Here is a 72,089-nt window from a genome sequence, read left to right as displayed (position 1 = left end):
TAATCTGGAATTTCAATTGAGGCTAATACAGTATATTAAGTGTGGAAGGAAAAGTGAAATACAAAAGAGCTGGTTGATGGCTGTAATTATAAAATTATGGAACTTACAAATACACATATCATAAGTGGTTATCCTAACGCAAACCAGTCTTTCCAAGGTGAGAAATAGAGTTTATGAATAATGTATGTTAATATTTATATGGAAAGTGCATATATGTTAACAATGACAAAAGTTTAAAATAAAAAAAGAATCAAAAGTTGATTTTTATTCAGTCCTACAGCACTTTTCTACTAGTAGATGAATCTCTCTCTAAAAATGGCATTGCTGGGATCCATGTTTATTATGTATCAATTATTTTTTTCTCCCAGTTGTCCATCTTGAAAACTCATAATGGATTAGGAACATTCAGATGAGTTCTTGTTTTAAATTATCACCAGTAATAAAGTTTCAGTAACATCTGTTGGTGGGTTTTGAAAGGTGCATGTGACTGGAATGTAGTAAACATTTTTGCTGATGATACTCAGAAAGGAATAGACTTGAAATCCCCAGTTATTTTGGTTCTTTGGGGCCAACAGGATGGTAACAAAAAACTAGTAACTTATTGTTGGCTTAGCTGTTTTTGTGCATCTAAAATAAACTGTTGTGACTGAATAAATTTAAGGAATTGGTTTGTTGAGTAAGAAGTTGCCATTTCTGTTGCAATCATTTCCAGTAACTATTTTTTCTGAGATTTCTGATCTTTCAGGACTTTTGTGACTGTGACCAAGTTAACTACTATAGCAAAATAGTGCCGCATAGAAATTGAAAACCTATAAACCTGATACTTTTCTCTTTCACCAGTGTATATCAGGATTAGCTCCATTGAAATCAATGAAAAAGCACCACAGTAAAAGGATTGTAAATTAAAAAGAAAATCTGATCCATTATCTGTGTTTTCCTCTGTGTTCTTGGAGGGTAGAAAATCTTCACTTAACACTTCAATTATAACTTGTTACAGAGAGTTTACAAATTGAGTAGGCTTTAAAACATTAATGAAAGAGAATGTCTGTTTCTATTCCTTCCTTTCTTATTCATTTACTTAAATTTAAATTACTTCTCTGTCACACAGTGATTAAAATAAAATCAAGGAGCAGCCATTGCTCCATGAAACTTGCTGTATAGATAATATAATAGAATTTCAAATAAAAAACAATTCGTTCTATTTTTCTCATTTGTTTACTAACTTCAAAATAATTGGACTAAATTAATTCCTCCTGTAAGTCCACTGAATTACACAAAGGATGAATTTGGCCCAGTCACTATTAAATGAAAATTCATCACTGGAAGTATCCCATTGTCCATTTTACATAACCTGAGACACAAAATAATTTACCAAAATGTGGTGGGTTTTTTGTTTTTTGTTTTTTTTTAAAACATGTTTTTATTTTCTATTACCAGAGGGGTAACTGTGTTAGTCTGGATCTGTAAAAGCAGCAAAGAGTCCTGTGGCACCTTATAGACTAACAGATGTATTGGTGCACGAGCTTTCGTGGGTGAATACTCACTTTGTCGGATGCATGTAGCGGAAATTTCCAGAGGCAGGTATAAATATGCAAGCAAGAAGCAGACTAGAGATAACAAGGTTAGTTCAATCAGGGAGGATGAGGCCCTCTTCTAGAAGTTGAGGTGTGAACATCAAGGAAGGAGAAATTGCTTTTGTAGTTGACTAACCATTCACAGTCTTTGCTTAATCCTGAGCTGATGGTGTCAAATTGGCAGATGAACTGAAGCTCAGCAGTTTCTCTTTGAAGTCTGGTCCTGAAGCTTTTTCGCTGCAGGATGGCTACCTTTAAATATGCTATTGTGTGTCCAGGGAGATTGAAGTGTTCTACAGGTTTTTGTATATTACCTTTCCTAATATCAGATTTGTGTCTGTTAATCATTTTCCGTACTTTTTGGCCGATGTACATAGCAGAGGCACATTCCTGGCATATGATGGCATATATTACATTGGTGGACGTGCAGGTGAATGAACCGGTGATGGTGTGGCTGATCTGGTTAGGTCTTGCGATGGTGTCACTGGTGTAGCTATGTGGGCAGAGTTGGCATCGAGGTTTGTTGCATAGATTAGTTCCTGAGTTAGAGTTACTATGGTGCGGTGTGTAGTTACTGGTGAGGGCGAGGACTATCCTGCCACCTAAGGCCTGTGAAAGGTCTGGAAGGTCACCAATGTGAAAGTGAGGGATCATTGTCCAGGATGGGTTGTAGATCCCTGATAGTGTGTTGGAGAGGTTTTAACTTGGGACTGTATGTGATGGCCAGTGGAGTCCTTTCTTGGGCTTGTCTTGTAGTAGGAGGCTTCTGGGTACAAGTCTGGCTCTATTGATCTTTTTCCTTATTTCCTCTTGCGGGTATTGTAGTTTTGAGAATGCTTGGTGAAGATTTTGTAGGTATTGGTCTCTGTCTGAGGGGTTGGAGCAGATGCAGTTGTACCTCAGTGCTTGGCTGTAGACAATAAATAGTGTGATGTGCCCAGGATGGAAGCTGGAGACATGAAGATAGGCATAGCAGTTGGTGGGTTTTAGGTATAGAGTGATGTTAACGTGACCATCATTTATTTGCACTGTGGTGTCTAGGAAGTGGAACTCTCGTGTAGATTGGATCAGGCTGAGGTTGATGGTGGGGTGGAAGTTGTTGAAATCATGTTGGAATTTTTCCAGAATCTCCTTCCCATGGGTTCAGATTATTAAGATGTCTTCAATGTAGTGTAGGTAGAGAAGGGGTGAGAGTGGACAAGAGCTGAGGAAGCGTTGTTCCGGGTCAGCTGTAAAGATGTTGGCATATTGTGGGGCCATGCGGGTGCCCAAAGCGGTCCCACTGATCTAGAGGTATATATTGTCATCAAATTTGAAATAGTTGTGTGTGAGGATAAAGTCACAGAGCTCAGTAAACAGCTATGCTGTGGCATCATCAGGCATACTGTTCCTGACAGCTTGTATTTCATCTGTGTGTGGGATGTTTGTGTAGAGAGCCTCCACATCCAGGGTCGCTAGGATGGTGTCAAGGTTCCTTCCCCACTCTGAACTTTAGGGTACAGATGTAGGGACCTGCATGGACACTTCTAAGCGTAGTTACTAGCTTAGATCTGGTATCGCTGCCACCACCCCCAAATACTACCTTTTTCCCTGGGTAGTCTTGAGGGACTTCACCAGGTCCCTGGTGAACTCAGATCCAAACCCCTTGGATCTTAAAACAAGGAGAAATTAACCATCCCCCCTCCTTTCTCCCCCCAACTCCTGGTGGATCCAGATCCACCCCCTTGGATCTAAAAACAAGGAAAAAAATCAATCAGGTATTAAGAAAAAGACTTTTAATTAAAGAAAAGAAAGGTAAAAGAAAACCCTCTGGGAGAGATTAACATACCAGCTACTCTCACAGACAACAGATTCAAAACACAGAGGATGTTCGCCTAGGCAAAAACCTTAATACACAAATTTGATGATTCCCTTAATGGTACCAAGACAAATTACAAAGAAAATAAACATAAACCTATTTATCCCTTTTTAAACTTACTACTCTGATAAGAGACTGGTTCCTTGATCTTTTTCACTCCGGCTGAAACTGAAACTCTAAACAAAGGAAAACTTCCCTCCTTCCTTTGGAAACATCTTGTTCCCTCATTGGTTCCTCTGGTCAGGTGTTAGCTAGGCTAGGTGAACTTTTTAACCCTTTACAGGTAAAAAAGGCATTAACCCTTAACTATCTGTTTATGATAGATGGTGTTTTCTGGAAGGTCACCAATGCATTGTAGTTTCCTCAAGAAATCCATGGTGTCAGAGATAGCTGGGAGTGCTGGTGGCGTAGGGTCTGAGTAGAGAATCCAAGTATCCAGACAGTCCTTCAGTGAGAGTGCCAATGCCCGAGATGATGGGGCGTCCAGGATTTTCTGGATTTGTGGATCTTGTGTAGTAGATAGAATAACCCTAATCAGGGCTCTAAGGGTTGATTTATTCTGGTGTTAGTGTAGGTAGTGTCCTGAGTAGATAGTACAGTTTCTTAGTGTGTTCCTCAGTGGGATTTGAGGGAAGTGACCTGTAGAATTTGGTATTGGAGAGTTGTCCGGCGGTCTCCTTTTCATAGTCAGACCTGTTCATGATGACAACAGCTCCTCCTTTATCAGCCTCTTTGATTACAATGTTTTTTTTCTGTAGTTTTTAATATTTAGTTAGCAAAGGCACCTGTATGTCAGATGTTATAAGCTGTGGTTATATGTGTGAGGTTGCCAGGTATATATCTGGAAGATTTCAGCTAGAATATAGTTTACAGAATGTCTAAGAGGGTACACAGCAGTGATTGTGAGAGGACTGTAAGTGCTAGGAGCTTGTCAGGGTATTTGCAAATCGGCACTGCAAGGCTTTGTAGAGAACTAGAGGCCTTTCAAAGCTGAAAATCAGAAGGACAGAGGAAGGATTATGAGGTGGAAGGAGCCTGTTGGGGTTGGAAGGAGAGTCTGAAGTTGCCAGAAGCCTCTCAGAGAGTGGGCTAAAAAACCCTGTTCAAAATGGTGGTGAGGAAGAGGAATGAGGAGGGCTGTTGATGTCCAGAGCCTAAAAGTTGTGGGGTATTGAAGACCTGCCAGGTAGAATCACATGGAGGGAAGAACCAAAGAGTACCATTTGGGTTTGGATAATCTTCTGAATTGTTTGAAGCTTGTCTGAACAAAAAGCAAAATTCTCATCTTTTTGAGGCTACTTATATATGCTTCAAAGTGATAAATGTAGTACTTCGTGTTTCATGAGACCAGGGCCAGCTCTAGGCTCCAGCGCGCCAAGCGTATGCTTGGGGCGGCAGGCCACGGGGGGTGCTTTGCTGGTTGCCGGGAGGGTGGCAGGTGGCTCCAGTGGACCTCCCGCGGACCCTCTGCAGGGACGCCTGCGAGAGGTCCACCGGAGCCACGGGACCGGCGAGCGGCAGAGCGCCCCCACCGGCGGCGCCATGCTTGGGACGGTGAAATGGTTAGAGCCGTCCCTGCATGAGACTCAATCTTCTTGATCTTTTATTGTAAATTTCTTTGTTTATATGTAGAGCTATGGGAAATTCTGACATTTCAATGTTTGTTTTCAATTACAAATTGGAAGGAGAAGTTGAAACTCTGATAATTTTAATCTAATGGGAATTCTAATAAAATTGTATTTGTAAATGTCAAAATGAAAATGTTGATATTCCTGAAATGAAACTTATACTTTGCTTTACTGAAATGGCCCAGAATGCTTTGACTTCAGTCATTCCAGTGTTAAATTGCTTCCTCCCCACTGTGGTGCATTGCTTCAAGGAAATTGTAGATTGGGAACCGGATGACCCTAGCCTCACCTAAGGCCTGGACAATATCTCCTATGATGCACCAGAGTCATGTGATTCCCCTGGTACACCATGAAGAGCTTGGTCAGTGGGAAATCCACATTATATAATGGGACATGTAGTCTTGTAGGGAGCTTTGTCCATAGGAGACAATAGGAGCCTGAGCTACGACTCCCATTAAGCAGTGCACTGATAGGGAAATGCAGTTTAATTTTTCTCTTAATTAATTTTTTTTTAAAAAAATAGGTCAGTTCAACAAATTGAAATTTTCTTATTTGGGTTGAATCAACTCAAAATGGAATATGTACTTGACCTTCTTCATTGAAAATAATTTTTTTCTACAAAAGTCATGATATCCTAACAAAAAAAATTATTCTGTGGAATTTGCATTTTACTTGAGAAAATCATTCGGATGGAAAATTCCCAACCAGCTATATCTTGGAAGCATAGGAAGCTACAGCAAAAATAATTAAAATGAAAAAGAGAAAGAAAAGACAGCCATTAATCTAGTTTTTCCACTGTCAGAGTATACCTTTGAAAGCTTAGGGAAGAAAGTTTAAAAACCACTAAGGAACAAGGGTAAAAAGACTACTAAAAATATATGCTTGCAAAAAATCAAATATTTGCAGATGTCAGCTGTTTGGTAATATTGAACTTAACTGTAGAAGATACCTGATTCTCAAGCCTCATTTAATGAGTCAGATCTTGGACACATTTCTGAGCTAATTTCATTTTCTCTTAAATCAATATCACACTGCTATGACACAGTTACCTTTTTGGGTAATATAGAAGCGTAGAGCATGGCTCTTGAAAGTGATGGATCACTGAACCTTTAAGCTTTCATCACACCTCAGCAGAAGATTCATAAAATTTTCTGAACCTTTGCAACCCTTGGTGTGTCTCACTATTTTGCATGTCTCAAGATAATATGATTATTTCTAGCCCCTGAAACACACTTCTCTTTCTTAAACAGCAAATGGGGGGGAAGAAAAGCCTGAAGCTGCTTGAGATACAACTAATGAGTAAAACCTCCTTGAACTGACTTTCAGAAGAAAAGTCATTAATTACAGAAAGGTGTCATAACAATTATGGTATCTTGAAATATGTGAGATCTTGGCTATAAAAGGGGACTATACAATGAAATTGTCAGAGATAATATTAAACCATTACATTTTTCTTTTTTTCCCACAATTAGTATATTCTTCTAGATAGGCAAAAGTATTTCCTTGTCATTGATTTGTTTTGTAGTGGATGGGATTTGTATTGTACTTTGGAGGTGACTAATAGCACATCTCACTAAAAATGAGCATATAAGCACCCCATGCAAATACCCCACAGTTTTGCAGATTTCCCAAAATGAAACAGTGCTTCAAAGACATAGTCAAGATCCAAGGGCTTCTCCATCATGAAAGGAAAATCTGAGTAGCATCAATTAGGTACTTTATCCAGTTATGATAGGGAAATGGTAAGGAGACAGCACATCAACCAATAAATGCCCTGACACGGTTTTATGGTAGCCAAGCAGTGATATGTCGTTTTTATGCAAGGAGTGGTTGAAAATCCTTCACTGGCACATGACCAGCCCATAGTGAAATATTTTGTAAATCCCCTGCAACACATTTGAGAATTAAGAGGAAAAAACAGCCTTCCCTTCCATACTCATGGAGGGCTGCATGGCTGCAGCGCAGCCCAGGCATTTCCTCTGCAGATAAAAGGAGCTGAATGGTGCTGGGGTTGGTCATGCAGGATGCATACCTCATGCATAGTATGGTACTCCCTGTCAAATGGAGAGGGGGAGAAAGGGAGCAGGACATTGGTGGGCCAAACCACTGCTCACATTTGTGGGGAATCATGTAATGGCTGCTTGAAGGGACATTTCAATCGCCTTCCATAAGTAAACAGAGAGCACTTTCAAAATCCTTATTTTTGTTCCATGGGTGGGGCGGTGGGGCAAAGTGGCTTGGAGGGGAGGGAGGAAGTAGTTAACTAAATGAAAATGTGAGACAACCCAGTCAATTTTGCCATCAGCCACAGTTTGTTTCATTATTTTTCTGTTCTTTTCCCCAAGACGCCTGCTTACACTATTTCAAGGCATAGAATTTCTTGTCATTTCTCTGTGTGATCAGCATATTAAAAAAGGAAAGAAAAAATGGGATAAATCCTTTGTCCTTCAGCTGCAAAACACCAGGTTATTTTCTGAAAGCATAAAATAAATGTGTTATTAAAACAATGCTTTGCTGATAAACAATTGGACAACTGTATGATAAAGTCTGAATTACAGTTGTGTATTCAGGTATAAAACCAACTTTTTTGCAAAATAATGTTAGATAAATTTTATTCTGTGTATTTCTGTTCATATCTAAGAGAGATTTTGATGTCAGAAACCTGTAAAAAATTATAAAACTCATAGAAAAAAAAAGTATGTTGGGAATTATGCCTAGCTGCTAAACATTTAATTACTGTCACTGCAAAAAAAAAAAAAAAAAGGTAAGGAAACATTGATTTCAGCCTAGTTTTTGTAATACTTACATACTATATCAAGTAGCTCTCTCTGACTTAATACGGAGTAGCAGTAAGTACTCTTAATAATCTTAAGAGCTTTCTGTTTTTGTTTTGCTACTTAGTATTAGATGTTGGTCAAGAAGATTTAATAGTTTAAGGCAACAATTGCACAGATTTGTAAACCTTCTACCAGGTGGAGTTGGCAGTAACAAGAGCTGAGTTCAATGTCTAGGGCTTTCTCTTTCTCTGCTCACATGCACTGAGTCTGTGTACAACAAAATACATTTTTTCAAAAAAGGGAAAAGGGGACACAACATTAATGTGGGAAAACACCACAACAGTAATTCAAAAGCAGGTGACCACAGGCAAACACTCCACCCCATCAAGTATTGGACAGTGTCCTTTGCCTCAGTTTCTCACTTTGAACTGTGAAATTCCAACAAACAAATGTCCCTTAACACATCACTTCCCTTTCCCTCCATGGCAGCCCACTCACTGTTGGCAGTCCTGGGTTAGTGAAGACCCAGAATTCAGAGGTGCATTCATAGGGGGTTCACTTCCAACCCCAGTGGTAGAAGCATTGAGCAATGCCTCTGCAACTGGCTCATAGCTGCCACTGTCTCTCTGATGCTGCTGACCACCAGTGCTGCCACTGCTACAGTTGTCTCTACCAGCACTCTGAGGTTCCCTCACTTAACCCAGCTGTTAGTGATGTCAGCAGATAGTGAAGAACCTCACTGTTGGTACAGTTCCTGTGTTGTCTTTTCCTGCAACACTGTCCCCCACAGGATCTAAGACTTAGCCCTTGGACCTGATCAGCAGTGACATCAGCTCTAGGAATCATGAACCAGAAACAAGAACTCTCAACTGAGTCTAATCATCTCTGTCTTCAAATGCTAGAGAGGGGCAGGTCAAATAGTGTTTAGAACTCTTTAGGCAAGATCCATATTACCAGGTAGAAACACTTGTCCCCACTCACTTTCCGTTCCATAGGAATTTGACATCCCTACCTTGAGGAGCAGCGCCAGAGCTTCTGGCGCCCTAGGCAGAATTCGGGAGGCAACATTTTGTGCGCTCCCCATGGGGTGCGCGGGAGCTTCCAGTTCCACTCCCATTGTGCCGCTGAAGGACTCTCCGCCGAAATGCCGCAGGCCACAGAGGCAGTCATTGAGCTGCTCAATTGCCTGCTGCTGTTTTCCGCTGCACGTCGGCAGAAGCTCCTTCTTCGGCAGCGTGACGACAGCGGAATTGGAAGCTCCCGTGCGCCCCGTGGGGAGAGCACAAAATGCTGCCCCCCCCCGAATCCTGGTGCCCTAGGTGACTGCTTAGGGTCGCCTAATGGGGGCGCCGGCCCTGCCTACCTCCAGCTTAGCAAGTGAGGTTCTTTCTGCTTAGGGTGATTCCCTCAGGGCAGATTAAGTACATTCTGCTTCCCTATACTCACACAATAAGAATAATAATAGTTCATTACCCCAGCTTTCAAATACTAGAGTGACTTGTAACCCAAAATGAGCCAAAATAGATCATTTTGGAAAGGCAGCTCCATCTGCAGCACACCTAGGAAGAATAGCCATGTCTATGCAAACACTGTCTGTTCCTGAAGTCTTTCCCCCCAGCTCATCATCACTGAATGTCATTCAGTCTCATTCAGACTCTGTTTACAGATTATTTGATTCCATCCCTACCAATCTAACAAAGTCTGTGCCATTCTCAAATGTCTTCACTGCCTTTCACTTCAGCACCAATTTCAAGCTAGTGGTGCTCACTTACAAATCAACATATGGTGTGGTACAGAGGTTTATAAGTAAGCACAACTTTTTCTACTACACCACCTCTCACTTTTAGCTTTGCCCATTCTTTCCTCCTGATTCTTTGGGCCAAGTTGTTGCTGGCCATGCATGCGAACAAACAAGTAAGAGAGTGCAAGTATTTCCCCTTCCTACATTTTTCAGAAGTCAACTGTAATGTAGTTTGAGAGTAGAGCCCAGCTCCATGCTAGCCTTTGTGATGGCACTGAGCCACCCTTTAATGGGTTAAGAAGGGGTAGGAAGTAGAGCTGGTCAGGCTTTTGATTGAAAAAAAAATTCCCCATGAGAAAATGCTGATTTGTCATAAATGAAACTTCATGGGAAAGGGTCAGTTTCAATAAATTTCCTATTTACAAAAAATTGAAAACAGTTTTGAAATTGTCCAAATATCCCATTTTGATATGTTGAAAATGAAAGAGTTTAGTGTTTATTTTTTGGAGAGAGAAACAATTTTGTGTTTTGAAATTTAAATTAATTTATATAAAAATGTAAAAAAAAATTGCAAGATCAAAATCATACCAAGATGTGTCAAATGACTGAGATTTTTGTTTTTTGCATGTTTGTTTTCAGATATTTGGTTCATAAAAATTTTCTAGATTTCATTCCTCCTTTCATGCATAGAATTCAATAGAAGTTTTGGGTGTGCAAAGAAAGCAGGATCAGGCCAATAACAGATAAGACACATACAAATATACTTGGGGAGGTAAATTCAAGTTGGAGATATGCATGAACAAACCCATGCACAAAAAGGAGAGTCCAGTGTAAACTGATAGAAAATAACTAAGCATAAAATACAAAAAAAAAAAATCTTCTATATTTCTGCCTAGCGAAAAGTAGAAATAAATCATGTTAATGTGTTCTGTAAATGGAAGGGCAGAATAGAAAGTCATGAGGTGAAATGGCATGGATATTTTCTCCTCCTAAAAGTGAACTTTTTGCACATATCAGTCCCTGTAAATAGTGTTATAAAGCATTCCACAGTGCTTGCCAGCAACACTTGAGTGAACTATTCCACCTCTAAGGTTGAATAGCTAATGGTATGCCTATCTGCTTTTAGGGCCTATTAAGAGTGTTTTGAAAATTGCTTTATATTTGCTTAAAGTTAGGCAAGTATTTAGGAGGTGCGGTTGTGCATACAGAATCAGAACATAGATACACATCAAAATATGTGTACAGATATCAATCTGGCTTTATTTGATTATTCTTGTGCCACCTTTTGGGAACACATGCACACATTTTGTATGTATTTCATTTATTTGAAAACATAAATCTTTTGGAAATGAAAGATTTAAATGGTGCAGCAATAATACAAAATTATTTATTAATGTTACATGCCAATGTTCACCTTTATGGAGGGGAAAACAAGAGGAATATTTCTTTTTATTTAGAATTTTTCACAAATGTCACATGAAATCATGACAGAAATCAGACAATCTAGAACCATTTTATGCAAACTCCATTGGTTGGACTACATCTGGTAATGGTCTGTAAAAAGAAAGTTAATTTGCCCCTTGATGAAGATTACTGTACCAAATGTTGCAAAGAACTATTCAAAATGTGACACTTTTCTTTGTGAAAGAGATTTAATCTGTTCAGTGTCTCTTCTTGTGAACACCAAAGAAATTGGTCTGACTTTCTAATGTTCATGTTAATCCTCTTTTTTTAATAAAAAATATATAGTGCCTTGTTTTCCTACTGTTTATTAATGTCTAACATAATGGTTATTTTAATCCATATATACAACTTCCTAGTTACTTTTGGCTGTTTTTAAATGAATTTTGAATATTTTTTTCTGGATGAATTAATTGTTAAATGATGAAAAATTTTAGCTGGTATGATTGGAATTTAGGGCTAAATTCATTTTTCAAAGGTCTGTGGTATTTCTACATTCACAAATTGGTATTCCCTGTGATTACAACTTTTCTAAACATCTCCACGCAATCTGGTATGTGTACTCTGATTCTCAGGAATAGAGCTGCTTGAGTTTTCATTCTGATTGATTCATGTGATACAGTTAGTCTGATTTTCCCTATTCTTAATCTCTACCAGATTTTATTTGTCATTTGGTGAGAATGTCAAAAATTTTCACTCTAAATATTTTTTCAGTGAAAACTGATTTTTGATGTGGACATTAAAATGATGAGACACAGACACCATAATATGATTAAATGTGGAGGGGTGCAACTTTATTTACACCTATTGCCTAACTGGGATAACCATGCTCAACCACCTACAGAGTTATTCCCTCCACTGGTAGCAGTGGCCCAGAGTATAACAAACCTGAGGGTCATTGTGAAGGCTATTCCCTTCTATATCATCAGCTCTGCTCAGGGACCTGATTGGAAGCCAGATTCCCAACCCACTTCCCTTCTCCATACCGGAGTTAGGAGAGATGTGATGTGATAAGCCACATACAAACATGGAGGCAACACCCCTTCACCATGCAATACTGTGTTAGGACCAATGCCCAAGCAGCCTAGTGGGTTTTAAGAAAATGTATAGGCTATTGCCAAAATTCTGATAATTGTAATATTAAACCCCCAAACCAGACTTTTTGAATGCTGGATGGAATGTGAAGAAACCCTCACAACAATTTTACAATTCTCCATATGGGAAAAATTGCTTTCTGACCCCAAAAATGCTGAACAGCCATGTACCTGTCATCAAGAAATCCAAGAAACTACTTCAACTTTGGCCTTCCTGCTCTTAGTCAAGTTGCTGGATTTTAATTCTTCTACCTCTGGATGTGGAGGAGGGAGGGGAGCAGCCTGGGAATCTGACTTCCAGTCAGGGTCCCTGGGCAGGGCTAAGGATGTAGAGAGGTCATGGCCTTCACACCCACCCTCAATTTTAGAGTCCACCTGGCCACTGGTGCCAGTTGAAATATACAGTCAAAGCAGCCTGCCAGGAATCTGAGATGGTTATCCCAGGCAGGTCATCACTATTGTATCTGAGTCTCACTGGTTCACTGTCTACATCAGTAGGAATTTTACCTTTGACTTCAGTGAGGCCAGGATTTCACTCCTTCAATTTCTGACACAGTATAGATTAAAAAACAAAACTGTCAGTGACTTAGGATTTATGGCCACAGTAATTTTGAGGAGGGAAAATTCCATGTTTCATGGTGAGAAGAATGGATTTATTCTAATGTTCCAAACCCAAGGGAAATGGTTTAGTGGGCAGAGAGAGGTGAGTCTGTCAGAGGAGATTTATAAATTAATTTATTATATGGTCCCGTAATTTATCACACAGCTATCACCTCCAGCACATGAGCTAGTAACAGCTATTTTTATACATAAACTGCTAGAACTTTAAAGTCTAATCTTGTTGGCATATTTTGTATTTAACTACTCCTATTTTGGATAACAGCTGGCTGCATCACTTTTACATGTGTCCTAAAGAAATCTGAACTAAAATAAGAAATACATAGCTCAAGGAGGGATCATTTAAACCAGTGCCACAAAATATCTGCTTGTGCTGTCCTCTTCACCCCATCCAATGCATCCACTAGGACATGTTACTGGGAAGAAGCAACAGTGGCTGTTGCATAATTTGACGGATAAGCTACAGCTAATAAGACCTAATAGGGCAATTCCTTTGTGACTGACTGAACTTAAAATGATGTAGGGCCCTATCCAAACTCCATTACTGAGTCCCATTGACTGTAATAGAGCTCGGATTAGGCCCTTATTGAAATCAGCCTTTTGTGTGTTAAGAATACAGATTAGTTAAACATTACCCATAACAATGACTGACTTGTGCATATGTGTCCATTTTCCACAGTATACAACTAAGTCACCATGGAAACTGCCTCTACCTGTAAACTATGTTGCCAATTCTTAGGTACCAAACACTAACACTTAATGGAATTGTTAACATTCCCTTCCTATTGTTGTAATTGATCTCATAAGAGGCGGAAAAAAATTGATTGCTTAATGGAGATGGCCTTCTAATAAGAATAGAGCAGAACTGTGAATGTTTGGGAACTGCTTGATGTGATGTCCTCCCAGGTCATGAGTATCCAACAAAGAAACAGGAACTGGGGACACCCAGCACCATCCAGTATTCATAGAAATGTAAGGTTGGAGGGGACCTCAAGCAAGCCCAGTGCCCTGCACTGATGCAGGACCAAGTATACTTAGACCATCCCTAAAAGCCATTAGTCCAACTGTCCTTAAAACCCTCTGCTGAGAGGGACTCCACAACTTCCCTTGGAAGCCTATTCCAGAATTTAACTAATTAGACAGGTTTTCCAATATATAACCTAAATCTGCCTTGCTGCAGATTAAGCCCATTACTCTCTGTTTTAGCTACAGTGAACAAGAGGAACACTTGATCACCATCATCTTTATAACAGCCTTTATCCTATTTGAAGATTGTTATCAAGTCCCCCCTCAGTTTTCTTCCTCAAGACCAAACATGCCCAGTTTTTTTAACCTCTCCTCATCAGTCAGATTTTCTAAACCTTTTATCCTTTTTGTCGCTCTCCTCTGGATTCTTTCTACATCTTTCCTAATGTGTGGGGCCCAGATTGGACACAGTGTTTAAGCTGAGGCCTCGCCAGTGCTAAGCAGAGTGGGACAACTATGTGCTACATATGACACTCCTGTTAAAACACCCCAGAATATTACCCTTTTTCACAACTGCTTCACACTGACTCATATTCGATTTGTGATTCACTATTATGCTCAGATCCTTTTCAGCAGTACTATCATCTAGTCAGTTATTCCCCAATCTGCAGCTGTGCATTTGATTTTTCCTTCTTAAATGTAGTACTTTGCACTTATCTTTATTTAATTGAATTTTGTTGGTTTCAGACCATTCTCTAATATGTCACAGTCACTTTAGATTCTTATCCTGTCCTCCAAAGTGCTTTCACAACCCCTCCCAGTTTGGTGTCATCCACAAATTTTACAAGCACACTTTTCACTCCATTTTCAAAGTCATTAAGGAAAATATTGAACAGTACTAGACACAGGAAGTATTTATCACTTTCCAGAATGAAGTCCACAAATGGTCTCTATGCCACTCTACATAGAAAAATGGAACTTCATGACTACCAAGTCAAGATGTTATCTACATTTGAGATTATTTTCTATAAATACAAGAAGATAAAAAGAAAATTACCACTATCAGAGATCTGATATAAAATATGCAAGAACATCATCTAGTCATTACAATTTTATTAGAGAAAAAATATTTACCCCAATCCCTTTGATGAATACAGCACTATAGGTATCATTTAACAAAGCAGTTAATTTTTAATAATTTAAAGTAATGGAAATGAAAACATTTATAAATGGATGTAATTATTTTAAAATTTTTATAACCATTAAATTGCGTGCTCCCTCAGCTATGGCAGGGAGAGAATGAGTAATGCTTTCAAACATCAGGCAGGCACCTCACATCTGCTACACAGTCGTGCTCAGTTGAAGCACAGATTTGTTCATTTTCATTTTTCAGTGTAGGATATCACTCCAGATGTATCTCTCTGTCAAGGAAGTGTCACAATTCTTCATTATGCAGTTAGAGTTAATACAATTAGAAGACAGGATTAGATGCCTCAGTCCCACTGACTTTCAAGTAACTTAGTCAATTTTCAAAGTTTGACTCATTCAATAGGTTTGCTACTTATTGAACATTAACTAGTGTTTTGTCCAGTCTAGATATAATTATGCCAAATAATGGCCTGTCCACCACTTCCCTTAGGAGACTGTTCTATAACATAATAAGTCTCACAGGCAGAATGTTCCCCCTGATATTATGCTAAATTTTTCTATTTCTTATTTTCATACCATTATTCTTAGTTACACTTCCTTCTGCTAGCCGAAATAATTATTCTAAATTCCTGATTCTTAAGTAAGTTGCTAACTATTATCATATTTGCTTGGTTCCCTTTTAGGCCTAATCCTATGACCTTTTGAGTGCTCTCAGCTCCCTTTGACTTTCTAACCGGTTCAGATCTTAAGTCATCTTTTAGCTGATCTATAATATTCATAGCTAAGCTATCCCTCCAATGCCCAAATTAGTTTAGTTGCTTTTTTCAGAAACTAAAACCATCTGTAAGTGTCTTCATTGTAATGAGATATCTAAAACTGAAAGCAATATTTCAGATGTGATAGCAACAGAACTCTATTACTACCCTTGTCCATGGCCTGATATGTTGCATATACAGTTCAGAACTGCACTGACCTTTTTTCCAGTCACATAACAATGTAAACTCTGATGCAAGGGCCTCTAAACCACTTAGTCCCATGTTGGAGCTGTGAGTGTACTCACAGCTATGTAGGGGGATGCAATACTCCACGTCTGCCACAGAAAGGTGTCACAAAAAGGCCTTGAACAGGTGGTCATAATTAGGTTTGGGAATAGGGCAGGGATCATAAATGTAGAATTTCACTGTTAAGAATTTGTGTAGTAGAAGTGAATTGCACCCTAAAGGATTGTTATGGGCAATATGAGCACATGAACACTGAAATGGTGAAAACCTTTTCACTTACGACTTAGGACAAACTGGATGCGATACCCTTGGTACTAAAAACTAAGACATTATCCCATCATTCCACTCAGTACATACAAGTACTCTTTTGTCAGGCATACATTTCTTACTGTAATGCACAGGGAATTAGGCATACAATTACCATTAACAATAATGGTACTTTTGTGTGTAATTTCCCATGTGTCATGCTGAAAAAATCTTAAACATTATACATTTCAAAGCACTCAAGAGGTTAACTAGGTATAATAATTTACTTGGTGTGGGAAGCCAATTCCTTACTGAAGAGAGATTTTTTGAAAATGAAGTTTTAAACATTGTTAAATAATGATGCTTGATATACTGTATAACTATTTTTTACATTTAAAAGCTTGTTATTGAAAAAAGAAGGCAATAATTACTAAATCAACACTGACTTTTAAAACAGATGAACAGCATACATTCTTATCTTACCAACTGGAGAGAGGTTTTCTTTGAAGAACTTGGAAATTGAATTTAATTTGGGTTTATTTTTTCAAATTTATTTAATTATTTTTTTTCCTTTGTGACAGAGTTCACTCACCACTACAGTGCCTCATGTTGGCTGTTCTGCGGATAGAGTCTGCTAGCCAGTGCACCCTCTCCTGCTGGTCTCTCACCACCATTACTCCGGGACCCATGTAACTCCCAGAACTGTGTCATCATCTTCATGACACAGCCCTCTGGCCATGTCACACTCTGTTCTCCCCTGCTTCCAGGAGACCTGCAGACTGCTGTCCAGCCACTTCCCTCAAAAAGCAGCAAAGAATCCTGTGGCACCTTATAGATTAATAGATGTTTTGGAGCATGACTTTTCGTGGGTGAATACCCACTTCGTCAGATGCATGTAGTGGAAATTTCCAGGGGAGGTATATATATGCAAGCAAGCTAGAGATAATGAGGTTAGTTCAATCAGGGAGGATGAGACCCTCTTCTAGAAGTTCAGGTGTGAAAACCAAGGGAGGAGAAACTGGTTCTGTAGTTGGCAAGCCATTCACAGTCTTTGTTTAATCCTGAGCTGATAGTGTCAAATTTGCAAATGAACTGAAGCTCAGCAGTTTCTCTTTGAAGTCTGGTCCTGAAGTTTTTTTGCTGCAGGATGGCCACCTTAAGGTCTGCTATAGTGTGGCCAGGGAGGTTGAAGTGTTCTCCTACAGATTTTTGTATATTGCCATTCCTAATATCTGATTTGTGGCCGTTTATCCTTCTCCATAGCGACTGTCCAGTTTGGCCGATGTACATAGCAGAGGGGCATTGCTGGCATATGATGGCGTATATTACATTGGTGGACGTGCAGGTGAATGAACCGGTGATGGTGTGGCTGATCTGGTTAGGTCCTGTGATGGTACTGCTGGTGTAGATATGTGGGCAGAGTTGGCATCGAGGTTTGTTGCATGGATTGGTTCCTGAGCTAGAGTTACTATGGTGCGGTGTGCAGTTACTGGTGAGAACATGTTTCAGGTTGGCAGGTTGTCTGTGGGCGAAGACTGGCCTGCCATCCAAGGCCTGTGAAAGTGTGGAGTCATTGTCCAGGATGGGTTGTAGATCCCTGATGATGCGTTGGAAGGTTTTAGCTGGGGACTGTATGTGATGGCCAGTGGAGTCCTGTTGGTTTCTTTCTTGGGTTTGTGGCTACCCCTCTGATACTTGCCACTTCCCTCAGTGACAACTGCAGCCAATTGTCTGGCTACTTCCTCAATGGCAGGGCAGGGGACGACCCAGGCCCGCCCATTACTCTGGGTCCCAGCCCAGGGACCCTGTAAATGGCCATCACTATCTGCATCCCTTCCGATTCTTAAGTTCATTTCCCTGGGCCATTTCCCCATGGCCCCCAGCACTCTCTTAGCCCTTGACTCAGGGCCTCAGCCTGCAAATCCCTGCAGTCAACCAGAAGCCATCTTCAGCTCCCCGAGTCACTGCTAGCAGCACTGCTCTGCCTAGGGTGCTAGTTTGCTTCTGTCTGGTGAGGAGCCTGACCTTCCTTCATCAAGCTCCAGTCAGCTACCGAACCTGCTCTGTCCTGCAGCTCTTCTTATATGGGCCTGCCGGGCCCTGATTGGCTGCTCTTTGCAGCCCCTTTCTTATTAACCCCTAACAATCCAGTGTGGTGCAGGCACCCCATCATGCCCCTGATTTGAAAATATGAATCTAGTACTCTTAAAAGGTGGTGCCTAGTTGACATCAGTGGAAATTGAAGATTGTTGTTATAGTTAGTATGTGTATACTATTTTTAAGTGTCTGTTGTTTTTTTGAAGCCTAATCCTCCCTATACCCTTCCTGTGTGCTTGCTGCCTGGGAATATGAGCATACAGGAGGTTCTCTCTTGACCACTATGAACTCAGCAGTAGTCCTGTTACTAAACCTGGATCTAAGGTGTGTTTCTCTGCTGACAGAAGAAAGACCTCTCTTTGTCTACCTTTTCAATGCAATGTGGGAGCAAAAATGCTAGCTTCCTCAAACTTCTGGAGGGACCCTTTTCACAAGAAGATAATAGTTCAGCCTCCATTAATATCCTACACTTTCTATTGGGACTACCTACAAGATTTCTAATGACTTGCACCAACTGTTGTGGTTTTGTGTATGGAGTGTATTGTGGTCCTGGATTGGAGATTAACAGCTCATTTCATGAAGAATACCCAAAAGCTCTCACCTTAACAACTCATTTCATGAAGAACACTCAAAAGCAATAACCAAAGTTATTACCAACCTGAGCTAGATTTGAATAGGTTGATATCCCAATATGATCCCTTTGGAGTCACACAGAACAGTTTGAGAAGATTTTTAGATTCAAACATTTGCCAGAAAATAATTTACACAACTGAATCAGGATTCAATATCTTTAAATTTTTTTGGATTGCAGATATCTTGGTGGCTTTATGTCTGAAACATATGCTATCTTTTGAAATTATAGTGCAGTAGTATCTCCTCATAACAGTCTATTATTTCGGTTGTGCCATAACCTATTAAAATGTACAGCTTTTGAGCTTTTCCAAACTTTATTGCTTTAAATATGTAGTATTTAAAAATTTGAATATATTGTATACCTTTTAATTGTATGACATTTTAATTTGCTGACCTAACTGTGCAAGTAGTTAATATTTACCTCATTATGTAAATTCCTACCTTCCATTTCTCCCATACAGGCTCAACAGTTATATAATCCATTTGCGATAACCACTGTCTATTTCTACTGTTTTTGTAGGATAGCTGTTCTCTACTGGAACACACTTTTGCCAATTTTTTTTTAAATAAATAAAATAATACATTCTTAAATCCTTTCTGTGTCACAGTTCCACCCAAACTGAGCTGCCTATGTAACTCATCTGGAAATGATAGATCTTTCCTCCATCCTAACACTTTATTAAACTGTTAAGTTGCTGTTTCTCTCTTTGTGTAAGGTTAAAAGCCACCACTATGATATTTTGAAACATGACTAAAATCTAATTGATATTTTTATCTATAGAAATTGAAGTTTCTATGTAGGCAGTTCACATTTGGATCCTAAATTAATTTAGCACAATAGTTTCTACATGGCTTTGATCAGAAAAAAATCAATTTGCCCTTCCTTATTTTACAAAATTTGGATTATATTAATAACTTAATGAAAGTTATTTTTGAAATACCTTGGGGTAATCTGGATTGTTCTTCAGAAAGATTTACTTAATCAATTTTAGGGGAAATATATAATGTATAAGCAGGGCTGGTAGTGCCACCTATTAAGGTTGCTTGACATTTCCCATTATAAATCCTTGAGTTCAGCTGCGCATAATTCAGACAAATTAACAGTGCAGGCAGAAATTTTCCATGCTGGTTGTCTGTCTCAGGCTGAATTCTCTCAGAAAATTTCAGCCAGAATGGTTTGGCCGTTTCTGAGAACAAGGCTAGGGAAAGATACATTGATTTGTCTATGTTAAAAATTTTGGAGACCTTTTATTTAAAATGGTCTAGCACCCTTCTGTTTTGGAGCAGGGTCTTCGAATATGGTGTAGCGTGGCCTTATGTCACAGATGTGCCTTTTGCTACCCCTGTAACAATCTACCAGAATTCGACCAGATTGCAAACTTCCAAAAAAATCAGTTTTCACATGTTCAGAGTGACTTCTTGGATTTTAGCAGCTAAAAGCTCTAAAAACTATGTTCTGATTGGGTATATTTGAGCACCCCAGATCCTAATGCTGGGCAGACTGTGTATGAGAACGAGAGCAATTCAGCATGCTCCAGCACAGGCCTCCAAATGCAAAGCAGGATTTTCCTTGTAGTGGCTGGAGCTGGATAAGCATGGGAAGAGACACTAGAACTGAGAGTAGGGAACCTGTCTTTCCAGTGTTCCCATTGACCCCCCTGCTAGCACTCAGACTGTGTGGAGGAGAAAATAATCTGATTTGAATGCAGAAGGTATAAAAGACAGACCCGGGGGAATTAAAGGGGTCTGCAAGAGGAGAACTGAGTGTGTGGAGGCATGTTAAAGAAACTGGGACTGCTTGGTGAAGAAGACTGGGAAAAGAAAAAGGGTGGTGGGGAAGGAACGCAGGAACAAGGTGCCAAGGGATGTGGAGGCTGGGATTGGTTAGGGGCAAGAAGGATATAGTTAGTGTAAACAGACATAGCACTATTGGACTAATGGAACTACATCAATATATACCAGCTGAGCATCTGGCCTAAGTTACATACAGTGACTCCTCACTTAAAGTCCCCCCTATTAACGTTGTTTCACTGTTACATTGCTTATCAATTAGAGAACATGCTCATTTAAAGTTGTACAATGCTCCCTTATAATGTTGTTTGGCAGCCACCTGCTTTGTCCACTGCTTGCAGAAAGAGCAGTCGGTTGGAGCTAGCTGATGGGGGCTTGGAACCAGGGTGAATCAGCAGACCCCCATCAGCTCCTTGCTCCCCTAAGTTCCCTGTGAGGCAGCTACTCAGCAGGCTATCAATTGCCTGGCAGTTCAGCTGTCCCTCCCCACAGTGCTGTGTGCTGCTTCTGCCCTCTGCCTTGGAGCTGCCCCCAGGAGCCTCCTGCTTGCTGTGCAGGGGGGTGGGGGGAAGAAGGGTGCTAATGTCAGGGTGTCCTCCTCCCCTATACTCCTGCCCCCTGCTTACCGCATCTCCATAGAGCAGGGTGGGGACAGGACAGGGCTCAGGAAGGAGGGAGTTTGCTGGCAGCCCTGCTGTCTCAACTTGCTGATCTACTTAAAAGAGCAGTGTACTTAGAATGGGATCAGCGTACTTAAAGGGGAAATGTGTGTCTCTCTCTCTTACACGGGGTGTATGTCTCTGTGTCTCTCTGCCATGCTTTCTTCCCTCCCTCCATTTGTGCTGCTTTGTAGAGTGTGAGGCTACATTAACAACAATATGTTAACCCTTGAAGGCTTAGCCAAGTGCTAGTTCATCATTAAGCAGTAAGGCATTCCTTGGGAAATATCCCACCCACTTCCATCCTCTGACTCCACCTCCTCAACCAAGCTTCACAATCATCATTGCTGTGTACAGTATTAAATTGTTCGTTTAAAACTTATACTGTGTTTATTAGGAATCAGCAACCTTTGGCATGCAGCTTGCCAGGGTAAGCACCCTGGCGGGCCAGGGCAGTTTATTTACCCATTGTGTCCGCAGGTTCGGCTGATAGCAGCTCGCACTGGCCATGGTTTGCTACTCCAGACCAATGGGGACTGCGGGAAGTGGCGGCCAGCACATCCCTCAGCCCTTTTGTGAGACACATAGAAGAACACAACTTATTGGGCAAAAGTCAACATGGTTTCTGTAAAGGGAAATCACGTCTTACTAATCTATTAGAGTTCTCTGAAGGAGTCAATAAACATGTGGACAAGGGGGATCCAGTGGACATAGTATACTTAGATTTCCAAAAAGCACTTGACAAGGTCCCTCATCAAAGGCTCTTACATAAATTAAGTTGTCATGGGATAAGAGGGAAGATCCTTTCATGGATTGAGAACTGGTTAAAAGACAGGGAACAAAGGGTAGGAATAAATGGTAAATTTTCAGAATGGAGAGGGGTAACTAGTGGTGTTCCCCAAGGGTCACTCCTTGGATCAAACCTATTCAACTTATTCATAATGATCTGGAGAAAGGGGTAAACACTGAGGTGGCAAAGTTTACAGATGATGCTAAACTGCTCAAGATAGTTAAGACCAAAGCAGACTGTGAAGATCTTCAAAAAGATCTCACAAAACTAAGTGATTGGGCAACAAAATGGCAAATGAAATTTAATGTGGATAAATGTAAAATAATGCACATTGGAAAAAATAACCCCAACTATACATACAATATGATGGGGGCTAATTTAGCTACAACTAATCAGGAAAGAGATCTTGGAGTCATCGTGGATAGTTCTCTGAAGATGTCCACGCAGTGTGCAGAGGCAGTCAAAAAAGCAAACAGGATGTTAGGAATCATTCAAAAAGGGATAGAGAATAAGACAGAGAATATCTTATTGCCCTTACATAAATTGATGGTACCCCCACATCTTGAATACTGCATACAGATGTGGTCTTCTCATCTCAAAACAGATATACTGGCACTAGAAAAGGTTCAGAGAAGGGCAACTAAAATGATTAGGGATTTGGAACGGGCCCCATATGAGGAGAGATTAAAGAGACTAGGACTTTTCAGCTTGGAAAAGAGGAGACTAAGGGGGGATATGATAGAGGTATATAAAATCATGAGTGGTGTGGAGAAAGTGAATAAGGAAAAGTTATTTACTTGTTCCCATAATATAGGAACTAGGGGCCAACAAATGAAATTAATGGGCAGCAGGTCTAAAACAAATAAAAGGAAGTTCTTCTTCACCCAGCGCACAATCAACCTGTGGAACTCCTTGCCTGAGGTGATTCTGAAGGCTAGTCATAACAGGGTTTAAAAGAGAACTGGATAAATTGATGGAGGTTAAGACCTTTAATGGCTATTAGCCAGGATGGGTAAGGAATGGTGTCCCTAGCCTCTGTTGTCAGAGGGTGGAGATAGATAGCAGGAGACAGATCAGTTGATCATCACCTGTTAGGTTCACTCCCTTTGGGGCACCTGGCACTGGCCGCTGTCAGTAGACAGGGTTTTGGGCTGGATGGATCCAGTATGGCTTTTCTTATGTTCTTAAGTTAACTACATCTAGGTTGCATTTCCCTAGTTTGTTTATGAGAAGGCGTCAAGGTTCCTTCCCCACTCTGAACTTTAGGGTACAGATGTGGAGACCTGCATGGACACTTCTAAGCTTAATTACTAGCTTAGATCTGGTACCACTGCCACCACCCCCCAGTACTACTTTTTTCCCTGGGTAGTCTTGAGGGACTTCACCAATTCCTTGGTGAACACAGATCCAAATCCCTTGGATCTTAAAACAAGGAGAAATTAACCATCCCCTCTCCTTTCACCCACCAACTCTTAGTGGATCCAGATCCATCCCCCTTGGATCTAAAAACAAGGAAAAATCAATCAAGTATTAAGAAAAAGGCTTTGAATTAAAGAAAAGAAAGGTAAAAGAAAACCCTCTGGGAGAGATTAGCATACCAGTTACTCTCACAGACAACAGATTTAAAACACAGAGGATGTTCCCCTGGGCACAAATTTAGTTACACAAAAAAATACCCAAATACTCAATTTTGATAATTCCCTTAATGATACCAAGACAAGTTACAAAGAAAATAAACATAAACCTATTTATCCCTTTCTAAAACTTACTACTCTGGTAAGAGGCTGGTTCCTTGATCTTTTTCACTCCGGCTGAAACTGAGACTCTAAACAAAGGAAAACTTCTCTCCTTCCTTTTGAAACATTTTGTTCCCCCATTGGTTCCTCTAGTCAGGTGTCAGCTAGGCTAGGTGAACTTCTTAACCCTTTACAGGTAAAAGAGGCATTAATCCTTGTCATGGTACAATTCCCCAATCTGAACCTTAGCATCCAAAAGATAGGGTACCAGCATGAATTCCTCTAAGCTTAATTACCAGCTTAGAACCTGTAGCGCTGCCACCAACCAGGAATTCCACTGCCTGGTACACTCTGGTCCCCACAAAACCTTGCCCGGGGACCCCCAAGACCCAGACCTTCTGGATCTTAACACAAGGAAAGTAAACCCTTTCCCTCACCATTGCCTGTCCCAGGCTTCCCCTCCCTGGGTTACCCTGGAAGATCACTGTGTGATTCAAACTCCTTGAATCACAAAACAGAGAGGACAATTCACCTTCCTCCCTCCTTCTCTTTCCCCCTCCCAGACTCTTCCTAAGAGAAAGTAATCCTAGCACAGAGAGAAATCAGCCTCTCTCTCCCTCCTCCCTCCTTTCTCCCCACCAATTCCCTGGTGAATCCAGACCCAGTCCCCTGGGGTCTCACCAGAATAAAAAAACAATCAGGTTCTTAAACAAGAAACTTTTAATTAAAGAGAGAAAAACAGTAAAAATTAGCTTTGTAAATTTAAAATGGAATAGGTACAGGGTCTTTCAGCTATAGACACTGGGACACCCCCCCAGCCTAAGTATACAAGTATAAATTAAAATATTTTCAGTCAAATACCAATTTGAACTCCTTTCAGCCAAATACACATTTGAACTTCTTCCAACCAAATACGCATTTGCAAATAAAGAAAACAAACATAAGCCTAACTCGCTTTATCTATCTAGTACTCACTATTCTGAATCTATAAGAACAGGTATCAGGGAGATTGGAGGGAATCCTGGTTGCACATCTGATCCCTCTGAGCTCCCAAAGTGAACAACAACCAAATTCTTCTTCGAGTGCTTGCTCATATCCATTCCAATTAGGTGTGCGCGCGCCGCGTGCGCGTTCGTAGGAGACTTTTTACCCTAGTAGCACTCAGTGGACCAGCAGGTCGCCCCCTGGAGTGGTGCCAGTATGGTGCCTGATATATACCCCTGCTGGCCCACCCGCTCCTCAGTTCCTTCTTACTGCCCGTGTCGGTCGTTGGAACTGTGGAGCACGGCTAGCTGTTCTCCACCTCCCTAGCGTTTCACTCTTGTGTAGTATCGTGTATATAGTTCTTTCATCGTAGTTATAGTTATAGTTAGTGTTAAATTTAGTAAATTGTAGTTCTGTAGATAGTTAGAGAGGATCAGGGGTTCGCCCATTTTTTCCTCCCCACAGTACCGGGGCCCATGCCCGGTTCACCGGGCTTCAAGCCTTGTGCGGCCTGTCGTCGGCCGATGCCCACAGGAGATCCGCACGACTCCTGTCTGAGGTGCCTAGGCGAGTCCCACCTTGCTGACAAGTGCCGGATCTGCAAGGCGTTTAAGCCCCGGACAAAGAAAGAGTGGGACAGTCGCTTATAGCAGCTCTTGATGGAGGCAGTGCTGACTCCCCCATCTTCGGCACCGACTCCGGCACCGGGACCAAGCGTCTCCTCTGCTCTGGACCGCCCGGCACAGACAAAGGCTTCGCTTTCCCACCCGGCACCGGCCCGGCACCCCAGCCGGCACCGCTCCCTCTCCCCGAGGAGCAAGAAGCACAGGACTCCTGCGGCACCTACAAATGCACCGCAGTCGGAACGTGCTTCCAAATCGGACTGCCCAGCACCGTCATCCGCCGAGGCACCGAGCGTCGTCGCACCATCAACCCCAGCTTCGCAGGAGCCATTGAGTCCAGTGCCTCTTAGCTCCCCAGCACGACCTGCGGTTGAGCTCGTTGCGCCTTCCACGCCGGAGACCTTCTCCGTGGCACGCGACCTCATTGCCCTGACAGAGCCCAAACCGCCCCAATCCCCGGCACCGCCGGTGCGGGTTATCCAGTCGATGGGCAAGCCCACCATGGTGCGCCCATGTTCGCCGGGCGCTACCGAGCATCGGTCCCGATCCATATCAAGGGACTACTCTCAGCGGTGCTGATCAAGATCCAGAAGCCGCTCGCAGTCCCGGGGCCGCTCCCTGCGGCTCCGGTTGTACTCACGGCACCGATCAAGATCCCGGTCGCCTTCGTACTACTCCCGGCACCAGTCCAGATCGCGGCATCAACGTTTCTACCGAAGCCGTTCCCGGCACGGCAGCACACGGCACCGGTCGACCTCCCAGCATCGAGCTGGTAGCAGGTCCCGGTCCCGATCGAGGTACCGCCATGACTCACGGTACCGCTCGCCGGCACCGCGCAGAGACAAAATCTGTATGCGCAGGGGCCTAGCACAGTCATCGACAGCTCCTCCGTGGCCTTCACGTCACTCGTCCGCCTCTTCACATGTGGACAGCGCCTCCTACGGGGGTTCTGGTGTGCAGGCCCACCCGGACCATGGACCACCGCAATGGTCCTTTTGGACGCCCTGGGCATACCACCAAGCCCAGGGCGAACCATTGGGCCCAGCACGCTCCAGCCACTCAGAACACCGTGCACCAGAGGCCACGGTCAGCCGGCCTCCCTCCTCGGGTATGGAGGAAGACCTGCGCATCCCCTGGCACAGCAGGATGCCCCAGAGATGGAGGTCCCTCAGGATGAGGCTTCCGTACAGGAACCACTCCTCCCTGGGTTATCTTCTTCCTTGTTCCCAGATGAGGCGGTAGCGGGCATATCTTCATCAGGGCCCCCGCAGATTGATCTCCGCGCACATCAGGACCTTCTGCGGCTCGTTGCCCAAAATATAAACCTTCCTGTAGAGGAAGTCCCTGAAGTGGAGGACCCGGTGGTCAACATACTCTCCACAGAAACACCGACCAGAGTAGCCCTCCCCTTCATCAAATCCATCCAGGTGAAGGCGGACACCATATGGCAGTCTCCGGCCTCTATTCCACCCACAGCCCGCGGAGTGGAAAGAAAATCTATGGTGCCATCCAAGGGGTATGAGTACCTCTATCTACACCCCGCCCCCTGCTCGTTGGTGGCACAATCAGTCAACGAGCGGGAGGGTCACGGCCAGCAAGCTCCTGCGCCAAAATCCAGAGAAGCCAGGCGCATGGACTTGCTGGGCCGCAAGATTTACTCTGCAGGAGGCCTTCAGCTCCGTGTGGCGAACCAGCAGGCCCTCCTGAGCCGATACAGCCACAACACCTTGGAGGCTGTTGGCAAGTTTACAGAGCTAATTCCCCAGGACTCACGCCAGGAATTTTCAGCTCTCCTGGAAGAGGGGAAGAGGGTTGCCAGGACCACACTGCAAACATCCTTAGATGCCGCAGATTCGGCAGCAAGAACGCTGGCGTCGGGTGTAACCATGCGTTGGATATCATGGCTGCAGGCTTCCGGACTACCGCTGGAGTTGCAGTACACGATCCAAGACCTGCCATTCGATGGGCAGGGTCTTTTCTCGGAGAAAACAGATCCCAGGCTACAGAGCCTGAAGGATAACCGGGTTATCATGCGTTCGCTGGGAATGCACACACCCCAGACTCAGAGAAGACCATTCCGCCCACACCCTCAGCGCCCTTACCCCCCGCCTCGCTCCAGACAGGACTTTACCCGGAGGCGAGGCCGGCCAAACCGCAGACGACAGTCGGGTCCTCAAAGGGGTAACAATTCTGGGTCCGACAAACCACGGCAGGGATCCAAGGCAAACTTTTGAGGGTGCGCCCGAGAGCAGCTTACCAATCCCTTCCCTGGATCCTCTTCATTTTTTCAACCGCCTCTGCCCCTTCCTGCCGGCGTGGTCCCAACTGACCTCGGATCGTTGGGTCCTGCGCACAGTGGAGTTTGGATACAGTCTTCAGTTTATTTCTCCATCCCCCTCCCATCCTCCCTCCTCGTCCCTCTTCAGGGACTCCTCTCACGAGCAACTTATCGTCCAGGAGGTTCGCAAGCTCCTGCTCATTGGAGCTATAGAGGAGGTGCCGAAGGAGTTAAGGGGCAAAGGGTTTTATTCCCGGTATTTCTTAATCCCCAAGTCAAAAGGGGGCCTTCAGCCCATCCTGGACCTGCAAGGACTGAACAAAGTCATCAAAAAGTTCAAGTTCTGCATGATATTCTTAGGAACCATCATTCCTTTCCTGGATCCCGGAGACTGGTACGCCGCTCTCATGATCACTACCAATTCACTGTCCTCCCCTTTGGTCTCTCCTCGGCCCCTCGGGTATTCACCAAATGTATGGCGATCATCGCTGCTTCCCTGTGCCGTCGTCGTATCCACGTCTTTCCTTACCTTGACGACTGGCTTATCCGAGGCACTTCGGAGGCGCAGGTGGTCGGCCACGTAGCCATCATCAAGGAGCTGTTTGCGAGCCTAGGCTTGACCATCAACCCAGACAAGTCCACTCTGGTACCTACGCAGAGGGTAGAGTTCATCGAGGCATTGCTGGACTCCAACCTTGCAACAGCCAGTCTCCCCCTGCACCGGTTCCAAACCATAGTTTCCCTGGTCAAAGGTCTACAAGCCTTTTCGACCACATCTGCTCGAGCTTGTCTCGCTCTCCTGGGGCACATGGCCACATGCACCTTCGTCACGAAGCATGCAAGACTCCGCATGCGCCCACTGCAGACCTGGCTCGCGTCGGTCTATCAACCAGGCAGGGACGCCATAGACACAATCATATCGATTCCACCGACCATTATAGGCTCCCTCGGCTGGTGGACGATGTCCTCCCAAGTGTGTGCAGGCCTACCGTTTCACGACCCCCAGCCCTCAGCATTCAGTCTGACTGGCATGCCAGATGTTTCAAGGCCATTTACACGGCCTTTGTGTTGCGGTGTTAATGGACAACACAACGGCCATGTATTACATCAACAAGCAGGGCAGGACTCGGTCCTCCCCGCTGTGTCAGGAAGCAATACGCCTGTGGGACTTTTGTATAGCCCACTCTATTCACCTAGTGGCCTCCTTTCTCCTGGGAGTGCGTAACACCCTCGCGGATCACCTGAACAGGTCCTTTCTATCCCACGAATGGTCCATCCGTCCGGACGTCCTTTATTCGGTTTTCCAGAGGTGAGGGTTTCCCCGAATAGACCAGTTTGCCTCCAGATCGAACAGGAAATGCCAGGTGTTCTGCTCCCTACAGGGTCGCTCCCTGGGCTCCCTGTCGGATGCGTTCCTCATTCTGTGGAAGGGACGTCTTTATTACGCTTTTCCACCCTTCCCTCTCGTCCACCGAGTCCTGATCAAGGTCCGGAAAGACAGAGCCCACCTCATCCTGATTGCTCTCGCTTGGCCGCGGCAGCCCTGGTACACCATGCCACTCGACCTGTCCCTGGCGGACCCAATTACCCTACCTCCTTGCCCGGATCTGATCACGCAGGATTTCGGCAGGATGCGCCATCCAGATCTACAGTCCCTCCATCTGACTGCATGGCTCCTAGCTGGTTAAGCCAGTCCGAGTTGCGCTGTTCTGCAGCAGTACAACAAGTGTTGCTGGGCAGCAGGAAGCCTTCCACGCGTTCAACCTACCTCGCGAAATGGAAGCGCTTCTGCTGCTGGTGCAACCAGCACGGCCACGCCCCATACTCCATACTAGTGCCCACTATCCTGGACTACGTGCAGCAGGGATTGGCGATCTCCTCTCTACGCATTCACCTAGCGGCTATATCCACCTTCCATCCAGGCGAGGCTGACAAGTCTGTTTTTTCCCACCCCATGGTGTCAAGATTCCTCAAGGGCTTGGAGCGACTGTATCCTCATGTCAAACGGCCTACTCCTACTTGGGACCTGAAACTTGTCTTGACCAGGCTCATGGCGCCCCCCTTCGAACCTTTAGCCACATGCTCGCTGCTGTACCTGTCCTGGAAAGTGGCCTTCCTAGTAGCTATCACTTCGGCTAGACGAGTCTCGGAGCTTCGGGCTCTGACCGTGGACCCTCCATATACTGTATTCCATAAGGACAAGGTATAGCTGCGACCACACCCAACGTTCCTCCCTAAGGTCGTCTCCACCTTTCATGTTAACCAGGACGTCTTCCTGCCAGTCTTTTACCCAAAGCCGCATTCATCCCGACGAAAGCAACAGCTCCATTCCTTAGATGTCCGAAGGGCTCTCGTTTTCTACATTGAGAGGACCAAACCCTTCCGCAGTTCACCGCAATTGTTTGTGGCAGTGGTGGACTGCATGAGGGGCATGGCAATCTCCTCTCAGCGTATCGCATCCTGGGTGACGTCCTGCATCCGGACATGTTACGACTTGGCCTACGTTCCTGCGGGCCTCTTACCGCCCATTCTACCAGGGCTCAAGCTTCATCTGCCGCATTTTTGGCCCATGTCCCCATACAGGAAATCTGCCGCGTGGCCACCTGGTCTTCTGTACACACTTTTGCATCACACTATGCACTGGTCCAGCAGGCTAGAGACGACGACGCTTTCGGCGCAGCGGTTTTACAGTCCGCAACGTCTCGCTCCGACCCCACCACCTAGGTAAGGCTTGGGAATCACCTAATTGGAATGGATATGAGCAAGCACTCGAAGAAGAAAAGACTGTTACTCACCTTTGTAACTGTTATTCTTCGAGATGTGTTGCTCATATCCATTCCACACCTGCCCTCCTTCCCCACTGTCGGAGTAGCCGGCAAGAAGGAACTGAGGAGCGGGTGGGCCAGCAGGGGTATATATCAGGTGCCATACTGGCACCACTCCAGGGGGCAACCTGCTGGCCCACCGAGTGCTGCTAGGGTAAAAAGTCTCCGATGAACGTGCACGCGGCGCGCGCACACCTAATTGGAATGGATATGAGCAACACATCTCGAAGAACAACAGTTACAAAGGTGAGTAACCGTCTTTTCTAACAGCACACACAGAAACTTCCCTCCCTCAAGATTTGAAAGTATCCTGTCTCCTGATGGTCCTCTGGTCAGGTGACAGCCAGGCTTCCTGAACTTGTTAACCCTTTATAGTCAAAGAGATATAAAGTACTTCTGTGCTATTAACTTTTCTTATCTGTTTGTGACAACCCTTAACTATCTGTTTATGATAGAAGGTTCACTCCCTCTGGAGCACCTGCCACTGGCCATGGTCGGTAGACAGGGTACTGGGCTGGATGGACCTTTGGTCTGACCCAGTATAGCTGTTCTTATGTTCTTAAGTTAACTACATCTAGGTTGCATTTCCCTAGTTTGTTTATGAGAAGGTCATGTGAGACAGTATCAAAAGCTTTGCTAAAGTAAAGATATACAATGTTTATTGCTTCCCCCATATCTTAAATATCCATACTTATTGCTTTCATCTTTTGCTTTGGTTCAGTATTATCATCTGTCTTTACAACTTCTTATTTGATCATTTCCTCCTGCTCCCCAGCATAAGCAGAATGCTATTTTCACTCATAGAACGATGATCATATAATTGCAATGAGACATTTCTAATCACTTTTCAAGATTTAGTTTCAAATTTCTCTTGATTTTAAAATTCTTCATGGATTTGCTCCACCCTACTGTTGTGCTTATTTTAACAGATTAATTGGTTTAAGAGGGTCAAAGGTGTTAACATGACCCTGTCTATGCACAACATTAAACAGTTAAACAAGGTTCAAGGTTTGAAAATACAGAGACCTTGGGCTGCTTATTCTCATAGCAAAAGCACTGTTAACATTTTAATAACCTTTTTATTAAAGATACAGTAAAATAAAATAAAAGGTAACCACTTGAAATTTAAAGTATAAAGTTAGGTTTTTGTTTTAATAATATTCTTTTGGGAGAAAAGAGACAAAGTTAGTTGAGATGAGCTGGAGCTGTTGCTGTTAAAATCTGATCCAGTTTTCTAAATCACAAAACAAGACAAACACACACAAAAGGAGAGAGAAATGAACATTAAAGATAGAAAATGCAGCTTCTGGCTTTAGTGCTGACTTTTATTTTCAATCTCACTCCTGGAGTAACACAAGTACAGGCAATGGCCCCATCAGCCAAGACCTGGCAAATATGTACCCCCATCAAGCTACTTAGGACATTGCTTTTATCAGCCTCTTTCTTGTCACAGATTTACAGCCGTGTTGCAAAATATGCAGTCTTGGCAAGCTATGTCAGAGTTACTAAGAAAGAAAGAAAGAAAGAAAGGATAGAGATCAGAAAGAGAAGAAATAAGGTGGGGAAGGAAAAAGGACATATGAGGGAAGGGATGACTGCAGGAACCAGTCTCATATCAAAGATGGTGTTTGGAATTTAGCTGGAGCTTTTGGGTGTGGGGATATTATCTGCGTCATTCTCTCAGACCTGGTCTGCTCACGACCTCTCTCAGGATCATGATGACAAAGGCCCAACTGTAGCATAATGGATCCTGCAGTTACAGGAGTTGAAGTTAGCAGCCATGATGGTACAACTTGCTTCTTCCTCTCTACACATCTTCAGCCAGCCAGCCTTTTTTTTCTCTTTTAAGATGGTAATAACTGTCCACAAAGTGTGTGGTTTGGATTCTTTCTAGTGTTTTGTTTTTTTAAAGGACTACATATGGGAATGATGTGCAGAACAGCTCATCCTCTCATTATTTTGTTCACCAGTTAGGTCTAATTTTCAACACATCCAGTCACACACTCCCATTTTTATATCAGACATGATCTGGACGTACTCTTTAAATTATATCATTAGGACTTTGTGTTTGGATTCATACCTTCCACATCAATATTCATTGTTTTATATTGATATCCTATGAACCTTTACAATTGGGATAGGCCTGTCATGCCCCAATTACTACATCACCTCAATCCCCACTCTACATACCTCCCTGCTCTTCTATTTGTTTAGTATAGGTCTCTGTTTCCTTTGATAAAGTCTTACCACTGTTGGTGAAAGTATCTCCTCCACTATAGCTACTTTCACCTGGAACTATCTCCATGTATTTCTCAGCCTCACTGACTATCTCTTTTCAAAGATCGCTGGGATTCATCTTTTCTCTACTATCTATAAATATTATTTTGGCTCTTCCATTTTATGGATTTATGACCTGAATGCTACAATTCAGGAGTTTCAAAATGTTTCCCTCTCATGAATCCTTTTCTGACAGCGAATTACTTGATCTCTGCTTTATTGTCTCATATTTATTTATACGAATACATTTCAGTACATTGGCCTACATTCTGCAAAGCTGTTACAGGGAGGTGGAAATAACGTCTCCTTGAACCACCTAAACTTATTGCACCAGAGAGCAGACTCAGACACTCTCAGAACAACCTGATCTGATTTTTATAAACTACTCAGAATGGTTATTTATCATTAACTATGACTTGAGTCTCTCCCATCATGATATGATTGGTGCTTACCACTACTAATAAACAAAACTATACAAAAACTAACAAACATGATTGAGGGAATGGTGTGGAAGGCAGGGGTCATTATTACAAAGGTACAGCATAAGAGTCTTCTCCTTATTTTAGAGGTGATGACCAGAGTGTTTAATCTCAGAAGTAATGACCTCATGGTGTTCACATCACCTTTCCCCTCCCATCCCTTTTCTGCAGTATTTGAGGGATAGTACAGCTGTGCCTTGCAGAACATAACAGACACATATCTTTATTTAATTAAGTATTAGGTGTCTATTCTGTTACCACATTCCTGCACTATTCAATTCAACAATAGATTGGTTTATACGGTGTGCATAAAAGAAGCTACACACAATAAAGTTAAGTTTTACAGCACTGCATGTAACTGACAAATTGTGTATTAAATTAAGAAACAGCCAGATCCTGTAATAAGTTGTGTAGATGGAAGAAAAGTGTGTCTAGGTTGATTATATCTGCATGTTATCTTTTCAGTTTTTACTTTGGATTTTGATTGATTTGTACCTTACGATGTTCAATAGTTTCTAACTGAACCAGCAGTGGTAGTGGAAAGAATACTGCAGCCAGACACTGACAAATCTAAAGTCACATTCGAATCTTATCAAGTGAAATATGAAACAGGTTAAACATATTTCCTAAAGTTATAGCTAGAATATGCAAAAGAGGGATTCTTCTGGTTATAAGGTAAGCAATATCACTTCTCACCAATGACACCTACACAGCCTGGGAAGTTCCAAAGTAATGACTCTGATTTCTTTCTACCCAGCTAAGATCTATGCAGGAAAATTAATAAGTAAATGCTTTCATTTCATCATGATGGCATTTGGGAGTTTTAGAACCCTGTAGTCCATTAGTCAGTATTGTTAATGACTGTGCTTATCCTTTTAATCATGTGCAGCACATTGACTGAGCTTCATTTAGTTCAAAGTGCCTTTCAGAAGCCTGAACAGAATCTGAGTGGTGTAAAACTTTACCTTTTTCGAGTGCAAAATGAATTGAACTAAAATCAGTGATGTAAATGGTGGTGCAATATGATTTTTTTCTAAGTCGGAAAACAGCTTTAAGTCTCAAAGTCCTAGAATTTGATTAGAAATTAATTAGCTAACTTAATCTGTGACCAAATGCTGACAGTCTTCCTCATGTGAGTACCTATATAAAATTATGCTAATTTTATATAGTAATTTACAAATATGGGGCCTAGGCGTTTAAACACTTGATTGAATGAATAACATTATCTGCATGAGTACAGTTACTCAAGTGCTTAAGCTGTTCCAGGACTGGACACAAAAGTATTGCTTCTTCATAGAGAATCATGTCTACTTTGACTTCAATAATGAGGCCTAGACTTAACATGACATATAGCCTTTTTCTGTATGGATTTAGCATAACGTGCAGCCATCTTGTATACCACCATACATTGGAAACAAAAACTATAGTCAGGGAAATTTGACCTCAGCATGGGTAGAAAAGTTTCTGCAGCATCTTCCTAATAATAAGAAGTATGAGGTTTTGCTGTTGTAAGTGTATTCCACTAACAAAGCATAAAGATAAGTAGACCTTGAGAAGTTTTCATTAACTCTGAAAAATATAAAAGCTAATGCTTATGTGCTCTCAAGCATGTGAACCTCTTTATAGTGAGAGTGATCAGTTAGTGGTGTTTGCACAGCTAGGTTTTAAGTAACATAATCAGTTAAGGCATAGATAAAAGAATTCTTAATTTTAACTATATAATAAGGGTCAGAAAACAAGCTTGGTGGAACTTAACTCCATGATACAACTCAAGACCAAAGCTGCTAGGATTTTTAACTCTTGCATGACCAGACTGTGCAGAAGCTGGAGTCCAGATGACATGACCTTGACTGGCCATCAGGAGATATACGTCTTATTTGTAGTAGTGAGCATAAGATGCTTGTTGTGTGTATTCTGATGATTTGTTGCTACTTATTAATAAATACTTGTACATGTTTAAGGATATTCACTGTGTGAAAACTCTTTCACTGGGAAAAGGCCTTGCAGACCTGTTGACCCCTGAATTCACCAAGATTGGGTGTTAGCCCATAGCCCATGGAGGAGGAGAGCCCTGAACCCATGGAGGGCTAAAGTAGAGTCCTTTATGCCCGGAGTACCCACAAGGATGTGTAGGAGTGGGAGCCCTATATTACCCCCTGAGTACTCATGAGGACAGGCGGAGTGGAATTGTAAATTGTGCAGGTAACAAGGCTACCAATATAATTAATTTAATTAGTAGTATTCAGCTTTCAGTCAGCTCAGGGCTGAATTTGCCATCTACTCGGGAATGAAACCTTAAAAAATGAACCCTGTTACATAAATTATTTCTAACTAATCAAGCCTCAGTACACGGACTCACAAATTCAATATCAGTCTTTACCTTCATAGCAGTCAGGACTAGATTCAACAAGGGACTTTGGCTCCAGTTGCCTCTTTAGGTGTCTAAATCCAACATTTAAGTGCCTCTAATATTCATAAAACCTGCACTCAGTTGTTGCCTAATCTGGAGATGCCTAAGTTCCCTAAACACCTAAATTTCTGCTATTAAAATATTAAAGACACTGAAATTTCAGCAATTGAGTATGCACACAACCATCTAGGTCCTGAAACAGCCCAGCAGCTGGGTGTCTATACTGTTGCGGGATTCACAAATTAGGCATTTCCCTCTGCCTGTGGGGCCCAATCAGGTATGCATGCTCAGAGCACTGAGAACTGCAGGCCCCTAAATTCCTCTGTTAATATAGTCCTCAGAAGCCTGGGCTCATGATATCTAGAAGACTGCCAAAATCTCCAGAAGAAGAATGTGGTAGATAACTGTTCCTCTGAACTGCCTACGAAAAGGATAGAATTAATCTGTGCAAGATACAGATCATTCCTGTGGCCATGCCAAGACTGTGAAATAAGCTTATGCATGATCTAAGAACTTCCATAAGACTTTCAACTCAAAAGCATATTTCTTTAGCACGTCTGAATTTAAAATACCCACATGCAATACCCCACATCCGAGCTCTCCCACTGTCAGTGTGGAGAAGAAGGAAATGATCACATCTGACACATGCTAGGCAATTATTTCATCCTTGGAAGAGGCTCAGATTCCACAGTTATGATACCAAAGGATGCTGTAAGAAACTGAATAAAATAGGAAGTGGGTGTAATTGGGTAAGGGAAGTATTATCAAAAAGAACATGCATGGCTCATGTCAGAAGAAAAGCCTCACTAAAGCAATTCATTGTTAGAGGAAGCAACCAAAGGCACAAATAAAGGGTATGCAGTGTTGTTGTAGCCATGTCACTCCCAGGATATTAGAGACAGAAGGTGGGTGAGCTAACATCTTTTATTGGACCAACTTCTGTTGATGAGAGAGACAAGTTTTCGAGCTTGCACAGACCTCTTCTACTCGAAAGCTTGTCTTTCTCACCAATAGAAATTGGTCCAATAAAGTATCTTAGCTCACTCACCTTCTCTTTCTAATAGGAAGTGTGAGGAAAAGCAGCCGTACTTGTACCACTAGCATGGTACATCTCTCTAACATTCCCCGAAGCTTTAACAAATACCCATATAGGAGTCCCCATGATAATGAGAAAGGCAGCTGTCAGGCCAAATGTTTCAGCATGGAAAATATGTAATAAACATTTTGAAAATGGCACTGTTTTATAGTACTAAAATATGTAGTGCATTTTGAAGATATGAGATAATTTAGAACATATATAGCCTTACACTTTTAATATATTGACAATCTATTATTCAGACATAGGCTTGATGCAGTGATATGTCTATCAGTCAATTGTAGGTACCAGTTACCATGATCTCAGGATTCCATGGTAATATTTTTTTTAATTCTCTTTTAAGTGATTTACTTAAATAGTTCTTTTTGACAGTATGTTGCACCTGCATCAGTTTTAATACACACACACAAGCAACACTTTGTACTCCGTCTCCTGTCACCCTTGGATCCTCAAGCTGTTACTTTGCATTTTGCACCATCTGTTGGATTTTGCCACTCTACACGCCCTGAACTAGGGGGGTCCATGTAACTTTATGGATCTACTTTCAAGAAAAAACTTAGTAGAAATGGGTCCTTAGACTGTAAATTCATTGGGATTGTCTCTTATTTTGTTTGTCTCTTATTTCTTTTGTACATTACCCAGCATAATAAAGCACCTATACTTATTGAAGCCCTGACACTACTATGCGTGTGTATATATAAAAGTCAGGCTGTAACTAGTGGTAATGCCTTGTGCAAATTTTAATTGTAATTGTATTTCACATGTATACTGTATATTTAAAATAATTTTAAATAAATTTATTTTCAGGAATGGCAAGTAAATTAGCATTGATAGTTTTGGTCAAAAATATTCTAAAAAGGATTTGATAGCTGCAGGGGTTTTGACTTCTTTTGAACACTGAATTCATAATATGCAAATATATTGGAGTAAAACTGAAGTCAGTGTTTTAATTGTTTTTCATCTAGATATATACAGAATTTCAGTGGGATCTAAAATTAAAAACAAAAACAAAAACACAAAGGGCCAAATTCTGTTTTCAGTTCAACTGATGCAAATCCTTTGAAGTTTCTCTGGATTTACACCAATGTAAGTGAGAACAGAATTTGGCCTTTAGCTCTCACAGAAAAATATTTTTCTCATCACAGATGAAGAGAAAAAGACTGGTTGTTTTGACATACTCTTTCCCCCAACTTCCCAAATACTTCCTCTTTAAATACAAGGATGCCACACATGAGGAATCTTTTTCTGGGGAGTGGAGGAAGTGGAGTTGGTGATGGATTTCACAAGTCTTCTCTCTCTTTCTCTTTTTTCTTTTCTTTTTTCTTAAAGGATGTGTTCAGATGGTGAGTTAATCTTGCAGTCTTTTTAAGTGAATAGGTTTTTAGAATGAATCTTTGAAGGAGTGCAAAATATTTCATATAAATTTTACAAATTTGTAAAATAAATAAAGTATTCTGAGGTCAAATATAACTGCTTAAAACCTAAAAATAGCCACTTGCTCCAGTATATCCCAGGAGGTGAACATTATTTTCTTTAAATGACTCCAGGCTCTAAATTCTTCAGCCAGATATTAACTGCCAGGAAATGACTTTCTTGGTTGTCGTTGGTGTTTAATTAGTTATGTCCAGATTGGACTCCCACTAAAGTGAAAGGAGCCTTTCCACTGACTTCAGGGACTGCTGAATCAGGTCCTTGATTCCTTCCCAATGTTTGGTACAATGCCTTGCTACATTTACATCAGTGTAGCATAGTGGATATTGTCTCTTCTCCATTCTAGTAAATTTAAGTTATAGGCTATTAATGTATGCCATTTAAAGATGGAAGGATATTCAGGTCCTCACCCAGACTGGCCTGCCTCCTGACCATGTGAAGCTGATAAGTGGCTCTTTCTACAGTGCACAGAGTAGCTGCGATTGTTTTTGTAAAGAAGACCACAGGTAAGGAATGTGCAGTCTGAGGAGCCAGTCCTCCAGCAGAACTTCAGTGAAGCCCCTATGTAAAGTAAGAAAGACCATTCATAGATCCATAGACTTGAAGGCCAGGAGTGACCATTATATCATCTAGTCCAGGGGTTGGCAACCTCTGGCAAGTGGCTCACTAGGGTAAGGACCCTGGCGGACCAGGCCAGTTTGTTTACCTGCCGCAGTGGCAGGTTCGGCCGATCGCGGCTCCCGCTGGCTGCAGTTTGCCATCCCAGGCCAATGGGGGAGACAGAAAGCGGCATAGGTGAGAAATGTGCTGGCTGAGGCTTTCTGCTGCCCCCATTGGCCTGGGACGGCGAACCGTGGGGACCCGTGATCGGCCGAACCTGCCGACGCAGCAGGTAAGCAAAGTGGCCCGGCCGGCCAGGGTACTTATCCTGGTGAGCCGCGTTCCAGAGGTTGTCGATCCTTGATCTAGTCTCACCTCTTATATTACAGAGGCCATAGCATATCATTCAGTTATTCCTACATTGAACCTAATAACTTGTGTTTTACTGAATATATTCCAGAATGGCATTCTGTCTTGAACTGAAGACTTCAAGAGATAGATCAGGGGTTGACAACCTCTGGCAAGTGGCTCACTAGGGTAAGGACCCTGGCGGGCCCGGCCAGTTTGTTTATCTGCCACATTGGCAGGTTTGGCCAATCGCAGATCCCACTGGCTGCAGTTCACTGTCCCAGGCCAATGAGGGTGGCAGGAAGCAGCAGCCAGCACATCCCTCACCCTTGCTGCTTCCCGCTGCTCCCATTGGCCTGGGACAGCGAACAGAGGCCAGTAGGAGCCGTGATCGGCTGAACCTGCTGATGCGTCAGGTAAACAAACTGGCTCGGCCGGCCAGGGTACTTTTCCTGGCGAGCCGCATGCCAAAGGTTGCCAACCCCTGAGATAGACAAATCCCCAGTACCACTGGTAGGTAACTTGCGCTTGCCCTTCAAATTTCCTCCTCCCTTATCTAAGTAACTTTTGTAAGCAAACGATGAAAATTGCCCAATCTACTTATCATGTTCATTTACAGCCCTTCCCCCCAGCACTGATGAGCAAAGACAGAACCCTCTCCTTTACTTCTATAGCATAGGCGTCTACCACTTGAGCTAAATGAGCAATTCTGTAAGCTGGTAGTGGTAGTAGGCACTTTCCTCTCTGAACTAGACATTAGAGGAGGACCCGGTAAACATGTAACACACTATCCATCATGGGAAACTTGGCCTGAGCGTATGTTCAAATCTGCTTACTGGCCACCATTTTTTAAAAAAAAATCCACCTTCTGGCACCAAAAGTCAGCAGTGGGGATATAACACTGTTTCTTCGGCTCCAAAGCACAAGCCTTCACCACTTGAGCTTGTGGAACAGCTCCATTAGCTGGTAGCAGTAGTAACTTATTAGCCAATGTGTTACATTCGCAGACACAAACAAAATTAATATGAGAGAGGTTGATCTACATTTGAGACTAGCAAACTCAAATCAAGGCTTATCCTGCATGTTTGACGTTTAAGCCAAGTATTTCAGGAAGCTCTATATATTTCCTAGTATCCTTTCAGTAAACACTAAGATAATTAATTTCTCAGTGTATACACCTTCTAAATACACCTGGCATGTTAAAGTTACATTATTTACACACATAACAGTGGTTTCACCTCTCTACAGTGTATGTCGATGCCCAGAAAGCAGAAGAAAAGTGAGAGACTTGCATTCTCTCTTATTTACCAAACATCTATATATACTTGAGATACTTGGTACTTGAATCTTTTCCAAATGTTATTTATACCATAAACTTCTGAAGGATTTCATTTCATATAATGTATTGAGTAATGCTAGGTGATAAAACATACTTGTTATATATCAGCTGTGTTCCACAAGACCTTTTATAAGCTCATATTTACCACATTTTCTGTTTACTTTAAAGTAAACTTTAGACCTCATAAAGGTTTAAAGAACCCCAAGGGGATAATGTATTTAAAATGTGAACACACAAAAATGAAATGTGTTAGAGACAAACTTTTCTTTTAGAGAGTGCATTTATAGAGTTGGATTAACATGAATGTATTTTGCTCAGGTATCATTATGGTTCCAGCTCTATGCTTTAAAGTTGTATAGCTCATAGCCAAAAGAGAAGAAAAGTTATGAGGTGTTCTACAACAGAGGTTCTCAAATTAGGGGTCGCGATCCCTCAGAAGGTCACGAGGTTATTACCTGGGAGGCGAACTGTCAGCTTCCACCCCAAACCCAGCTTTGCCTCTAGAATTTATAATGGTGTTAAATATATAAAAAGATGTTTTTTATTTATTAGTGGGGGTCACATTCAGAAGCTTGCTGTGTGAATGGGGTCACCAGTACAAAAGTTTGATGGACACTGTTCTACAAGGATTGAAATCACATTTTAATTATGCAGTGGTGTTTTGCCTAATTTCCAAAGTGCACTTTGAGAAGAAAAAAAAACCTCTTTAGTTCTGATTAACACATATTGAAAGCTTATGCCCTAAAGACCTGGTATTATATGTCCTTAATGAACTGCCAGTGCTCCATTAGAACATTGTCACTTGTCAGAATAGAACTGTTAACTACTATACCAGCAGACTATACCAGTGTAGAAGGGACATATTGCACCAGTCTTTCTCAAAGTGAGTAGGACCTTTCCCTGCAAGTAATTTCATTGGTGGAGGAAAGTACTACACACTCAAGGTGAGTAAGGGTGGTCTAATCTGGTTTATAGAGATTATAGCTGTCAGACATGAATTTGCAGGATGGTTTATAAAAAATTATGTTTGCAAACATCAATTAATATTCTAGGGAGTGAGTCTTCCTGAACATTGCTGAAACGCATCATTCATCCTAAGTATAACACAAAGTTAACAAAGGAAGATAAATTCTCAGTAGTCTAAGAGAGCTTTTGCAAATGGATCATGAGGAATCTAGTTCAAGTCTAATTTCTGACAGACATTCCCTGGAGCACATTCTGCCTTCCATTATATCCATGTACATTCATTTTCTTCAGTGGGGTATTACAGGTGAAACTAAAAGAGGATTTTGTCCAAGAGTCCCACCAGTACTTATTGGACTTTAATCGTTAGTTAAATCTTGTTTAATCTTTATCCAACAGCTGGCTCACACAACACATTATCAATGTAGTTCTTTTTATTTTAATGCTTGGCTCAATCAACTCCTGAAAGTTTTGCCTTGATATCTGGCTCAGTCCAAGTTATGCTTTTGTAGGACCAATGCATAAAGTCGGGGACAAAGGTAGCTATATGCAATCATTATACCATGCCAATTCACGTGACTGCTGGGGCCAGTGCCTCTCCTGATGCACATTAGAACAGCCTAAAGGGATTGGTACAGCACAGCAGCTCTTTTTGTGGCATTTTGGGGGCACGGTGAGGAGATGAGGCAGGGACAGAGTACACACTCCTGGAGGGCCATATATACAGTTGGCTATGCTAGTTTTACACCCCTGAGATCTTCAGCTGTACAGTCACCTTGGTCCATCAGAACAGCATGAAGTAATGTTAAAACAAACAAAAATAAAGCCTCTAGCAGACTGAAGCATCACTGACTTGTGCTTTGAAACGCTGGACGTTCTCATTTTTATGTCTTCACTAAACTTTCTAACTCTGTTTAAGCACTCCCTGTTTGTGTCATGTTTTGAGGTTGACTATAGCATTTGTCTGCCTCTGAACTTTCCAGATTCACCCAGGTAGAATATGTCTGCTTTGCTGTGGAAATTATTGTTTGAACCTAACAATCTATTGAGGTCAATTTACTGGAAAGCAGTAGGAGAGCTGTGCAGTGTGGATGACCAACATTAAAAAGATTAATGAGGAAATATAGAGAATAGCACAGAAGGAAAATAAGTGGGGTGGAAATGTGCATGTGGAAGTAAGACTGAACTGGCTCCAGCCTGTGAAAAAAAAATTGAAAAACAGTATGGTACCTGGAGAGATGAAGAGAAACAACCCGTTTCAATTTAGCAGTGCATTAAAAGAGTTTTTTTACTACTACTGGCTTTTACTTGTTTAGAGTATTAAGTGAGGCATTTAGCTGTGTTCTTGGTGTCTTCAAGAAATATAAGTTGTTCATATACCAGAATCAGTTCTTGAGATGACTTTAGGACTTTGCTAAGTGACAGATGGTGGTGTTACTTAATCTCATCTATCCTTCATCACTTACAGCAGCAGGCACTCAATGACTTTACCCTAAATTAAAAAAGGCCAAAAAGAATTTAGATAACAAATGATTCCCCTTCCCCTATCCTGCAGGAAATTGTCTGGGGAAAAAGCAATGATGCTATATTTAACATTGCAGGGAGAGCCACTGTTCAAAGTTTAAGTGGTTTGTGTGCATCTAGGGTGACCAGATGTCCCAATTTTATAGGGACAGTCCTGATTTTTCGGTCTTTTTCTTATATAGGCTCCTATTACCTCCCACTCCCTGTCCCAGTTTTTCACATTTGCTGTCTGGTCTCCCTGTGTGCACCATTCTCCCAATCTACTGTTTATATGGTCAGCATATGGAAATGAAAAGCCTTCTTTCTATAAGCAGTAGAAACAGATGCCAGAGATTTTCATATTCAAATAGAAAATAGTGATGTTAAGTACAAAGCAATAGTAAAGCAAGATTTTATGAATATTTATTGTACTTGGGTATGGTTAGTTGATAAAGACTACTCTTGTTCGGTCCTTCTCATTGTAATATTTCATAGACATCTCCCTAGCCAGCATTTTGCAGGAACAATAGTATATTTATTAGGTAATTGTCCATGATACTACACCTGCTGTTATAGTTCTCACTTTCTCTTGCAGGGGTCCCAGGAATCGTATACATAGACATTCAATTTATCTAATTTATTGCAAAATGTAACACGGATTTTGCCATTTCAAATGGAATAGGCCACTTGGTAGAAGATTCACATTAACAAATTTCAATAGTTACCTGCAAACAGGCTTTCATACAACAGGTATGCTGTTTATTTCTTTATTTAAGTTTGATTAAAGACATCTATCCAGGACTCCAGACACTTTTACTCAATTTAAGAACAGACAAACAAAAGGGTAAACGTCCATAATTTTAAAAGTATCCTCTCCTCAACACCTATAATCCCTCAAAATATAATTGGCTCCCTTAATCAATTGCAAACAGCCTACTCTCAAATTCATTAGGAGTCTAAATGAGCAATTTGGTGTTAATATAAACCACTGAAAAGAAACAAGTCCCTTGCAGTCATCTGAGTTAAGCAAACATAATTTATCAAGGAGCCAATATCTATCTATCTATCTATCTATCTATCTATCTATCTATCTATCTATCTATCTATCTATCTATCTATCTATCATCTATCTATCTATCTATCTATCTATCTATCTATCTATCACATTTCTGTGACCCCTTTCATTGAAAGATTCAAAAGTGCTTACACAAACACTTGTATGACTTCAGTGGATGTTATGGTTGCATTGAAAAGGTAGGACTGGGGCTGCCATAAGAACCTTAATATGCCTGTTAAGTAAGTAGGTATTATTACATGTATTTTTCAGATAAGGAGACAAAAACATAAGTGATTTGCCTTAGAGCACAAGGTGATAGAGGCAGAGCTGGGAATAGGGGTTTCAACTGTATGGACCTGACCATTCGTATACATAAGTGAATTCACAGACGTCATAAACAATTTCACAGCTTTTTCTTGCCTTTGAAAAGTATAGAATGAAATGTTGGTGGGAATAGAGGATGTTACAACACGTTCATTATCAATAATTTTCCAGTTTGTCTACTTCCTGATTTAATACAAAGTTTTTCCTCTGAGTTTGAGTTGCCACTTCAGATTAGTGGGGGAGGAGGGTATGAAGAGAAAGAGATAGCAGTGGACAAAAGCAGGCTAGATGAAACAGCCTATCACTGCTATCACCCTACCACTGCTGTCAGTTACTCAGATCAAGTGAGGAAGGTTTGTGTGTGGTGAATCTAATGGCTCTAATCTTCCTGAAGAAACTGCATCATGTCAATATGATTAAAGTATCTTTGCAGAAAATATTCCTCTAGGGAATTTGGCAATAAACCAACTACTAATTGTCTGGAGGTAGCAAGAGATTTTCATATATCTTTTATCATATATAGCAAAGAAACTTCCATTGATTTGATTGAGAGTTCTGTGAGGTGGGTGGATAAACAACAGTGATAAGCATATCAAATATTAGAGCTGGTTTGGATTCCCCCCGCCACCATAAAACAATAAAAGAGAGCACTGATATCCGCCCCGTCAAAATATTTCTTAAATTTGGGGAACGGGGGTTGGTTGATAAGGTGTTACATAATGAAGTATTTTCAATTTTCTAATGAAGAGCAAATATTTAGGATTATTTTACAATGAAAAGCCTAAAAGATAAAAACAGAAATTTTGGAATTAAAATTTCCATTTCCTCAAAAAGGTAAATTCCATTAAGATCCATTGTGATAGAAAAGTGTCAGCTCTCTACAGCAAACATAAAAAAGCATATCAAGTAAATGAAAAACAAAAAACAAAATCAAACATTACATTATCTGAGCCACTGATAGGCTTATTTACCCAGACCACCAACAGGTCACCCACTGCTCATCTAAGAGGTAGCAGATCCCTGTTCAGATTTCTTCTACTCAGTACCTATCCACTAGGCTAAAGGTTATAAGAGAGTTCTTTCTCTACCGCTTAGTTGTTTTGTGTGAATTTGCCTGAAAGATGTGATCTGGTAGGTGTTCTCAGAGGCTGCCTACCAGATGGGGCCCTTCCACACAACTTGGATAGGCAGACACCTGTTTTTCTATGTTGTTAATCGTTCTTTTTCTTTGGTAGAAAATTGGGCTCTGGATGCCTATCATGAGGCAGTAGTGCACACGGTTAGGCAGAAGATAGTTGCATAGGCACCTATCATGAGGCTGCAGTGGGCACCTGAGGGGGAAAAAAAACCTTAGGTGCTGAGTTTAAGTACATTCACAGTTAGGCAGCAGCCAAGTAGGAATTTTCTGGATTACAGTGGTGCCTAAAAATGGGACATAGGCATCTAAACCTTTTCTGAATACCACCCTTAATCCTCTGACACTTCATAAGTCCTCCTCTCCTCTGGCATATGAAAACCAAAACAGAAAAAGCACCTCCCCCCGCCCCCAAATCCACCTCCCTGGCATTTTTCCCAGCTTCTGGCCATAGCACCTTTCTAATCTTCTTTCCTGGATCACCATAAAGAAACTCCCTAGACTTCCCACTGTTCTGAGCCACAGACACCTTTGTGTAGACTGACTTATGCTTGCTGCAAAGCTTTACTTCCAGCTGGTAGTCACATAACCCATTAGAAAATACAAATGCCAGAATGCTTGTCCATAGAGGGCCAAAACTTGGAGGATGGACGTACAATCAGAGGCCTGCCCTTAAGGAAATACATTCTTGGATGGAGCCCCAAACCCAGACATCCATACAAATTACCACATTCTAAGTATCAGAGGGGTAGCCGTGTTAGTCTGGATCTGTAAAAGCAGCAAAGAATCCTGTGGCACCTTATAGACTAACAGACGTTTTGGAGCATGAGCTTTTGTGAGCGAATACCCACTTCGTCAGCTGCACGTCACATTCTAAGTGTTGGTGGATTGTAGCAAATATATTGTACAGTAAGAAAAAAAGAAAAGAATCTTATACAAGGCCTCATCCAAAGCCCATTGAAGTACATTAGAATATTTCCACTGACTTCAATAGACTTTGGATCAAATGCACCATCTGCATTTTTATGCTGTACACATAATTATTAGCCCACACACTTGATTTTTAAAGTACAGTTAAAGGGCTCACTATAATAACAGCATTTGTATAAACTTCAAAAATGTCCCTGTTGTAGCCTTATTTTATTGGTTTACAGATTAAATGTAATTCTCATCCATTTCCAGTTATTTAATTTCTTACTTAAAAAAAAATGTATATGTAAGTAGCAGCTTTAAAAGCATGAGGAATGAGGACATCTATTCATTCAGTATTTTGTCATGTATAGCCTTATGAATTATACTCATTAGATATGAGTGATTACTGTATGTTTTACAGCATTTCAGGAAAAGCTAGGCAAATGGGATAATTAAAGAAAAGTGGATATGTTTCAATACTGTTGAGCAAATATGTTGTGTACACTACATTAATTGGATTAATATTGAGTGAGACCCATTGGTTTTCAGGAAATGGACATTATAATTGCTATTTCTGATGGTGAACTTTTTTTCCCCTTTATTCCAAAGGACTCTGACAAATGACTTAATATTAAAATGTAAGTGTCAAACTTTTTATTATCATCTTACTTTCAAAACACCCCTGGATACAAAATGAGTGCCTAAACCAGATTTGATAGTGTTTACATTGTTGTCAGTTGGTGTGTGTGTGTGTGTTTTCTCTTTGTGTGTATCAACTTTGCAGAGAACCGGATTAGCACATTTTGATAGTATTACCCAGAAGAACCACAGACTCGATTCGGTGGTGAAGGCGCTCCATAAGGTTTACTGTCAACGAAGCAGAATACTAGTGTCCTGGCTTAATGCTTACAGGTACACTAACACATTTATGCCTGTCACAATGGACTCAGCTCAGTCAGCTGTGGGACCTTCTGCTACCCCCTTGGCTGGACAAAGATGTCCCTCCTATGATTTGTCTTTTATACATTGGGACAACCATATTACATATTACACTCCTAACATGGTTAGTTACCAACTCATATTTGTATTACTTGGGCTTGGTTTGTTCCTGTACTATCTCCCAGAGATATGCTTACATGAATATCCAGTATCTACTACTTAGGCATGCCTGTGTTTTAACAACACTTGTCGTACCTTTGCCAAGTTCATTACTAGAGAGTGAACTTGTAAGCAAGGGTCCAGTTTATGACAGGGCCTGGCTTTGGCTCAAAGCATGGCCTGGCTTTGCTGATTGTGGTTCAGCCCTCAAGTCTTACACTAGGCTCAGTGCTCCAGATCTCTCTCTCTCTCTCTCTCTCCTACAAACATCACACAAAAGTATGCTGTGGTTAGAAATGCTATAGAACATAAGAACATAAGTGATCTCATAGAAATTATGTTTTCAATGACAGAACATGTCTATGTGTTTTAAAAGTTGTCAGGCTGTTTGCCAGCTGTAACAAATGGCACGTGAGTAAACTGTTTCCTTTTAAAAGAACAAAGGGATGTTGGTTTTTATTTAGGCTCTTTCAACCTTCCATTTGACCAGCTTTAATCTATCCTCAAACTAGTGCTTTGAATTATTCTCTAATGTACGTTTCTTAGTGTTTCATTAGATATTTATAAAGATGGGGAAAATTATTCAAGCACTCATTCGGTCCCTTCGGAGAGGCACCTGCCACATTTTTGGGTGCTATAAAAAGAATGCGTTTTGGGGAAGATGGCAGGTATGTTTCTGCTGGCTCTTTCTATTGCTTTGATTTATTGGATGGCCGAATTAATGCATTACCTGTATGGGAATATTTACTGCTATTGGGTGGCCATTACCACGTCAGTGAAAGTTTAATTAATTTTAGAGCACCTAGAGGATTTTATAGTGACATATTTTGTTGCTGTGTTAATCTAAATAATGGCAACAAGAAAAATTGAAAAAGCAATAAAATATAGAAAAACTTTTTATGTTTCTGCTTTTCACTAACCAAATTAACTTCTCATTACATCAAACGTCTGCTTATTGAAGGCTTTGCTAAAAAATGTTGTTATCTTACATTGTCCATTTTAAAGAAATACTTTTCTAAGGCCAATATTTTCAAAAGCTATCAAAGAGGACACAAAGTATTTTTTTTTGTTGCAAATATGTTGTGAAAGCGGCACTGAACAATGATAGACCGGAACCCCTCCTAGACAAATAAACAAAACATCTTACTAATAGTGCTCTTTTACAGCTCTTTTAATGGATACATTATTAACTCATTCTGGCCTCTGTTTCAAGAGATAGGAGAAAACTGCTATAACAAGATGAAAAAGGGCAAAATACAAATTTCAATGTAGGCTATTAACTACTTCTTTGAAAAGTATGCCTGGTAAAATTGTATCTTCTGATGTAATAGCATAGGATCATTCTTCACTGATATGTTGAGGACATTATATTACCTTCGGTTAATATTTCAGGCAATTTCTTCATCTAGTAATCCTCAATATGAAACCAGGAAAAAGGACTAATTTGGTAAAAAACTACAAGACAAAACTATCCTTAATTGTTTCTTTAGCACTTAAAATAGAATTGGGTAAATTCATCAAGTTATTTGCAGCAAACAGCTTAATGCATTTCTGTCTGTCTTTATTTCAATTATTTTTTTCAATTATGAACAAGAATCTTATAATTATTTTGGACTAATTTACATCTGAAGTTTTTTGATGTGTAAATTCATGGAATAATTCTTGCACTGGAGAATGTGCCCAAGCAGTTCATTTTGAGTATTCAAATTATTCACAGCTAAATTTTTAACAAATTTTGCCCTTTTTCTGTTAATCAATGTCCATCAACAGACTGTAAGCAAGCTCTTAAACTGATATAAATTGGCTTAGTTCCACTGATTTTAGAGGAGCTATATAAATTTCTACCAGTTGAGGATCATCCCCATCTCTATTGCCATTAGCTATTGTAATGTCATGTCTTTGTTTAGGTTCTGGGTGAAATTTTCAAAGTATCTTGCTGACTTAGAACCCATATCCCACCCCCATATCCAAGCTTAATTACATTCATATAGGAATAACCTAATAGACAATAATTTCACCTCATAAGCCAGATCACATACTGTACTCTTAGATTACAGTTTAGTAGTCTTAGATTTTTACATAGCATTTCCACATGCCTCACAACAAATTGTGCAAGCATACATATTTGAATGAATATAAATTTCCCTCCAACAGATGTGAGCAAAACCTTGCCTGACTGAACATCTGTGAATATTACATTAAAAATGAACTGTAGATACCATAAAAAAAATCAGTTTTCACTAATTTTCACAAGGTACTTTTCTGAAGTATTTGCCCAGCACTAAAGGCTGACTCCTAAAGACAGCTGAGCACTCTGGCAAGGGATTGAGCACCTTTCACCCCTCTGATTTCAGTTGGTATTGAGAGTACACCTAACAGGATCAAATTCTTATTATAAACATTTAATATTTAAACAAGATTGGTTATTTCCAATTGGAGATACAGTTCACAGTGAACATTTGGACTGGGGCAACTGCCCCGGGCTCTGTGCTTTGGGGGGGTGCCATGCTTCAGGGAGACATGGGGTCCAGGGCAGCTTGGGGGATTAGTTGGGGTTGGAGGGGGGCCTGGTGCTGGAAGCAGTGAATGATCCAACCCAAGCTCACCATGCTCTGCTCCACTCTGCCTCGCTGGCTCCCAGCATCGCTCATGGGAGGGGGCGGAAGCTGGAAAGAGGTGGGGCAGGGACTTGGGAGAAGGGGTGGAATGGGGAAGGGGAGGGGGCAGAGTAGGGGTGGGAAGATGCAGGGCAGGGATGGAGCTTGGGGGGAAGGATGGAGTGGGGGCAGAGCAGGGCATACTGAGGCTGGATCACTCACTGCTGTCAGCACCAGGCTCCCCAATAAATCCAACTAATCCCCCAGGCTGCCCTGGACCCCGTGTCCCTCTGAAGATGGGGCCCCCAAAGCATAGAGCCTGGGGCAGTTGCCCCAGTCCATCCTACAGACCGGACAGCTCTGAAAATATAAGCCCAAACATCGGTGGACCCGGGCCCACGTTCCTGAATATTGGTGGAGCCACCTATGCTCATGCATATGAATTTAAAATTTGTTATTCACAAATACTTAAGTGTACAGGTTTAAAATTTGAAATTTTAAACCTGATGGCCCAATGTTAATAGAAAGGAAATACATTATAAATATCACTCATTCCCCACAAATGCACAAATATTTCTTTAATTTAATATTAATTTTAAAAAATAAATTAAGCAAACTGGAATGACTATGTATGTCATCACATGGTTACTACACTTTATAGGCTTGATTTAAGGGAAGTCTTTCCATTAACTAACTGGGCTTTGGATCAGGTGTCAGGTTCTTAGGAATTCGTTAGTAGAACTAGATTTTGAAAGGTATCTTTCTGACTTTTGCCATTCAAAGTCCTCCAGTTTGCTTTAGTGTCATTTAAAACAAACATAGTCACAATGAATTGTGTTGTTATTATTTATATTGCCATGGTGCCTAGAAACCCTAATCATGGGGACTAGGACCCACTGGTGTGAGGCATTGTACAAACACAGAATAAAAAGATGATCTTTGCCCTCAAATGTTTTTTTGATAAAGATCAAATAGATTCAGAACATAGATTCACCTTTGTTATCTTCCCAAATCTACAAGTCAGTAGGTAATTCAAAGCATAGGGAAAATATGTAGGTAATTTTTCGTTGGCTCAGAAATGACTGCCTAAGATTTAGAACAAGAAGCATCTCATTAGCATTCAGCACCACGCTTAGGGCATGAAAAAGGAAACATAAAAAGGATTTGGAAAAAGAAAGCAATAAGAAAAGGGGAGGGGAGGGGGGAGTGGAGAAAGAGAGAAACTTCTTTCACAGCCTTTACACTCTGTGTTCCTAATATGGACCCCCTTACTAACATTCTGTATATGAAAGGAACAGCATGGTATGTTCTGTAAATGGATCAGAAGTATGGCACATGCAGTTGTTCCTGTCTAGCACAAAGATGTTTGAGCTTTAATCTGTATTTGAGAATTGTATTTGTGTTCCTCTTACTTCTTCTAAGTTCAGTGTTGTAGAATAAGATATTTTCTTGTCTGTATTTTTCTTTAGTTACAACAGTTTAGCACAGTGTAATCTGCACTGAGAAAACAGAAACTATGTACAACAGGCCACCTTATGGCTCCATATCACTTTGAGTAACTGGGTGGGTAATGTAGGTCTTTGTGAGGTCAGGGAATCCTCTCATCAAAGGGTGAGTAGCAAACAACAAGTATGTTCTGCTGCTGGTACTCCAGCCTCAGGGCTGGGATAGACATCATTCCCCGAACTCCCTCTTCTGAGAGGGTAATGGGTAATGGTTTGCCACTGCCCTGCCTACAGAAAACTTCCACGTGCAACAGAGCATGGAACGTCCAAAGGGCTGGACTTTATGAACTTGGAAGCGCACCCCAGATGCCAGCATGAATGAGGCCGTGAAAGTTAGTGCAACTTTGGACAGATAATCTGCCCCAGAAGTGGATAGGCATTGTGCCTGATTAAGTACTGCAAAAGGTGGTGTACGTGACTCACTGGTTGGTGCACCTCCCTTGTGGCTGGGCATTGTGTAGAAATCTCTTACTTTTGTGCACATTGCGGACAGCTGCACCAGCCCACAGATGGTTAAGGGTTAATGTCTCTTTTACCTGTAAAGGGTTAAGAAGCTCAGTAAACCTGGCTGACACCTGACCAGAGGACCAATAGGAGGATGAGATACTTTCAAATCTTGGTGGAGGGAAGTCTTTGTTTGTGCTTTTTGTTTTGTTCGTTGTTTGCTCTGGGGACTGAGAAGGATGGGACATCATTCCAGGCTTTTCCAATCTTTCTGAATCAGTCTTTCATGTTTCAAAAGTGTAAGTAATAGCCATACAAGGCGGATTAGTCTTATGTTTGTTTTCTCAACTTGTAAAGGTTTCTTTTGCTGGAAGGATTTTTACCTCTGTTTGCTGTACTTTGAATCTAAGGCTGGGGGAGAGGTCCCTCTAATCTATATGAATCTGAGTACCCTATAAAGCATTTTCCATCCTGATTTTACAGAGATAATTTTTACTTTTTCTTTCTTTAATTAAAAGCTTTCTTTTTAAGAACCCGATTGATTTTTCCTTGTTTTAAGATCCAAGGGATTGGGTCTGAACTCACCATGGTTTGGTGAGGGGAAAGTGGGGGGGGTTGGTTAATTCCTCTTTGTTTTAAGATCCAAGGAGTTTGACTCTGTGTGAAGCCTCTCAAGGCAACCCAGGGAGGGGAAAGTCTGGGGGGGGAAAAAGAGGGGGATGGTTAATTTCTCCTTATTTTAAGATGCAAGGGGTTTGGATCTGGGTTCCCCAGGGAAGGTTTTGGGGGAACAGAAAGTGTGCCAGACACTAAATTCTGGCTGGTGGCAGAGTACCAGACCTAAGCTAGTAATTAAGCTTAAAAGTGTTCATGCAGGTCTCCACTTTTTGTACTCTAATGGTCAAAGTGGGGAAAAAACCTTGACACCACCAGAGACTGGCTTCTTCTTGTGACTCAGCCGTTTGTCAAGGCCTTTCCCCTCTACTAGGTTTTGGTCCAGGGACACTTTAATAAGCAATAAGGGCACCTGGCTAACTTCCTACTTTGCCCTATATAGGCCTTCCCAGGTTCACTGTGCATCAGCATCACTCTCTTCAAGCCTCCCTAGCAATTTTAGGGTGTTTTTTAACCTGTTTCATGAAAACATGATGAAAGGCACAAAGTCACAAGCTTTCCCTTATTTGAAAGGCCACCGTCTGCTATTACTGTCAATGGGGCTGAAGCCAGAAAGGTGGCTGCCATTTCCCTACAGTCTATCTGAATGTGAAAGTGAGGCTACCCTTAATAAAGTTGGGCATCAACTCCCCTTGTATCCACTAGATTGAAACCATGTCACAGGCAAAACATCTGTTCTTCTCTATGGGTCGGGGGACTTGACAAAATACAGGGACTGTGTGGAATAGCAGAGACATTGAAAGATGGATGGGAAAAGTGAAGGGGGAGAGGTTACTGGGGAAAACAGAAAGTAGATTAAACTGGTCTACAGGGGAATGAGTTACAGGAGAGAGATCTGGAGCAGTAGGAGGCAGAGGAGAAGTGTGTGGGAGGATATGAGTGCAGCTCAGTCTCAGACAGAGAAATATGGTAGAGCCATGGGGGTTAGTGGATGAAGGAACTGTTGCTTCTTGCAAAAGGCTAAACCAATCCCATGTTGTTTTTCTCTTATGGTATTGCTTATATGAATGCTTGATATACATGTAGAGTTCTTTAATATGTGTATCTGTCTCATCAACCCTAAAGGTAATATAAATTCAATGTGTGAGTGTGAATCATGATGCATTAAGTCAGTAGTTCTCAAACTATTTACCATCCAGCCCTTCTTTTATTAAAGGAAATAAAGGAGAAGGGGAGAGAGTATAGGCAGTTATAGGGAACAGGTGGTACTTCCCCTAAGTCAGGAGTCTCCACTGAGCAGCCAGGGAGAGACATGAAGTTTTGTGTGCATTCAAGATTGACTTTTTAACCTGAAATTATCACACCTGCATTGGAAGAGAAGAAGCATCAAAATGACAGACTTAAATACATGATTTGATGGAGATTTTTTTAATTTCATGGTTTAATCTCATGGTTTCTCATGATATTTTGATATGTTGAGATTGGCAGTTCTGTTACCAGAGGTTCTTTCAACCCAAAGCTCTTGGTAACTTTATTCTGTACAAGGCAGAGTCAGGAAATAAATCATTCGAGACATGGCTTCCGACTGATAGATGGCTGGCACAAACAGTACAATACAACAGTGCACTTACTTAAAGCTACACTTTACTTAGTCTCAATCACTTACACACGTCCACAACAGGTTAGTAAAACAGCCCAAACCTCAATAATCATCAAAGTTTGGTGTGGTGTGGCTCACGAGTGGTACAGCAGCAGCTCTCTGATTGGCCTATCTTTCAGCTGCTGTTTGGAGACCCCAAACTGTGTCCATGAAAATATCCCAAAGAGCCAAACTTCTCCCCCCTTACTTATCTTTGTTAGTATACAATGGCACATCAATCAAAAGACTTGTGAGGCAAGCAATTTCAAAAGCTAAGCAAGAGATTTCCTCAGATTACTAATTAGCCTGTCAGGTTCTGCATGGCTTGAGTTCCATATCCCAGAAGGCAAATATAAACAAGTTTCTTACTTTACTCCTAGAACACAGACCCCAGCACAGCCAACAGAGATTTCATCAGGAAGGGGTGCAAGGTCAGGCAAAGGTTGAGCAAGAATCTTAGTCCTCCTGGCTTAGTCATGCTAAGGCTGCACAGGCCTGCAAAAAGGCCCACTAGTTTGGCTGCTGTTAGCAACAAGTATGATAATCAATATTATACTATTAGTAATGATCCCTGGCCTTTTACTGGTCTGTCAAAATCTCCTTGTACAATACTGCTTTCAGCCACCCAACTGGTTCTTCTTCAAGAGACTTTTCTCTAATTCCCAAGCAGAAATATTTCTACTCTCTGTAGGCCACTCCACCATCATAAAGAATCCTGAGCTGTCTCACTTCCTCTTCCTCCAACTTCCTTTCCCAAATATCTTGGGGTCTCTGTGCAGGCCTGATGTGGGTGTCTCTCACTCTCTTTTGCTGAGGTGCTTCCACTTTGAATTGATACATGGAATATTAATTGGGTCAGAAAAAAGTGTAAATGACTGTGTGCTTCAGCAGTTTAGGACATTCACCTGAGAAAAGGGAAATGACTGTTCAAATCCCTTCTTGTCATCAGGAAGGACTGAACTGGGGCCTTACTTATGCTAGCTGATTTCCCTAACCACTGGGCCAAAGGTGGCAGGTGGCTAAATAAAGCATTGATCCTACAAACACTTACATATATAAGTAGCTTTAAGAACATGAGTTCCACTATCTGCCTGAGGAGGGAGAAAGGATCTGAACAAAGGTCTCTACCGCTCAGGAAAGTGGTGCAACCATTGAACTATGGGATAGTCAGGGGTGGCCAACCTCTAGCATGTGGCTCACCAGGATAAGTACCCTGGCAGGCTGGGCCAGTTCGTTTACCTGCTGTTTTGGCAGGTTCGGCCGACCGCGGCTCCCACTGGCTGCGGTTCGTCGTCCCAGGCCAATGGGGGTGGCGGGAAGTGGCATAGGCAAGGGATGTGCTGGCCACGGCTTCCTGCCTCCCACATTGGCCTGGGACGGCAAACCGCTGCCAGTGGGAGCAGTGATCAGCCGAACCTGCGGACGCGGCAGGTAAACAAACTGGCTTGGCCCACCAGGGTGCTTACCCTGGCGAGCAGCATGCCAGAGAGCATGCCAGAGGACTACCCCAGGGATAGTCTGATGTGCATATGGGGATGTCCTTCAATCTCTCCTGTTGAAACTGTTCCACTTTGGGTAAGAACTTAGTCATTAGGCTAGCGACAGAGAAAGACAGTGAGAATTACTCTGTAGCTTGGTGGGTGGAAGAGTCAGGGTCCAGTACCACTGCCCCAATGACTCCTTAATTATTTATATACAGTGGAACAGCTTCAACAGGGCAGCTTGAGGTAGCCCTTCATCAGAATATTGCATACTCAATGGTCAGAACGATTTCCTGAGAGCTGGGAGACCCCAGTTTAAATCCTTTCTTTCCCTCATGCAGAGGGAAGAATTGGATCTGGGTCTCCCACATCCCAAGTCAATGTGCTAACCACTGGGCTAAAAGTTATAAGGTCACCATGTCCTCCTCCAGCCACCTTGTATGGAGAAAGTTACAAGCTATTAAAGCTGCTTCCCTGCAGCACAGATTTAGGTGCTTATCTCCAAGAGAGGGGAAGGTCTTAGAACACATCCCGATCCCTGGCATCTCCCATTGTCTAGTTTAGGAAGTTGCACTCATTCTTAGGTGCCTATCTCTCCTGATTCATTGTACAGGGTTGCCTGGGCACATAAATTAAGGCTTCATGGATTGCACTGTTGTTCTACTGATTTTCTAGATGCCTATAATCTTTTGTGAAGCTTAAGAGGCATCAGTTTGTATAGCAAAGCTAATTAATACACACTAGAGGTGCTTAGTGAGACCAGCTCGGTGTTTCCTAATTAGCACAACACAATCTGTAGTATATAATTACAATGATAAATTAAGTGTATGAAAACATGTTTAAACTGCGAATATTTTAAAATGTTTTGATCTTTAATTTGTATAAAATTCTTTAGTGCTAACACACTGGGGACCTGTCCTTATGGAATTTTTAAAGTCAAAGTTAACTTTCTCATTTGTTTTGAAAAAAGTTAATTGATTATATTTTCAAAACAACTGTAGTTTGGGAGTCACCGGGATGTGTTTGGTAGAAGGAGAAGGGAATTTGTTGGGGAACTAGGAAGAAAAACAGGTGCCTTTTCCTAACCTTTTCAGGTTGAGAATACCCCTCTTTCTACCTAACCTATCCGCAGTTCACAACCATCCTAGAGCTCTGAGCACTCTCTGACAGAACACTAATATGTGCTTAGTGTATATCAAATCTCATATCCACCCATACCTCAAGGCTCAGATAAACAGTCATTACATTCAAAATTCTTACCTCCTCACTTGCCACTCACCATCCCTATGCTCAGAAGCCCTTATCTTCATCCCTTCTCAACTAACTTGTTCTGGGGTTTGGAAAACAAGAGCAGAGGCAGGAGGGAGAATGTGCATGTGATCTAAATTAAGCTTGTGTTTCCTGCTCTGCATTCTCCCTTCGCAGCTGCTGCACATGTGCTGCAGGACCAAAAGTTCCCTTGTGGTAGGGTTTCTCAAACAGGGGTCGCCGCTTGTGTAGGGAAAGCCTTTGGTGGGCCGGGCCGGTTCATTTACCTGCCCCATCTGCAGATCTAGCCGATCGCGTCTCCCACTGGCCGCAGATCGCTGCTCTGGGCCAATGGGAGCTGCTGGAAGCGGCGCAGGCCAAAGGACTTACTGGCCGCCACTTCCAGCAGCTCCCATTGGCCCGAAGCAGCGATCCACATCCAGTGGGAGCTGCTATCGGCCGGACCTGCTAACGGGACAGGTAAATGAACTGGCCCGGCCCACCAGGGGCTTTCCCTACATAAGTGGCTACCCCTGTTTGATAAACATTGCTTTGTGGCATTCTAGGTCTCCCATGGCTAGAACAGCTACAGTGTCATCAGGAGGCCCTCAGAGGAAACAGGTCATACAGGCCTCTTCAGTACATCACTATCACTACAGAGCTGAGAGGCTTAGCCCTATAGCCTTAATGACTAGCAACCCCTGTGAGTAAAGCGCTGCACTCTCATGTGCCTCTCCAACTACCTTTTGCCTCCCTTCAGGACTGGTTGTTCCAATCAACATCCTAAAACTGGGGGAGATTCTTCCCTCTCTGTAAGTCAGGACAAATGCAGAGGTCTCTGGCTGAATGCTAGCCGACTGGCTCAGAAGTCTGTTTCTGAGATTAATCAAGGAAAACAACTTATGCTATTGCTTCTCCCTTCCCAGAAATGTGAGAAATCAAGAAATGGATCATATATGGCAGTGTCTGAAGAGTTAAACAACGAAATTATTCCTAAATAATGAGAGTGGGTGGAAGAGAGCCTCACACTGATGGTTAAAGGCAAAATAGGATGGCAGACTCTAAGAACCTGTATAGCAATGCAGGGCTCTTTTTTTGAGTCAAATCCTGGATGCCCCATCATCTCAGGAATTGGCAACCTGACAGCAGGATTGTCTGGCTTTGTAAACTCCCTCCCCAGGCCCTATGCTACCAGTATTCCTAATTATCTTCAAGACACCACTGACTTCCTGAGGAAACTACAATCCATTGATGATCTTCCTAAAAACACAATCCTAGCCACTATGGATATAGAAGCCTTCTACACCAACATTCCACACAAAGATGGACTACAAGCCATCAGGAACAGTATCCCCGATAATGTCATGGCAAACCTGGTGGCAGAACTTTGTGACTTTGTCCTCACCCGTAACTATTTCACATTTGGGGACAACAAATACCTTCAAACAAGCGGCACTGCTATGGGTACGCGCATGGCCCCACAGTCTGTCAACATTTTTATGGCTACCTTAGAACAATGCTTCCTTGGCTCTCGTCCCCTAATGCCCCTGCTCTACTTGCACTACATTGATGACATCTTCATCATCTGGAGAGATGGAAAAGAAGCCCTTGAGGATTTATACCATGATTTCAACAATTTCCACCCCACCATCAACCTCAGCCTGAACCAGTCCACACAAGAGATCCACTTCCTGGATACTACAGTGCTAATAAGAGATGGTCACATAAATACCACCCTATACTGGAAACCTACTGACCACTATACTTACCTACATGCCTCCAGCTTTCATCCAGACCACACTACACAATCCATTGTCTACAGCCAAGCTCTACGATACAATCACATTTGTTCCAACCCCTCAGAGAGAGACAAACACCTACAAGATCTCTATCAAGTGTTCTTACAACTACAATATCCACCTGTTGAAGTGAAGAAACATACCGACAGAGCCAGAAGAGTACCCAGAAGTCACCTACTACAGGACAGACCCAGCAAAGAAAGTAACAGAACGCCACTAGCCGACACCTTCAGCCCCCAACTAAAACCTCTCCAGTGCATCATCTAGGATCTACAACCTATCCTGAAGGATGATCCATCACTCTCACAGATCTTGGGAAACAGGCCAGTCCTTGCTTACAGACAGCCCCCCAACCTGAAGCAAATACTCACCAGCAATCACAGACCACAAAACAAAAATGCTAACTCAGGAACCTATCCTTGCAACAAAGCCCGTTGCCAACTCTATCCACGTATCTATTCAGGGGACCATCACAGGACCTAATCACAACAGCCGCACAATCAGAGGCTCGTTCACCTGCACATCTACCATTGTGATATATTCCATCATGTGCCAGCAACGTCCCTCTCTGTCATGTATATTGGTCAAATAGGACAGCCTCTACGTAAAAGAATAAATGGACACAAATCAGATGTCAAGATTTATAACATTCAAAAACCAGTTGGAGAACACTTCAATCTCCCTGGTCACTCAATTACAGACCTAAAAGTGACAATATTACAACAAAAAAACTTCAAAAACAGACTCCAAAGAGAGACTGATGAATTGGAATTAATTTGCAAAATGGACACCATTAAATTAGGCTTGAATAAAGACTGGGAGTGGATAGATCATTACACAAAGTAATACTATTTCCCCATGTTTATTGCCCCCACCCCACCTATTCCTCACAACTTCTTGTCAACTGCTGCAAATGGACCATTCTGATTACTACTACAAAACATTTTTTTCTCTCCTGCTGGTAATAGGTTACCTTAACTGATCACTCTTGTTAGAGTATCTATGGTAACACCCATTGTTTTATGTTCTCTGTGTATATATATATATTTCCTACTGTATTTTTCACTGCATGCATCCTAGGAAGTAGGCTGTAGCCCATGAAATCTTATGCTCAAATAAATTTGTTAGTCTCTAAGGTGCCACAAATACGCCTGTTCCTCATACTACGGTAAGCAACAATGCAAAGTCTCTGCGTTAAGATTCATGGCAATTAATGTTCAGCCACATTGTCAGGTGGATCCATTAAGCTTCAACCAGGATTTAAAGGATATAGGACAGTGGAACTCATGGAAGGAAACCTTAGGAATATCTAAGGGTGGGAAGGAAAGTTAGGCTGATTTATTTTGCTTTTGAGTTACCAGTAAAGCCAAAATCCACAAGGGGATGAAATTTGGGATATGGCTATACTAGAATAAAAAACTGGTGGGTGACCCAGGTCAGCTGACTTGGGGTTATGGGGATCAGGCTGTGAGGCTATAAAATTGCATTGTGAATGTTTGGGCTCAGGTTTTGAGGCCCCACATGGGAGGAGGGTCCCAGAGCCCAGGATCCAGCCCAAATCCAAATATCTACAGTGCAATTTTATAGCTTCACAGTCTAAGCCCTATGAACCCAAGACAGTTGACCTGGGCCATCTGTGGCTTTACTGTGGATCTTTTATCACAATGAAGACATAGCATTGGATGCTAATTCAGACCCTGAGTCCACTTCTGAAGTGATGAAACTCTCTGAAACACTCTCAGTTACATATATTTCTTTTCCCCTCCAGAATTTTTAAAAGCAAATTTAGTGTTTCATGAAAGTCCAGGGGCAAAGTTCCTCTTGGCATGAGAACTAACTGTGCATAAACTGCTTCATACTTTCTTCCAATGTGGCTCAAACTTGCACTAGTGGAATCACCGCCACCAGGCTAAAGGAGATATTTTTGTACACCATTTTAATTCATTCTTTTGTGTGAATGCTGAAAGATCTACAGTAACTTTACATTTAGAAATGTAAGCTAATTATAGTAAAATGAACTGAAATGGTTGAAATCAAAACAAAATAATGATTGATCTAAACAGAATTTTTTTTTTTGTGTCACAAAATGTTTCAATTGTTTTTCTGTCCCAACTTGAAAATTTTCACAGGATAAGAAAACCATTTCCCACCCAGCTCTAGTAATGAAAACTGGAATGAAACCATCAATTCAGTTCATATAAACCAGTAAATGAGAAGCAGACTTCAGCATTACCAGCTTTAAGCATCTGAGTCAGCCTCCTCAAAATAAGGAGATTGGCTTAAAAATCATGAGATTTTAAAACAATAAATCTTAGGTTCTTTTTATTTGATTTCTGGAGTTGGAGCCTTTCAAGAGCACATTTTCAGGTTTCTCTCTGCAATCACAAGGGCTGTAAGTGTACTTTCTTTTTAATGAAAAGTAATTTTCTAATGTAATTACATGATTCCAGCAGCTGGGCTTTTAAGGGAAAAAAAAATGCCTACCCCCCCCAAAGAAAAAACAACAGAAAATACTAAACATTGTGACACTCATTATAAAGTTGAGTTTTGGCTACATTGAGAGAACCACAGCATTTGATATTTATCAACCTGTTCTAGATTTAAACCAGTGATCTAGATCTATTCATACTTCTATATATTGAGACATCTGCATATCATGAGACAGTCCCTCCCAATCACAGAAAAATTAATAAGAAGCCATGAAGGGAGGACCATCAAGCCCAACAAAGTCATGAGCTGCAGCCATATAAGAATTACTGCTTGAGTCTCAGCCAGAGATGGTTGTCCTAAAGTACATGCAGACTGAGAGCCTGGGAGTGTAGGAAGTAGATGGCTCATTTGCATAAATTTTAAATCATCTGGGTCAATGGGTCTGCAGTTTGTTGCTTTAGAGATGGTTTGTAATTTGCAGAGAGGAACCTTCCATTGTAAGCCAGGTTTCCTTCTGAATACGTTGGCACATTGAAAACCCAAGGTCTATTGCTTTCCAGGGTAGTTTTGGCTGGATTGGTTTCTATATTCTTACAAGTTATTTGCATTTTCTATGTTACTTTCAACAGTGAATTACGCTTTCTAAAAAATAAATAACAATAGTATGCACTAGGAAACCATATAATACATTAATAGCAATGTTGCTTAGAGAGTTTTACCATCTCTCCCTTGTCAAGGCGGTGCACAGAATTTTAAACGTATAGTAGAATTAAAATCACCATATAGCAAATAATATAAAACCAGATAAAATATTTAAAATGGCAATCAGTGTGGTGCCATAAAGCAAAATGGATTGTGCCCATAGGGGCTGGTTAAAGCTGAAAATACCTCTGAAAAAGTATAAAGTTCAGACTATATGCTAAAAGGCTAAAAAATTGTTTAGATAAGCACACATATAAATCAAACAACCTTGTAGGTATGATTCTGTGTGCTCTGTAATTTCTAAAATCAACTCACATTCACTCTAGTCTTGTACACACTATCCTTCCTGGATTTAATGGAGAAAAACTCAGAGGAGAAACTGTAAATATAACTAAATTTTGAATATGTGCATCCTTAATTTGGTAGGGACATAACTGCAATATAGAACATATACATATTTGTTTATTTAAAGCACCAAAGATTGCATGTTTAGAAAAGCATGTATGAGATGTGTTTGGCAAAGCCTGGGGACCCTAATCAATGCAGGACAGATGCAAACACAAAGGAGAGGAGCAGAAGCAAACAGGAAAAATCTGGCTTCATTAGAATGGCGGGGCTGAGGAGAATCACATCCATAGCTTTTTTTTAAAGACATGGGGCCTGATCATCCACTGTCTTACACCTGTGTAAAATGGGGGCATTGGGAGCCACAAGGAGAATAGGGGACCCTGGTATGGGGGGAGAAGGGAAATGTGGCCACACAGAACCCCTGACATGGGGGGAAGATCGAAATGGAGGGAAGTGAGGCAGACAGACACACTGGTATGGGAGGAGGAGGAAATGGGGGCAATGGGGGACAATGGACATGAGGGAGGAGTGTGGGTACCCCAAAACTTTCCCATGGTGGAGAACGGGAAATTTAAAACCTGCACTGGAAACTGTAAAGGACTAATGTTTAACTTTTCAAAGTACAATGGTTCCACACATCAGGTAAGAAGCTCTTGAATTCAAATGGTGAAAGGGAAACAAGTATTAGTTATCTGTGTGCTGGAGCCACATCTTTAAAATCAACAAACAATGGAGACCACTTGCCTCCCATCAAGAGGGAAAGCATGAAAGGGACTCTAATCCTATCAGTGATGCCATTTGTTCTATACTCAGCACCAAAGGAGTAGATCCCAAAGGCTAAAACTGTGAGGAGAGAAGCTTTTGTCTTATCTTAATGAAGGTAGCACAAAGATAAAATTGAGAGATGGTTCCACAGGAAGAGGGAAAAAAAATACCCTGGCTGGGATGCTAATGTCTGGAACAGCTTCTCTGTCACACATTGTCTGAATCTTAACAAAAGATTGGAGGTGTACATCCAGTGGTGACTATAAAGTGGTCCAATGGGATATGGCTTATATATATATATATATATATGTTTCTTTACCTACCTCGAGTTTTGTCCCTAAGACATAAGATGTATGATGTTCCCAACTTATCCAAGTAATATTTCATATAATATCAGTCAGCTACAACTTAAATGGAAAAAATGGAATGTGAACAAACAAAAGGGATTTACATAAACCACTTGAACTCCCACAAAAAATATCAATTAAGGAAACAAATGCATAATACACAAACATTGGCATACAAAATAATATGTATTGAAGCAACTAGTCTAGCTTTGTAAAACAAAACATTTAATCAATAAATGTTGAAGACTTGAGCTAATCTGAAATTAACATGAATTAATTAAGAGAATATGCATAACAAAAGACTATATAACACAGTAAACACTCTTTAATTGTGGCCACTTTTGTAATTCCTCAGAATAAACATTCCAAGTTGTGAATCTTCCTTAAATATTCTCAGTCACAATAAGTGCTTCTTGTTCAAGGCATAAACAAATAATTGCTAACTAACCATTCACAAGCTAGTTGTATTTGAAAATAACCCACTCTAGGCTATTCTGCTGCTGTGATGAAATTTCATCTGTATGTTTGCCAGGGACCTTAATGAATATATAATCATCTAGATTTCATTAGAACAAGAACAAAGGGAATTATTTGGTTTGTTGTAAAACTTTTTTCCCTTCCAGCCTTAAAATATGATTCCACCCATCAATATTTTCTGAAACCTGGCAAAAGTTACAAAAATGTATTCTGACTGGTACCCTGTGAGGTATCTGTAATGCCATTATAACCCATTGTGGGCTTGATTCTGATTTCATAACTCAGTAACTAGATTGATTTTTAGCACATTTAACATAAAGTGATGTGAGAGAAGAACCAGGTCTGCTGATGAGAATCAGTTGGACCTACTTGGATGTGCAAGAGTGGGTAAGGAAGATGAAAGGAGTCATTTCCCTGAGTTGTTCCACTGTGCAGAGGTCAGTCACATATAGAGTTCAACCAGTGCATTAGTTTAGTGCTGTTGCAGGCACTGCATTCCATAAATGGATATGGGAGGGCTGGGACATGGTCCTGCTCTTTCTACACTTGAGCCCTCACATGGACGTAGGGAGCAAATGCTGTACCCTGGGCAGTGCTTTCTTATAGCCCCAGAAAGTATTCTGGGAAAGTTATCCAGAATTCCTCAAGATTCCCATTCCTGTGAATCTCCTCTTTATCCCTCTATTCTGTCCCACTCAGTCTTCTCTCCCCTCATCCCAGATATCCTTGTCCTATCTCTCCCAAAATACACAATATAGCCAATGAATTAAAGCCACAGTCTGTCCCATAATATAGAGCACATTATGAGTGTACTTGATATGCTTCATTATATACAGTTGCGGATGCTGTATTTCTGCATGTCAATTTTTATAGCAATAATGTAATTACTTTTCAGAAATGATTCATTATAGTGGGCAGAATGCTAATTTTCATTGCTGGAGGATATACAGATAACTGGCAAAGATAGTCTAGATTCACAATGAAGTCATGGCATCTTAAAATGTCATCTGAGTAATTTGAAACACAGCTCAGGGTGTTAATATTAAAAACTCTGCTTTGCGAGGCTAGATTTGCCTGAATGTCTTACCATAACTTACTGTGGTTCTTCTGAATGTAAGTCCATATTTCTTTCTGTCCACAAGAATCAGTTAGACTTGTTGACCTTTAGTGATACAGCAAAATGGTGTTCAGACACTGAACCCAAAGAAGATGTATGTGCACCAATTTTTATGTTAATAAAAAGACACTTTGGTTAATGAAATATGAGGAATTTTGTTTATTTTGTGGACTATGCTAGTATCTCATACCATATAACTGATTTTTCCATTAAACAGATTTGCTTCTAATTTTGATGTATGGCTGCGGAGCCAAAATAAGTCTGTAAAAAAGGGGAAAAAAATGTTGGCAAACACTAACAATCAGTAACTTTAGACCACAAGATTTAAAGACAGGTCCATATTTCAACACATTTGGCAGGTACAATATGAATGAAAAAATGAAGATCTGTGAAGCTGCAAACAAAGGCTTTCTAGCATTTGTGCAACAATCCAGTAATGCAATATAATTCAGACAGAGACACATGCTAGATTTTGGCTTGCTTCCTCACACATTAGAATTGAGAGACTCCAGAGGGAAAGCTGAGGTCTTCTTCTATCCCTTGCTGAGCTACTTACACCAACAGTCAGGATCAGTGCAAACAAATCTCCAAAGCCATTCAGTTGGGACATAACCTTTGCTCCCTTCACTCCTTCCCTGATCTCAAGGCTCAAGATATAGTGTGTAACCTATTTTTCTTATCTGCCCCAAACTCCCACTGCATTCAGTTCTATGGAAAATTAGCAAGGGGAGTTGTGTATGATCAGCATATTTTGAAAAGCAGGCCACTTATTGGATGCCTAAATTGAGATTTTGGTGCCTAGATTTAGGCACACAATATTTTTTTCGTGGCTTCTTAACATCTGATTTATAACTGGGCACATACTCAAATTGGGTTGCCCCTCCTGCCACTCGCACCACTGCACCTCCTCTTCCATCTTGAGTGGGCTAGCTCAATCAGAGATAGTGTGGATATGTCTCCTCAAGCTACAATTTACGTTGCCAGCTTGAATTGTGGGCACACCCTAGGTTTGAAAAAGAGGTCCTGGCTCCTTAGGGTATGTCTGCACTGCAATTAAACAGCCTCTTAGCCTGAGCCCTGTGAGCCTATGTCAGCTGGCATGGGCCAGCCATTGTTTTTTAATTGCAATGTAGACATATCTTTAGCATCTTTTGGTTAAACTACAAGAGTTGTGCCTCACTGGGGCAAAAAGGATTTTTAGTTTATGGGCTTGATTCTGATCTTACTTCCTCCAGTTCTACATCAATATAATTCCACAGATAGTGTAATTGTTCCTGACTTACACTACAGCAACAGAGCTCAGATTTAGGCTCTACATATTTACAGCTCTTCTTGTTTAGAAATGGTTTCCTGAGACATTGACATAACAGGGCCACCATCCATTTGGAATGTTTTTTACAGCAAAAAGGGACAGACATCTACATTAAAAAAAGAATGTATGAATTCTGGAGAAAGCACAAACAAGCAAAGATTGTAAATCACAACATCCTTAATATGTGCTTCTACCTGTGATTTTCTACTGAGTTTTTCAGTAAATTACTTTTATATAGCTATGTTTTAATTTTTATCACAAGGAGAAACTGATTCTTTTCCTTATGACCCTAGGTGTCTCATCACTATGTGGCTGAAGCAATGCTTGCTGAGTTATTTTGGCATTAATCACATTTATTGTGTGCAAGACTACAATTCTCTTGTTCTTGGGCACTACCCTTGGGAATGCAGGTCACTGTTATCTAACAGCAGTATCTACAGCTGCTCATACTGACTTGAATTTGAGACTTACTTCCTTGACAGAGGTCATATAGAAGCAATTGAAGTTAATTTTATGAGACATCTGTTATATGTGTGGTTATAATCATTCTTCAAGATTGCCCTCCAAAGTATCAGTTGCTAAAAGAAAATGAATGTAGCAGGCATCCTAAAATGAAAACCAGTATCATGAATAATGTTTAATATAACAAAATGGGAAAGCACTTTAAATGAACAAATAAATACATTTGGAACTGAAATAAGCTAATATTGCTTATAGAAAAATGTACACAAATAGAATGGACCAAATTTGCCATGTTAGGCTGATGTAAATCTGGAGTAACACACTAAAGCTTCATTGAGTTTCAGTAATCAGATATAGGTCAAAGAACGTACACAGAAGATGCACATCTTTAGTCTTTGTGTTAAATAATACCACCTTAGATTTATATAGTCCTTGTCAAGATGAGGTGTGTAAATATTATCATTTTCCATTGTATGGATTGGCATAATGAGGAACAGCCAAGTTATGTGAGTTAACCAAAGTCTCAGGGTGTGTCTGCAGCACAGTTGGAAACAGAACCCAAGTGTCTTGATTAGACTGCCATTTTTCTGGTTGCATTACTAGAGACTGTTGCTTACAGTATTCAGTTATACACACTGAGAATGTCATACATTTGACTGGCTGTCTTGGAGAATATGCTATTTGTGTCTTGAGCTGTCTTGTCTGGATTCATTTGTGAATGAGCTTTTCTGTTAGCAATTAGATCCATTGTTTTTCCATCAAATGCTATTGCACAAACAAAAAATGGTCCAAGACTTCAGCATTTACTAGTTGGTGGTATAGGACAATGAAAATGAGAATACAGGGAATCTAACAGCTCTTGGCAAATGTGACCTGGGTGCTATGTCTACTAGAGATACAACTGTCAGGAATGTAAATTTACTAAGCTACTTTGACTGGAGCTGATTAAAATTTAGAACTCTATCTATTCTCCTACAGTAAATGAACTTTGAAAATAAGGAATGCCAGACATATGGTTGCCCATGGAACCTTAACTTTGCCTCCTTGTCTGTCTATACTGTGCTCTGAGTGAGACAGGGTCCCGTAGAAGATTGGTCCAAACTGTCCAAATCCTGTTGATAACCCAAGTTGGGGTGACAAAGGGTTCCACATACTAGAATTCATGTTTTTGGGGAGGTTTTTATTAGGAAATTATACTAAAAATGCTACACTAAAAGAACATTTTCTCTGCAGAGTCAAGGACCCAAAGTTAGACATAAATAGTATGTGGCCATGAAGTTAACAACTGTACCTTTGAGTATGTCTACATTGCAATTAAAAACCTGTAGCTGGCCTGTGCCAGCTGACTCAGGCTTGCTGGGCTTGGGCTGCAGGGTTGTTTAATTCCAGTGGAGACTTCCAGGTTTGGACTGCAGCCCAAGTTCTGGAACCCTCCCACTTCACAAGGTCTTTGAGCCCAGGCTCCCACTGGAACCTGGAAGTCTACATTGCAATTAAAGAGCCCCTTAGCCAGAGCCCTGCAAGACCAAGTCAGTTAGGAGGGGTGTCTAACTTGCCACCTGCCATGAGTGTCTAACTACAGTTTAGACATACCCATGGTGCACTTGCAATAGGGAGGATAGATTTAGCTTTCATGACCAACCTTAATTCTTGCATTTCCTCATTCTTCAGATCTTCCGATAACATTCTTTTTATGTATGGTTTTTGTATTATTTTCCGAGATTTTTTGAATAACGAAAAAGTTTAATAATCTCTGTTATGTGCAACTGCAGCAATCTCCCCATCATGCATCATCTTCAAGGTTTTAGCCATTAATCTTTATCCCCACAGCATAGACTGATGCTACTTTAGCTAAAAGACTAACTGCATTAGCTGGCAGCAGAAGTCTTAGCCCAGCAGGAAGATGCTGTTGGGTCCAGATTCTGGGTCTCCTGGGTTGTTGGAGAGAGCTCTTTCTATATAACTAGCTTCCTCATGCATTGGAGGAGCTTCTGATCCAAGTGGTGCTCTTGGGATGAAATGGGCCAATGGGAGTCAAGGACTAGGTCCAGGGGCTGCGGGGTGGGGGAGGAGGAATCAGACCTCTTTCTCTTTCTGTCTCCCATATACCTCCCCCCCTGGAGCAGAGGGAACACCAGCCTAATGTGGTTCTCCCTGGGGGCAGGGAGCTTGGGAGAGATGGGGCACTGAGATGAGGTGCTGGGTTTCTAGGGGAGGCCTGGCCTCATTCCTTCTGTTTCCTCCTGCCCCATGTGGAATCCCTCAACAAAGTGCATGGATCACTGGTCCTATGTTCTGGGCAGTTCAGTCCACACTTCACTGCTACTCTGGCAGTTCCCAGGTGTTCCTAGGACAAATATATTGGGACGATATGACCTTGACACCAACATGGCCTTAGAAAATCTGTGTGTTTAGTTATTACTTTGGCAGATTGACAACATGTTCTCTGAAGAACACAAGTGAGACAAAGGAAATGGCTGGGATGATGTAGTTGGTGTTAGTCCTGCTTTGAGCAGGGGGTTGGACTAGATGACCTCCTGAAGTGTCTTCCAACCCTAATCTTCTATGATTCTATGAAATTGTGATTTTTCACAGTTTATATCTCAGCAGATGCTGAATGAAATTTTGTGGGACAAAGAAAGGGCATTTCTGTAGCCCAAATGCTTTTCCTCCTGCTGAATATTGAAGGCCTGCTGGAAGTAATGAAAGTGTGAGAACTTCTCAAAGAAAAGGTCTCAGGAAACTTGTATAAGGGAAAGTATTAGACAACCTACCTATAGCAGTTACCAGCTCCCAACATAATACTGATATTTTCATTTAATGATTGAAAGGCAATTAAAGATGTAAATTATATATATATATAGTGACAAAGTTCCTCCTCTACCTTGGTGGGTCCTGTGCTTATTGGCAGATTTGCTCACCTCAGTGATCTCCCCCACAGTCTGGATCAGCTCCTCCTGTGTCTGATCAGGAGTTAAGAGGTTTGGGGGGAACCCAGACCCGCCCTCTACTCCAGGTTCCAGCCCAGAGCCCTATGGATTTGCAGCTGTCTATAGTGCCTCTTGTAACAGCTGTGTGACAGCTACACCTCTCTGGGCTACTTCCCCAAGGCATCCTCCAAACATCTTCTTTATCCTCACCACAGGACCTTCCTTCTGGTGTCTGATAACGCTTGTATTCCTTAGTCCTCTAGCAGCACACCTTCTCAACCTCAGCTCCTTGTGTCTCTTACTCCCAGCTCCTCACACACACTTCCTCTCCTCTGGCTCCTCCCCATTTGACTGGAGAGAGCTCCTTTTAAAACCCAGGTGCCCTGATTAGCCTGCCTTGATGGGCTGCAGGTGTTCTAATCAGCCTGTCTGCCTTAATTGGTTCTAGCAAGTTCCTGACTACCCTAGTGCAGACCCTGCTCTGGTCATTCAGGGAACAGAAAACTACTCACCCAGTGACCAGTATATTGGCCCTCGACCAGACTCCTGCATCCCATATTCAAAAGGCTTGCCTTTGCATTGCCATTGCCCATATTAAGGGCCAACTCCCTTAGTACCCAAGCTTAGTATCTGAGCTGGTGCTGGGCAGATGTGGAAGTAATCAAAAAAGGTTGGAAAGCAACTCCCTCAGGCCTGCAGAACTCTTAAGCTGAGTGTGTGTAATGGCGGAAGTCACTTCTGAAGCAACATGGAACAAATTACAGGTGGGTCCATGTAGTAGAAATATCTGCCCTTCTCTTGCCTGTCTGTGCTTTGTCCCTACTCCCCTCTGAGTGCAGCAGTATAGGGAGCCTCAAAAGGTCAGGACTCTACCCTGTGTATGGGTTTGGCCCTCTTGAACAGCCTCGTCCCCAAATCTGGCCCCTTCCCACCTTATGCACAGCAAACTTCAGCAGTTCTGCTGACAGAGCACCTTCCACAGCCACAGAGAAAGTGTCCGATTTGCCTTATAGAGCCTAATACTGACTTAGTGATTAAGCTAGTAGTCAGAGATAAATACCTTAGCTGCTCTGGCACTGTGTGAGGGAAAGATTTTAGGCTTAATGATTAATGAGGCGCCACTCATCTGTATATGTAATGATGGAGTCCAATACAGGGCTTCATAGGGAGCACAAATGAATTGAATAGCAATTGATGGGTGGATGGTACAGTCAAAGAAGGGTCACATGTATGCTGTTAATGTAAAAAGAAGATGCAAGGGCTTCCCTACCTGCAGTGCACACTCTGATCCCTGAGACAGGTTGCAGTGAACCCTTTCCTGCCCAAATCTCATTCAGACTCCTCGATCATCAGCAATCCATCAATGCCTGTGAGGATTATATTTTGGGAATGCATGCTCCTTAGTTTGATGTTCCTGACATGTCTTCTGCTCTAGGCAAGTCCCTATACTGCCAAATCCTAACACAGGCACTGATGTCTGAAATCCCAATTCATGCCGTCATTTCCTTTTGTCTTGATTGTTACTACCCCCTTCTCCATGATCTTTCAAATTCTCCACACTTCAGACTTCAATATGAACAAAAAACTGCTGCTTGCTTTCTCACATTGCCCCATCTTCAAATAGTGCTATTGGTTCTGTTTTCAATTGCAACTTAGCTCTACTTAGTTCCATTTAAGAATTGTTGTCTTTGCTTCTAAAACTCTCCCTCCAGCTTTCATCATCTGCCCTCTTTGAACTTTCCTTTCACTACTTCCCATCCAGCCTCTCTAGTTATACAGTGCTGTCCTGGCTTTGTTGGGAAAAGAGTCTTTGTCCTCTGCAGCTCCTTCCATCTGGAACATCCTTCCTCTCTCTCACGCTCTCTCTCGCTCTCGCTCTCTGCTTCATCAGCTCTCTATTTCATTTCAAATCTCAGCAGAAAACATATCTTCTCCTGTCTGACTATTCTTCTTAATTACTTCTCTCTCTGGTCTTATTACTTAACTCTGCAAAGCATTACAGGCTACAGCATATATGAGAAACAATATGCAAAAGAAAGCTGTGTAATATTAGTCTACTGCAAGTATTTTGAAAGAGTTGCAATTCAGCTGCAAGATTTGTTTTTCTTGGAAGATTAGCAAATCTGGTATCTATCACTGGAATTTATTTAGTGATAATTTAGTTCCATGGCTGCAAACTCACAAAAAGAGAAATCAGGCATACTGTAGAGATGATGCACTCTCTTTCTCTCAATCTGGGAGGGAAGGCAAGGCAAGGTGCCAATTTAGTAACCAATTTCTGGAACAACATTAACAGTGGCCTTGGAGAAGCCTGCATGATTTGATCTCCTTGTTGGAGGGCAAGTGCAGTTATATAATGAGAGCTGGTTG

This window comes from Gopherus evgoodei, chromosome 1, assembly GCF_007399415.2.
Source record: "Gopherus evgoodei ecotype Sinaloan lineage chromosome 1, rGopEvg1_v1.p, whole genome shotgun sequence".
In the NCBI taxonomy this organism is placed as follows: domain Eukaryota; kingdom Metazoa; phylum Chordata; order Testudines; family Testudinidae; genus Gopherus; species Gopherus evgoodei.
This window is presented reverse-complemented; position numbering follows the sequence as displayed.